We start from the raw sequence: 54588 nt of genomic DNA, 5'->3' as shown, positions 1-54588 counted from the left end.
ATTGATTGCCCCCCCCTCCCCCCTCTGTCTTAGCACCTGCACGTTGGGGCTCAACCCAGTGGACGAGAGGGTAGCTTCCCTCCGCTCAGGTGGGGGGACGGGTTGTGACTGTTGTTTGTGGCTATGCACCCAACAACAGTTCAGTTTACCCACACTTCTTGGGGTCCCGAGAGGGGCTGCTAGAGAGCGCTCCTACCGGGGATTCCCTCATTATGCTGTGAGACTTCCAACGCTAATGTGGGCAATGAAAATGCGACTTAAAAGGGCGTGATTGGGAGGAATGACCCCCCTGATCTGAACCCAACCGATGTTTTTTTTATTCTGTGCTCATCACGGATTGTCCATAACGAACACCATGTTCAGCCACAAAGGTATCCATATGTGCACTTGAAACCAACACACCTTAGGCCACAATTCTTTTGATTGACCTTGTGGTTGTATCATCGGACTTGCAGCTGCATGTCCTGAACACTCGGGTGTAGAGAGGGGCAGAGCTGTCAACTGATCACCACCTGGTGGTTAGCTTTGTCCGATGGAGGGGGAGGATGCTGGTCAGACCTTACAGACCCAAATGTCGTGTGAGGATCCTGCAGAGTCCCCTGTCAGAAGGAGTTTCAACTCTGGCAGAGTTGCACAATATACTGTATGTCAACCTCTGGCAGAGGCGGGAGGTGGGAGAAACCACGTCCTGAGGCAGGCAGGAGACATTGAGTGGGCCATGTTTTGTGCTTTCGTTGTCGAGGTTGCAGACCAGAGCTGCAGGCGGCGCTTGTCGGGGCGGAGACCCTCGAACCCGCTGGTGGCCTCCAGTGGTGAGAGATGTTGTCAAACTGAAGGAGTCCTAATGGGCCCTTCTGGCCTGTGGAGGGACAGGCAAGCCATGCTGCATGCAGCTTCGGAGGTTGCCGAAGGCAAAAACTCAGGTGTGGGAGGAGTTCAGGAAGACCATGGAGAACGACTTCGGGTGGGCATCGAAGGGATTCTGGTCCATCATCCGGCAGCTCAGAAGGGGGAAGCAGTGCTCTGTCAACACTGTACAGTGGGAACGGGGCGCTACTGACCTCAACTCGAGACGTTGTGGGTCGCTGGCAGGAATACTTCCAAGACCTCCTCAAACCCGTTAAAACGCCTTCCAATGAGAAAGCAGAGCAGGGGGACTCTGGAGTGGACACACCTATTTCCATGACTGAAGTTGCTGAGGCAGTCAAAAAGGTCTTCAGTAGCGGGGCTGCGGGGATGGATGAGGTCCGCCATGTGTTCCTCAAGTCTCTGGATGCTGTAGGGCTGTCCCAGCTGACATGCCTCTGCTGCATTGCGTGGATCTGTGGGACAGTGTCACTGGACTGGCAGACCAGGGTGGTGATCCCCCTTTTTAAAAAAGGGGGATCAGAGTGTGGTGCTCCAACTACAGGGGGATCGCACCCCTCAGCCTCCCTGGTAAGAGGGTCCGCCGGGTCGCTGAACCTCCACTATGGTGGAGGAACAATGGTTTTCGTTCTAGTCGTTGAGCATTGGAGCAGCTCTATACCCTCAGCAGGGTCCTTGAGGGGGCATGGGAGTTCGCCCAAACAGTCTACATGTGTTGTGTGGACCTGGATAAAGCATTCGATCATGTCCCATGCAAAATCCTGTGGGTGGGTGCTGCGGGAGTATGGGGTACCAAACCCCGTTGTACCGGCTATTCGGTCCCTGTATGATCGTGTCGGAGCTTGGTCCGCATTGCCGGTTGTAAGTCGGACTTGTTTCAGGTGAGAGTTGGACACTGCCAGGCTGCCCTTTGTCACTGATTCTGTTCATAACTTTTATGGACAGAATTTTTAGGCGCAGCTAAGGCGTCAAGGGGATCTGGTTTGGTGGCCACAGGGTCAGGTCTCTATTTTTTTTGCAGATAATGTGGTTATGTTGGCTTCATCAGGCCATGATCTCCCGCTCTCACTGGAGCGGTTTGCAGCTGAGCTGATCCAAATCCGAGACCATGGTGCTCCACCGTAAAAGGGTTAAATGGCCACTGCGGGTCAGGGAAGAAGTTCTGCCCCAAGTGGAGGAGTTCAAGAATCACAGGGTCTTGTTCACGAGTGAGGGGAGGATGGAATTGGGAGCTGGACAGGTGGATCGGTGCGGTGTCTGCAGCGATGCGGACTCTGTACTGGTCTGTTATGGTGAAGAGGGAGTTGAGCCAAAAGGCAAAGCTCTCAATTTACCGGTCAATCTACGTTCCCACCCTCATTTGTGGTAACGAGCTGTGGGTAGTGACGAAAAGAACGAGACTGCGGATACTAGTAGCCTAAATGAGTTTCCCCTGCAGGGTGGCCAGACCTTCCTTTAGAGATATGGTGAGAAGTTTGGTCATGTGGGAGGAGCTCAAAGTAGAGCCGCTGCTCCTCCGCATAGAGAGGAGTCAGATGAGGTGGCTCGGGCATCTGGTCAGGATGCCTCCTGATCACCTCCGAGGGAAGGTATTCCTGGCATGTCCATTGGGGAGGAGACCGCGGGGAAGACCCAGGACACGCTGGAGAGGCTATGTCTCCAGGCTGTCCTGTTGTCCTCGGAGTCCCCCCAGAGGAGCAGGACCATGTGGCGGGGGAGAGGGAGGTCTGGGCCTCACCGCTCCAGCTGCTGCCCCCGCGACCCGACTCCGGATCAGTGAGAGAAGATGGATGGATACTACACTACTTGTTCTGTTTGTTTTCCTACGTTATTAAAACAATACTTTTATTTATTTTGAGGCATTTTGCTGGTACTGCTAGTCAACAGCCTCTCCCTGTGGTAAAAATGCCACCTTACTGAAACTGCCTCCCTGCTGTGCTTTATGAATATTATTTATGAACATCTCCACTGGTTAACTAGATTATTCTCTCGCACGTTGTCACCAACTACACAGGTATGAAGTTGAAAATGAGCCATTAATAGAAATATTAAATAGTGAATGTTGAGAATATACTCTCCAATCCATGTTGTCCAGCAACAAATGGCCAAGTAGTCTCCAGTGATGCAATAGAAATTCTCCTGTAGTCTGAATGGTGCCTCCAAGCAATGTTCATGTTTCAAAGGCTACAGAGCTTGTTAATAATGTAGAGACAATACCCTGGTGCTGAAATCCCTTCTGTGTTTCATGGTGCTCATTTCACACCCACTTTTCTAAGCCTTTGCATGTGTTCTTAATTACGCTTAGTAGGTGTTGTGTATCAGGTTGAAGCCGCTGAAGACCCATGAGCCAGAAGCGGGAGAACAGAACTGCCTTAGCCTACAAGACAGTGAGGATGATCGGAAAGATTATCTTAATGTTTTCTCTCGAAAATTGACTTGTGACAGTTAACAAAGTTAATTGTTTCAACTGAGATATCTTAGCATTTTCTGGATTGAGAATTATATTTATAATTTTTTTGTAATTTGGAGCATTTTATCTGCGAGGAATTCCAACAATGAGGTCTGCTGCCAAAGTCTGTGTCCTGCTTGGTAAGTAGTTGTCTTCATAATAAATAAATAATCACCAGTATGCAACAACTTGAAGTAATTCAATATATTACTGGGCCTTAATGGAAAATGGCAGTAATATATCAATATTTAAGCATATTTATATATATATATATTTCCTCAAGGACTATTTTTCGCTTTTCAACAAACTGCAGACACATTATTTCCTGCAAGAGACACAAGTCAAAATAATTAGGTGACACTCTTTCAATGACTGATTCTGGTATCTAGCTTTAATCTATGTGTGTGTGTGTCTATATATATATATGTGTGTGTGTGTGTGTATTGCTATTTTAATGGGAAAGTTTAGGTGCTATTTCTAGACTGATTATGAAGGGGCAATAGACAATAGGGGGGCAATAAATGTTTCCTCTTGTCCACAGGGTTTCTATTTCACATCAAGCATGTGAACTCTAAAACCAGATTAATAGAGAGAAGGCCTGAGTGGACTCTTCGTGAAGCCAGCAATTTACAAGAGGACATCCAAACTGTTATCAGGCATATTCATTCTCTGTCCAGCGACAATGAAACCCCCAAAAGCAAAGATTATTCTCACATTTTGGGGAGTGCTAACCTAGATGCATATATTGATGTTCTGAGAAAGGTTTATGCTACCTTCCAAACCCTGGTTAGAGAGGGATTCATAGATGACCTCCCAAAGACTGTAATTTGTATTTTATCAGGAAAGCAAGACTGTGGGATTGAGGCTGAACTAACAAAGGCAGTCTCTTTAAAGCTGGTGAAACCACTGCTGATTGTCGTCTCATCCCTGAGACAGACCTGCACTCCCCAGAATGATGGTACAGATACAGAATTGAGCAGTTTCTTGAGCAGGTCCTTCCTTGGGATGGGGGAGTCAGCAACAGTAGAGGGTTTTCACCAAACCTTTGTACATAATCTGCTAAATCTTCTGTTTTCTGGGAATTTGTTGACTGCTCTGAGTCGACTGTTAGATGCAGCTGTGACATTTATCTTTGATTTCATGGCAGCATCACTTCAAGTACCAATGGAATTCATCGAAATAGCTTTACAGTTTGGGATAAGAATCCCATCTTTAGATGATAATGGAACTTGTGAACAAGGTAAACATTTCAAAAGCTCTTTAATAATGATTTAAACATGACATTATTTTGTATTTGCGAATTTTTGCAAAATCTTCATGAAAATTTAACTTTTCTCAGGAGATCTAAAGGAACTCATTATGTGGTAAGTCCCTGAGGAACCCACAGTGTCTCTTTGTGCCAATTGGAGTGTTTGCAACATGGCAGTTCACCCCAAAATAATAGTGAATGAACAGGTCTTTCTGTACAGGTATATCAGTGTCAGCTGGCATTGGCTCCAGACCCATTGCAGCATGTGAAATATAAGCAATATAGAGGCATAGTATAGCAGTATAGTATATGCATATTGCTCCAGATAAGTGGGTCTACAATATTTTTTTCCCAAATCACAAAAGTATTCTCAAGTGGCTTGTATATACATTGTCAAGAACAATGGTGCATGTGTGCGTGCACAAAAGCCCAAAGATGTCATCTCATAAAATTACACATTATTCACAGTTTTTGAAAGGGCTTAGTCAGAAACCACCTCATAAAGCAACTGATTCATCTGCAGTGTTTCACACAAAACACCAGAATTGCTGTCACTCAAATTTTATGAAACTGTTTTTGAGCACTTTAGTGATTAGTGTTTCTTTTTCAGGGGAATAAAGCACAATTTGAGCTGGTCCTTTGGTAACATAATCATTGACATCCTCTTGGACACCTTCCTGGAACAAGGACTTCCTCTGTGTACATATCCAGGTCAAATGTGTCCGAATCCTCCCAGTGAATCCCTCCGACGTAGTGCCTTAGAGCGAGACACAAAAAACAGCCACTATGTTTTCTCGCAGTGTGATCTTCCAGATGTGGCCGAGCTCAATGACACGCTGTGCATTGATGTTATTAAAGGTTCAAGAAAAGGATCCTCCTCATATGTGAATACTTTATGCCAGACTCTAAACTCCCTTCCCCGTAAACAGCTTGAGCAGGTATGGAGCAATACGTGCTATGTTATTAAAGCACTGGTGTCACCCTTGCTTAGCAAATCATCAGACTGCTTAGGTGTCGACACACATCAGTATGTAACTTCACTGGTTCCCATCTCGCACTCCGCACCTCACCGAAAACCAAGAGAAGCTCCAAACCTTCAGCAGCTTGCCTGCGACTACAACAACTGGTTAGAAGATCATGTGATTGATGCTGTCCTCATTTCTCTGTGCAGTGATAATGATAAAGCTACGTTTGTGAGGCAGGTGTGTCTCAATACGCCTTTATTTAGGAAGTTAGTTTTAAATGAGATGAACAGCTGGCTGTATGGATACTGTGCAAATTCCTCAGTAGACCCTGGGCTTATAGTGAGTCAATTTTGTGTGTATGAGCAGTGGATGACCCAGCCTGCAACCCCAGTAAACCCAGCCCTAATAGAGCTCTGTATGAGTCTGGACAGTCCCAGACTCACACAGCTTATATGTGAGCACACTGGATTCTTCATGCTTTTATTTTCCTATCCGGAAAATTTTCCTTTTAAGCCCAACTGCACGACTTTGGTACCTCAACCAGAAACTTCTGGGCTAGATCTGCTCTTGTTGGATTCTTGTCAGTACTCTGAGTGGCATGATGTAATGCTGATTACTACTGATGTTTTGTCACTGTGCATCCGCAACAATCCCAGGGATTTTGCTGAAAAAGTCTGTGCCAACAAATCTTTGCTCAATGATCTCCTTCATAATGAGAATAATGTTTGGCTTGAGGGTCACTGCAAGATGGCTCTGGCTTCTTTGCCCACTGAGGCACCACAGACCAACATTGCAGACTGGTGTGACTATCAAACGTGGGGAGAGCGGCAGGTGGATGATTCAGTAGTTGGACTGTGTTGGCAGCATGACCAGTTTGCCTTCCACAAGAATGTCTGCTGCAGCACATCTGTGCTTGAAAAGCTTTTGGAAAATCCCCAGAACAGATGGTTGAAATCAGTCTGCACTGACAAGGAAGTGGATGAAATACAAATTTTACCAGAGGTGGGTATCTTTTGGAATGATTGAGATCTATGTATGCATTTAATATGTTACATAGAAGCTAGACTCATTTTATAATTATGAATTCCCCAGGTGTGCAAGTACTCTGAGTGGACCCAACCCGTCATTGTGGACATGACGGAGCTTGCTCTCTGTGCTGAGATTGACCAGAGTAACTTCACCTCAAAAGTTTGCGCAAGTGAAATACTCCTCCGAAACCTGTTAGCAAATCAGGATAATGCCTGGTTGATACAGCACTGTGCCAACCATTCAAATCCAGGTGAAAATGGAGGACAAGGTGGAGGTGAGGAGGAATTCAACCCAGAAGTGCGGTGCCAGTACTCTACCTGGAGTACGTCCCTTCCAGATGCGGCTGTTCTTACTCTTTGCTGGGAGCACGATCAGCCTCGTTTTATATCATCTATTTGTTCCAATTCTGCTCTTCCACTCTTGCTGGCACGTCGGCCCTTCAGTGTATGGGTGAGCACGATGTGTGCCACCTATACCAATTACACCACCGCTCGTAATACCACGGGAGGAAATGATTTTTGCCTGGCTAAAACTCTTGTGATGCAGTTAAACTGGACATGTTCTGCTGACTTCACGGCTGCCTGTCAGCTCGGGGCCAGTCAGAGCACAGTTTTACAGGTGGTGCTACGCTGTTGGGTGGAGAGTCTGAAGTCCAGAGCTGGTCATCTGGTTGAACCACCTGTAGCTGCAGTGTTGGAGCAGATAGCCAGCACCACAGTTGTGGTCCTGTTGGCTTTAGAGGATGTCCAGAACACTTCGCTTGGCATCACAGAAAGTATAAGAATTAGTTTACTAGAGTCTGTGGTTCACTATCTTGAGGGGGAGAAAAACTTTGACAAGAAGAGGATCTTGTTGCAATGCTTTGGGGTAAGTGATTGTTTGTTTCATAGATTTTCGTGTGAAATTTAAGTTTCAATAACAAAAACAACAAAAAGCTGCTTTGGGAGTTGTTTCATAATAATGCTTTGATCTTCATTGACATTTTTAAGCCTGTCCCAAGTAAGATTTTCAAAATCTCCAATTGAGGTTTCTATAGTTTCTACATAAGTGTGGTTTAATGATCCATAGAATAAACCTCATCAGTAAACCACAGGTCCTTTAACTCTGCATTGTGGGGACTAAACAATATATATCTGAATGGCAGGTAGCTTCTTTGGCAGAATTATCTTCAAAATACTCAAATACTTCAAAATGCTCATTCAGATAGACTCAGTTCTTATGAGGGAGTTAATATCCCACTTTTTTTTGTATTCACAACCTATGTATAGCTGGGGACCTGCACTGTACATTTGTGGTGTACGATTATACTCCATTCATCAATCCCGAAAATAACAAAGCACTTCCTCTTTGTCAAATCTCCACTGGGTGACATCTGATTTGAAAATTGCTCAAATGCAGTAAAACAGTGTCAAAATTCTATGGAAAGAAATAAAATAGCTTTACTGATGGTGTCACAACAGAGTGTGTGCCTGTTTTTTCCCGTCTGCAGACAGTATTAACCAGCTTGATGCAGACCGCAAGAGATTCAACTGGTGATGAATTCTTCCTTGTTAAGGTTAAAATTCTGATGGAAAATGAATATCACTCATAACTAATTTTCATTTTCTTCACTGTTTAAGGAATTGCTCTTATCAATTTACATGTTTCTAGGAATACTTCAGTATACCACTAAGCAGCCTCAAGTCAGTTATCAGGACAGCTCCTGTCACCACTGTCAGACTCATCCTTCAGTACTATAGCATCCATAAGGATACACTGCAAGTAAGTAATCATTACAAACAAGTAAAGCTACTTTTATCAATCTGGTCCTTCTTTCCACTTGAGTTAATAACGAATGAGACAACACTGTCCTACGGGTGTTGTTTGTATTTTCCAGTTGCCAGATGAGTACCTGCCCACTCTCGTGTCAGTGCTGTTCCACAACCACCTGGTCAAGGATGAGAGTCTTTTCACTGAGCTGGCTGCTCTCCTGGAGACAGCTAGTCCATCTGACATCCCAGATTTGCCTTTACTTCAAAACAATCCCAATGTGTAAGACACAGGCTGTTAAATGTAGATATCTTCAGTAAAATGGGCATTATTAACCCTTGTGTGGTGTTCGGGTCTGTGGGACCTGTTTTCACTTTTGTGTGTGTGTGTGCCCACAGACCCAAACACCACGAGAGGGTTAAATAACATTATGTATAATGTTTGAATAATTGCAACAAAACAACAAATAGATTACTTCATATATTTTAATACTCTAAGGGACAGTTGTGTGTTGTACAGCTTTGAAGAACAATGTTTCTTTCTCTCAAGGAGAGAGACCATTAACAGAAACTTGTGCCATATGTCTCTGGAACAACGCCATGCCTTTGGATTGTGGTACAGCAAAATTATGCCTCCCTCCAAGATAACTAAAGGTCATCAGGCACTCATTAGGGACACTGGAAATGTGATCGCTTACCTGCCCTTCCACAACTTCCAACACCTCTCACCTGCTCAGGTAACAATGCTCTGAGCTGTGACACCTGGCTGGGGAACTTGAGAAGTGAGGACAAACTGTCACCTCTGGTTTTAAGAAAGCTTGCATAGCCTTTTTATTGTCTGCCAGCACTGCTGTGTGTTGTGTAGAGTTGATCTTTTTTCTTCCAGTTAAAGTCAACAAATACAGGAACACATTAAATAAGCCACAAATACAGGACCACAGTAAATAAAGCTGGGTTTGGATGAATGATAAGGGCAAAATAATTTGGTTTGGAATGTATGTTCTTGTATTTTGGATTTTTGACTACAGGTAGATGCGTTGTAATGGATCCCATATTTATATTCTGTGTAATGTTGTTTGGATCTAAATACTAAATTTATCATTTTTTCATCATTTTTATCTCCAGTTATTAGATGGAGTAGATATTCTACAAAGAAACACGCTCACGCCTTTAAAGCAGGAATTCATTGCACAGAGTATCATCGGCACCTTTGGTAACTTAACAGCTCAGGATTTCACCAGGTCAAGAAACTATGCAGATGCAACTCCATTGTCTCTGTCCATTGAAACTGTTTGTTGATCATTATATCACTCTGTCTGTCCTTTCCTAATTCGAAGACTTCATCTCTCTCCCTCTCTCGTTTCTTTTTACTTGATTTACTTGAGAGCTTTCTTTAAAGTTTAAGCAGCCTCACTAGGTAATGGCTCTCCTTCGGTGACCAACTAAAAACAATGATCTTAACCAAACAATCTTTGGTTAAGACAATAAATGTTTGTAGAGATTCTCAGTCATCCAGATTCATTCTTGTCAAAATCTTTTTCTCCTAACAACTGGACTTGATTTTCTTCCCTTGAAGAAAGGGAGCCCACACAATTTCTACACCAATCCATTCAGTTGCTATGAGAAGATTTCATTCCCTGCAGTTATAGAAGGCAGAATACAATGGTTTACAAATCCTTTTCAATCTCAGACATCCCTGAAAGGGACATTGCTTGGATGGCAGCATGTTTCGCGAAAAACTGTATGTGTACCTTTCAGGGTGCAGGGCACTGATGTGCAAGTATCCCATGCCATGTGCATGAATACACCCCCATACCATCTCAGAACTTTTGAATTTTGCGCTAATTATATACTGGACGGTCCTGTTTCTCTTTAGCCCGAAGGACAGGACATCATGATTTCCAAACAATGTTTGAAATGTGGACTCCTCAGACCACAGCACTCTTTTCCAATTTGCATCAGTCTATTCCAAATGATGAGGAGGAAGATAACAAAAGTACCTCCTCATCACTCCCAACACAGGTGGGAAACTTTCATCAAGGATTGCGATCTGACAGACACATAAAGAGCATGTACCTTTTAAATGTCTACCTTCCATCAACCAAGAAGCTGTGCCTGTCGACCTCGTGCTTCACTACCTCCACAGGAGTTTGCCACATGGAATGTACAAGGTATGACCTCAGACACGAAGAGACTGATATTAGAGACAGATGTGAGCATTACAACATCAAAATGGATTTTACCCAAGAGAGATAGATAGCCATGCAAACTGAAGAGACTCTTCACAGGCCATAGTGGATCCTCGTGGAACAGGATGAGTCCACCTGCCAAAGGCTGAGCTTTTTGAAGGATCAAGTTTACTGAACTTCCTCATTAACTGAGGATCCATTAGTAACCGCATTGCCACCAAGATTTTGCGATAATACCAAATGCTGAAATATCAATGTCTCTGACCCAACAACACAGACCTCAGGAAAAACTCCTCACTGAATTGAGTTATGCCATCACAAATACATCAACAGGGATATTATTTGTGTGTGGCAATTTCAATGCCAAACTGGAAGAACTCAGCACGGCAGACTATAACGCAGGACTAAATCTGTATGAGCTCATATGGACAAAAGAAACAGCAATAATGACGGATTGTCATCTTTCATCAGCGTAAAATGATCTTTTTACACACACTTTCAAACATCCTACCCATTCCCCCTTTCATGTGGTAATGGTGCTAGTCGTATGGCAGTAGAGCCTGTCGAGTACGTGTCCTTACTGCCAGTGGTTCTCTATTGTCTGCCAGAGACTTAGCAAGCGTTCTTGGAACGTTTTTTTTTTCTTTTATCTTGTCGAGTATGTGTCCTGGCTGCGAGTTGTTCTCTGATATTTGCCAGAGACTGAGTAAGTGTTCTTAAGACGCTTTTTTTTTTTTTTTTTTTTTTTTTTCTCTCCCCCATTTTGTTTAGTATGTGTCCTTGCTGCCAGTTCTCTGTAAACCACTAGAGACTTACCAAGTCTTCTTGGGACATGGAGACAGTTTTGATTACTTTGGATTTGTAAGTTTTCTTTCTTTTCCTTTTTTTATGTTTGATGGACATTTCATTGTGCGAATTTGCGTCCAAGCTGGCAAAGCATTTTTGTTTGGATTAATCTGTTGCCTCTGCATTTTTGGTTAGATCCACCAATTCCTAGTGGGGCCTGCTCTACCGTTTCGTCACAATCCATGTGATCTGAGGAACATCCACCTGCATAGTCTTGTGTTTTGTCCTCAGCAGTCTTTTGCAGCAGTCAATAGGATCTAGCCTTGATGGTAATGAAAGCACTTAAGAAGACAAAGAATGTGACAGACTGTGGTGCCTGTGTAGGGAGGAGAATGCTTTTGGCAGCAGATGTATTTTTGCATATTCCACACCCACATGAATGCAACAGGCATGCAAGCCTTGGAGTCTTGAGATGGGGACACAGAGAGTGCGCAAGCCAGATCTCTCACGACCTTCAATATTTGAGACATCAGTGCTATTGGCCTGTAGTCATCCAGTCCCACGGGATGTCTGTGGAGTACCCCGCATGCTGAGTATCCCACATAGCTCTCTTGCGCAGGCCTTTAAAACACAGGCCGATTACGACTGATCTAAGGGCCTTACCCTGACGAAGCCTCTTGAGCTCTCTCCTCAGCTAGTGCACTGTGACATGCCGTCCAGTCGGTTGGGTGGAGTCCATTGTAAGGGGTGGCAGTTGCTGGGGTTGGACATTATTGGTCATTTAAGGTGTTGGTGGCTGGGTTTGGAATGTGTGAAAGTGTCCTGAAGGTAATCTAGCACCTGCTGAAGAAAAGGGCGGAAGGGTCAAACCTGTTGGAAAAACTTCTTCAATTTGTATGCTCATTGTTTAGCACTGCCATTTCTCCTCTTGAAGCCCAAAGTTGAATATAGGACGAAGGATTTGTAAATCATTGTATTCTGTTTGTTCACATCTTACACAACATCTCAACTTCACTGGATTTGGTGTTCACATAACAAAGCAGGTGATATCTCATGGGTGTGATGTTGATTCAATCTTTGAAATTTTAGGCTTGCTAAACTGTCATGCCTGGCAGACCCACAGGACCTGCTGGCATACAAAGGTAGTGAGGCCTTCAGTGTGATTTGGGACATTGTCATGAACTGCACACGTGAGGGCTACAGGCTCCCCAGCCTTCTGGTAGGAACAGCAATATAAAATGGCACGCTTACATCTTTTACTTGTTTTCTCTTAATTGCATACGTTTTGCTTGTTCTCATGTTTGCATCCAGACTTCCAGTTTGTTACTGAATCACACAGATTTAAAGGTCCCGTCCTCCATCAGCCCCGACCAACTAATACAGCTTGCCCACCTCCTTCCCTCACTGGGTGTGACTTTCCTACAGGACCTCACTCCATTGCAGCTATTCACCATACTTCCTGCCTTGGAGTCTGTAATTTTCAGTCCTGCACAGGTAATCCTCAACCTGATTTCTCAATGGAGGAACTGACAATAATTAAATGCAAACACATTTTTTCTTATCAAGTTAGATTTGAATTTGAATTACTTGCCTGTCAGACTTTTAACATCATGGAAGTGCATTGTGAAGAGTAACTGTTGTATAAATATCGCAAAATCTGAATTTTGACCAACGTTCCACAATGCTTCCCTTCTTCTTTTCAATTCAGCTTTTCCCTTCAGGGTTGCCACAGCAAATCATCCTCCTCCATCAAACCCTCTGCACCCTTCCATCAATACATTGAGTATTCCTCCACAGTACATGGCCAAAGCATCTCAGTCTGACACTTCCATACCTCCACAGGTATATCATCAGGACCAACTGCCTTTCCACTCATCATCCTCCTTAGTGCCCTTCTCACTTCACCTTAACTAATCTCTGCTACGATAATGTCCACAATAGTCACCTCTTCTACCCTTTGGTCTCCATTTTCCTCGGTCATCAACTCTTCAAAGTACATTGTCCATCTTCCCATCACTTATCTGGCATCTGTCAATACATTTTCCTCTCTATCCTTAATCTCCGGAACCTGCTGCACATCCTTTCCATCTCTGTTTTGTCAGCCTGCATAAATCATTCTTTCCCAACATACTTTCCCACCTGGCATACAAGTCATCATACAGCCTTTGTTTGGCCTTTGCCACATCTGCTCTCTTCGGCCTCTTCAGTGTCCCACATCTTCTTTCGACTCCTGCACTTCCTCATTGCGCACTCAGGTCTCCTTATCTACTTTCCTCCCAGGCGACACACCAAGTACTCTCCTACCTGTCCCCCTTATCACATTAGCTGAAGTTGTCCAGTCACCTGGAGGCTCTCCCTGACCACCCGAAGCCTCTCTCAACTCCTCCCTGAAAAGCATACACACCTCCGTTTTCAGCCCTTACCACTTTGGCCTTTGTTGTCTTTATCTTCCTTTCACCAGATTCATCCTATAAACATCCCACCTGTGAGGCATAGTCACTCAAAACATCTAGCATCACACCTTCAATCTCTGGCTTCAGCCTATTTGACACCCTTTGCACCTCCAAAACATTCTTTCGTCAACATAACTTTTTGGGGGCGGCTAGCACAGGATGTAGAGCAGTCTTCTCTGGAACTGAACATTCCTGGTTCAATTTCCGGTTCCTCCTAGTGTGTCAAAGTGTTGTTGAGAAAGACACTGAAGCCCTAACTGCTCCCCTGGCGCTAGTGGACGGATGCCTACTGCTCATGGTTCATTCATGATGGGTTAATTGCAGAGAATGAATTTCCCCATGGGGATTAATAAAGGATAAATTATTACAACAACTCCTACTGTTTTCTAACCCTGTCAATGCCATTATAGTACAACTCCTCCTAAGCTTTTAGCCCTGCTACCCTCCCACCTGGTCTCCTGGACACACACAGTATGAAGAAAGCCTTCTGTTGTCAAACAAATAGTTGACAAATGTTGTATATATGCCTTTCTTCTTTAAACAACTCTCGAGCTTTTCCTGTCATTGTCCCAATATTCAAAGTCCCTACTGTCAATACCAGACTTTTGCCTTTTCTCTTATCTCTCTGCTTCTGAACACACAATCCTCCTCCTTCTTTGACCCAAAGTAGCCCAATAAAAATCACCAACAGTGATGTTGCATTTAATCCCTCAAAAATAAGGTTAAAAGCTAAGAAAATAAGTGATTTGGTGTACATCCCCCTTTTCCCCTTAAAAATGTGTTTTCTTCACCTTGCATCACAAGGTAGGTATATATTTTTATGCTCTAAACCTGCTTTGATTTTGACTGTAGAAAGTATCTGAGATAATTGAAAATTAGATTTTTAAAGGTGGGGGGCTTTTTTGGATTTGGATCATATCAGACATTTTGAAGCTTGTCATGGTCCAAAACAGCAAACCTCGGTTGCCAAGCTATGTCAAGTAAACTTCAAGTGTTTCCAGGAGAAATTTTGTGTCCTGGAGTGAAAAAATTCACATACTTTAATGTATGAATATTTAATCTATAATGAGAGTGAGGGAAAGAGACATATTTTTATGTCAAAAACTACTAAAAGGATCAACACAGGATAAAAAGAAACTCAAATATTTTCAAGAAAACAATAAATTAATGATCATTTTGCCGACAACAGACCATTTTCTGTGCAATGGATGTTGCAGGCTTTGACAATATTTAAATATCTATTTATGTAAAATCAACTACGTGCATGATAATGACCGCTGTTGTAGTCTATTCATTTTCTGTCATGTTTCTTTTTTTTAGGCCTCTGTCATTGTTGAGAAGCTGTCCTTAATTAAACCAGTGAGTGTTTCAATGGCATGTTGAATATTATTTCTGTTAATATGCACATTAAGAACTATGTCCACTGACCTTCAAGCACCCTTCACCCCCTTGACAAGCCAAACACTCCAGGTTGGCTGCAGGAACTTGGCTCACTCACAGTGGGAATAAGGATGGAGACCCTGTTGACACTGACCTCTGACAGGCTGCTGTCATCCCTGCCTGACGTGGCTCAGCACACACCTGACCTTAGCCCACCGCAAGCAAATGCTATCTCTACCAAACTATGGGTATGACAGAAAAAAACACAAAAAAATTACCAAAAAAAGCATTTTCAAGGAAGGAAATCTGTTGTCTTGATCATGTTGATACATATCATCTTTACATAGTGTCTCGAGTGAAATTAATGTAGCATTGATGCAGAGCTATAAATTGTAAAAGAACATTTTTGTCATTTCAAACAATATGTATGCCTTTGTGTAGGAATGCAGAGTTAATATAACATTGAAATGAATTTATGCTAAGTTACTGCATTTGCAGTTCCACTTTTCATTTGTACAATTTGTCTCTGAGACAGTTAGAATATTTGCAGATTTTCTTATTTGGGGACCATTGTAGCCCAATGAATGATGTTCAATACATACATCCAGCTGCTTTCAGGTGGAAACATTCCAGAGGGATTGTTGTATCAGTACCCAGAGATCAGCCTGTGGAGTAATAGGATGCCATTCATCATATTTGGGTGTTATCTGACCAGGGTTTTCCTGAAGTATACTCCTGGTTGGATGATATGGAGCCACTGCTGCATTCAACTCCTTTAATAAGCATTCAGTCAAGGACTCATCTACTAGTGAGCAACATCACCAATGTATCCACAAAATCCTGGAACACACAACAGGTATCATACATTCTGTCATCAATGCGTACCTTTTAGAATGAAGTTCAGAATGAAACCTTCTCTTTGCTTAAGAATAGGCTAAAACTGCTCTTGTTGAGAATGCCTATAGTTAGAGCTAGGCTAGCCCTGATGCTGCCAAAGGCTTTCTCTGCTGAGGGCTCTCCTACTTCTCTCCTTCCTCCCACTATTCCTATCCTTTCTGCACTCAAGTTCCTTCATCAATGCATGAAAGTAACCTCGTGTCTTCTCCAAAGTCCTCCAAAGTCCCCAGGCTGTCTCATTTAGCAGATTCCCCGGGGATGTTATTTGCAGCGGTTCTGCCAGGCGCCCACCATTATTTCTTTTATGAACATTAATGCTATTATGGTATCATGCCACCAGAAACATTGAACTGTTAGCACTACTTTAATTATAAGTTTTAGATATTTTTTATGCCCCTCTCAATGCCCACACCATCTGTGTCTGTATCACACCTTTGCTTTCGATCTCTGTTCTTCTCTCTCATTCTATCTTTCTTCTCCATCTGGTCGAGATAGAAGGCAGCCAGCATTGAGCACAGATTTGTCCAAGGTTTTTGCCCAGTAAAGGGCAGTGTATAAAACCTGCCAATGTCACCAAGTGCTCACTCCCCATTGAATTTTGAGTTTCTTTAAATCATCCTCTAGAGTATGGTCCAGGCCTAATCTACATGTAAAATGTCATGAGACAACTCTGATATTGTCTGACTTGATATTATGAAGCTGTATATTTGATGTTGTTAATATATATTTGTAAAGATATATACATATATATATATGTATATATATATATAGCTTAGTGAAATATATCAAAGAAAAGTCATGTAATCATGCGACATAATGGCAGATAAGCCAGTATTTTTTCTGTTGTAAATTATGCTCTTTTTTGAACAAGTTGTTCAAGAGACAGTGAGAATGACATTATATTGAATAGTTATTAGATTATTATCCAGAAAAGCTGAGACAGAACCCATCGAACACACCGTTAATGCACATGCCCTTTTTAAGCAAATATCCATTATGAAAAAAGGCTTGAATCTAATGATTGCTATTGTTTTATATTTATTTATGTAATGCAAACTGGACAAATCTACATCCTGCAATGTTCTGTTATTTTTCTTCTCCAGGCTAAAGCAATATTCCAAGAGTTGTATGATTCCAAACCAACCCTTGTCAAACACGACTTAATGTGAGTCAACATTGGGCACATTTTGTGCATTTTTAATTTACACTCAAAAGTTTTTAGCTTTTTTTGTAATACATTCCTACTTTGTATCCAACATTGTCTAAATCTGTTGATGGCTGTTGTTCTCATTTACTCGAACTGTACCGGGTCTATTGATTAACACTGAGCAAATTTGAAGTGCAGATAAAAGCTTTACATGCATCCTTTGACTCCAGGAGTCTGGGAACCCTTGGTCAGGGTGTAAGCTGTAAAGTTCTGCAGGAGCTCATCAGGACTGATTTCTCATACTTGTGGATTAAAAAAATGTTGGCATTCCTCAGGCAGCAGCCTCATCCTCTGCACACCTCTCTGGTAAATTAGTAGTCTCACTTCTCACTTGACTGGAATATAGGGAACAAATGTTCTTCCTGCTCATGCAACACGAAATGTAGTTTCATAAATGTTTTCTGTTTAAAATAGAAAAAGTGTGTGATTGAGGAGCTCTATCAGTTTGATATCTTCTCAGAGCTGCTTCAGGATCTCGGAGTTGAGATTGCGCTGTCAATGCCGTAAGTCAGAAGTAAATTACTGCACAAAATATTTTCATATCAATATGTATATACAATACAAGTTTCTCAATATTGAAACTGTAATAATATGCATGATCAGAAAATCATAGATTAACTTGTGCTCGACTTCAGCACTCAACAAGTAGTGACACATCTCATACACATCACTCATCACTTTAACTCTGGTTCATCTGTAGAAGCTCAGCAATACTCTGTATGTTCTGTATGTTGTTTGAATGTAGGGTGAGCACCATTAAAAAGTTCCCTGCAGATATGATTGACACCTTAAGGAATATGATTATCAAGGAGCCGCATTACTTTCTTTTGCTGCGAAGAACAAAACAAGAGCTACTTGTGGACAAGATGGTTCAGAGGCTGGTCAGGTTTTGATATGTTCTTCAATGTCAGTTTAAAGAAAGAGCATATTGTTATTTGACTATTTTTCACCTTTACCTACAGGGCTTGTACACTGGGGTGTTTACCAAGGAGGAGTTCTGTTCACTGGGGATTATGGCCACGTTTGTGTTGGATGAGGTGTTTATTAAACTGGATCGCAGATTCTTCACTGACCGTCTGGATTACCTCCGGGGGCTCTGCTATAGCAGTAGCAAGATGGACATCATTGCTCGTATCCTCCAAGAGCCTGACACTTTTGGGTAATGTTATCAATATGATCACTATGCTTTAAAAAACTAATGTGTAGAATTTTGGTCTCTCCCAGGCAAATATGACAGAAAAAAAGCTTGTTGCATACAAGACACATTGCCTCTAGTCTCCAATATTGTGCACACGTTGATTATACTGGCTTATTGTTTTCTCCCAGCCCAGTCAAGACATGGAACCAAACAGTACTAAGTCAGGTGGACAGGTTTCTCTTTTTTTTGCCTGAAGACATGCTGCAGGAGATATCCATGGTAAGTTGGCTGCAGTATGATTATTAACATTATTTTACTGCAACTACCTCTGACACAGCACCTTACTTTGAGAATGAGAACTGTAACCATTTATTTGCTTTCACAGAGGGTTTTATCTGCAAAATATTTGGCAAGTTACCCCCCTTGGTAAATCAAAAACTCAAAGTGACCAAGTGAAATTATGTTGTATTTTTCATTTATGATCGAAAACCTCTACAAATTAAATTTCGATAGTGTAAACAAAAAATTGAATTCTCACTTTTAAAATGCTGGATCCATATTTTCCTCCCATTTTCTTTGAAGTTTACGCAGAAAATGGTCAGTTATTATTTACTTAGTGTCATGTCAGTTTACTGGACAATTCATCATTCAAATATTTCAGTTATTTCAGAACATGGTCCAAAATTGCATTGTGAAAAGTTTAGTTCACAAATAGATGAAAGTATCAAGAATCAATCTGTCAAGAAGTTTGATTATCACTTTGCTATACATACCAGGTAGTGGAAGCAAAATTAGATGTTTCTCTGGGACACAAAGACAACACATCACACACACACACACCCTAAACCCACTCCCCCACACCCACTCACACATACCTCATACATCTGTAAGACGAATAACAGTACCGATAAATGGTATGGAATTAATTTTGAAGATGAATCTTCTTCTTCTTTCGGCTTTTCCCGTCAGGGGTCGCCACAGCGAGTCAACTTACTCCATCTAACTCTATTCTCTGTATCTTCCTCTCTCACACCAGCTACCTTCATATCCTCTCTCACTACGTCCATAAATCTTCTCTTTGGTCTTCCTCGAGACCTCTTGCCTGGCAGCTCCAATTCCAGCATCCGTCTACCAATATATTCACTATCCCTCCTCTGTATGTGACCGAACCATCTCAGTCTGGCTTCTTTGACCTTCTCTCCAAAACATCAAACATGTGCCGTCCCGCTGATAGACTCATTCCTGATCCTGTCGATACTGGTCACTCCCAAAGAGAACCTCAACATCTTCATCTCTGCAACCTCTAGTTCTGCCTGCTGTCTTTTGGTCATTGTAACAGTTTCTAGTCCATACATCATCGCTGGTCTCACCACTGTCTTGTACACCTTTCCTTTTATTCTGGCTGAAAGTCTTCTATCACATAGCACCCATGACACTTTTCTCCACCCATTCCAACCTGCTTGGACCCATCTCTTCACCTCTTTTCCACACTCTCCGTTGCTCTGGACTGTTGACCCTAAGTACCTGAAATCCTCCAGCTTCTTGATCTCCACTCCCTGTAGCCTCACCGTTCCACCCGAGTTCCTCTCATTCACACACATACATTCTGTCTTGCTGCGACTAACTTTCCAGAGCATACCTCCACCTCTCTAGATTTTCCTCTACCTGTTGTCTGCTCTCACTACAGATCACAATGTCATCCGCAAACATCATGGTCCATGGGGATTCCTGTCTAACCTCATCTGTCAGCCTATCCATCACCATTGCGAACAAGAAGGGGCTCAGAGCTGATCCCTGATGGAGTCCCACCTCCACCTTGAACTTCTCTGTTACCCCTACAGCACATCGTACCAGTGTCTCACAGCTAGCATACATGTCCTGCACCAGTCTAACATACTTCTCTGCCACTCCAGACTTCCTCATACAATACCAGAGCTCCTCTCTTGGCACCCTGTCATATGCTTTTTCTAGGTCTAAAAAAACACAATGCAGCTCCCTCTGGCCTTCTCTGTACTTTTCTATTAGCATTCTCAACGCAAATACTGCATCTGTAGTACTCTTCCTAGGCATGAAGGCATACTGCTGTTCACAAATGCTGACTTCTGCTCTCAGTCTAGTTTCCACCACTCTTTCCCATAACTTCATTGTATGGCTCATCACATTTATCCCTCTATAGTTGCCACAATTCTGCACATCCCCTTTATTCTTAAAAATAGGCACCATCACACTTTGTCTCCATTCTTCAGACATCTTCTCACTCTCTAAGATCCTGTTGAATAATCTAGTCAGAAAATCTACTGCTGCCTCTCCTAGACACTTCCACACCTCCACAGGTATATCACCAGGACCAACTGCTTTTCCACTCTTCATCCTCTTCAATGCCTTCCTTACTTCACTTTTACTAATTTGTGCTACTTTGTGGTCTACAATAGTCACCTCTTCTACCCTCTTTAATTTTTCACATTCATTAGCTCTTCAAAGTACCCTTTCCATCTTCCCATCACTCTTCTAACATCTGTCAATACATTTCCCTCTCTGTCCTTAATCACCCGGACCTGTTGTACATCCTTTCCATCTTTATCTCTCTGTTTCGCCAACCTGTATAGATCATTCTCACCCTCCTTACTATCCAACCAAGCATACAAGTCATCATAAGCCCTTTGTTTTGCCTTTGCTACCTCTATCTTTACCTTTCGCCGCATCTCTCTGAACTCCTGTCTGTTCTCTTCAGTCCTCTCAGTATCCCACTTCTTCTTCGCTAACCGCTTTCTCTGTATACACTCCTGCACTTCCTCATTCCACCACCAAGTCTCCTTATCTACTTTCCTTCCAGATGACACACCAAGTACTCTTCTACCTGTCTCCCTGATAACACTAGCTGTAGTTGTCCAATCATCTGGAAGCTCACCCTGACCACCCAGACCCTTTCTCAACTCCTCCCTGAAAACCATGCAACACTCCTCCCTTTTCAGCTTCCACCATTTTGTCCTCTGCTCTGCCTTTGTCCTCTTCATCTTCCTTGTCACCAGAGTCATCCTACAAACCACCATCCTATGCTGTCTGGCTACACTCTCACCTACAACTACTTTGCAGTCACTGATCTCTTCAGGTTACCTCGTCTATACAAGATGTAGTCTACCTGCATGCTCCTACCTCCCTATATTCCTGTTTTTTCTGGAAAAAGGTATTCACTATAGCCATTTCCATCCTTTTTGCAAAATCTACCACCATCTGTCCCTCTGCATTCCTATCCTGGATACCAAATCTGCCCATCACTTCTTCATCCCCTCTATTGCCTTCACCAACATGTCCATTGAAGTCTGCACCAATTACCACTCTCTCATTTCTGGGAATATTCTGCATCACTTCATCCAACTCATTCCAGAACTTCTCCTTCTCTCCAGATTCACATCCCACCTGTGGGGCATAGCCACTAACAACATTGAACTTCACACCTTCAATTTCCAATTTCAGACTCATCTGACACTCTTTTCACCTCTAAGATGTTCCTAACAAACTCCTCCTTCAAGATAACTCCTACTCCATTTCTCTTCTTGTCAGTACCATAATAGTACAACTTAAAGCCTGCTCCTAAGCTTCTAGCCTTACTACCTTTCCACCTGGACACACAGTATATCCACCTTCCTTCTCTGCATCATGTCGACCGACTCTACCTTTTCCTGTCATAGTACCAATATTCAGAGTCCCAACTCTCAGTCCCAGACTCTTTCCTTTCCTCCTCTCTCTCTGCTTCCAAACACGCACTCCTCCTCTTCTTCTTGTTCTTGTTCTTCAACCCACAGTAGCCCAATTTCCATTAGTACCCTGTAGGTCATCGGCACCAATGGCGGTCGTTGTTAACCCTGTCCGCGACTGATCCGGTATGGTATAGTTTTGGTTGACTCGCATGTTTGGTTTTGGCAAAATTTTTACGCCGGATGCCCTTCCTGACGCAACCCTCTGCATTTATCCGGGCTTGGGACCGGCACAGGGAGACACTGCTCCGTACCCCCCAAAGGCAGGCTTGGAGAGACATAGGCCAGTGCCACCCTGTGGCTGCTTTCATTTTGAAGATGAATATGTTGTTATAATAATAATGAATAAGTAATTCTGTCTGGTGTAACATCTCTGAGGGGTGTCTCCACTAGGCGTTGAAGTTCCATTGTCCAGTAAACCACTGTCTTTTTGTCTGTCATTGTGTGTTTATACATGTATGTCAGCCACTGATGACTGTTGGGCGTATTGAAAAGCTGTTCATTAGCCAGAGCCAGTGGGAGGACGGGGATGTGGGGATCCACTGCTGGGACAAGAATGAGCGGAAGCGTTTTTCTGAAAAGAAACAGTTTGTGCTCCAGTTTTTCCTGGGCTTCCTCAAAATGCATCCTCTATCATGTGAGAATTTGTTCTGACCAAAATTTTGCCCATGAAAATGTATGGACAGAAAAGTATAATCAAATTTGAGACTAAGTCATGTTTATATCAATAAATAACAAAATAAACTTCAATATTGGAACTACTTGTAATTTAAGTGTTTTTTATATGGCTATATGTGTATACCAGATTTACGGAATGTGAGTTTCTGTCCTTTTGCAGTGGCACCAATGGTCCCTACCTGTGAAATTCTACATACAACAGCTCCATATACCTGGACGTCAAACAGTCTTATTGGCATGTCGCCAACCGCTTTTACCAATTGTCTTGAACTAATGGGTCATGACCTCTTCCTTACATCCTACCAACGCAACCAGATTCTTAACAGGGTCAAGCAAGTGAGATGTTTTTTTTTTGTGGTCCACTAGAATGCTTTAACACTATCACAGATACATTTCACCGAGTAAAAAAATACAAGACCACCACTTACATTTAATGCTCTCTTTCATTTTTTCATGTTGATTGCCTTGTGTTTACAGATGTATGGGCCCGTCTCCTCCTTCTCCCAGTCTATCATCTCTCAGCTGGGTGGTCTGGCATTAGAAATGTCACCAGAGGAACTGAGCTCCTTGCAGTTGACTGAGGGGAGGAGCATCGCTGCTTTGGGTGCAGTCACTGGCTGGAGCAGCACACAGGTGTATTTATTGTTCATGTCATTCAGCACCTTATGTGACAGTAGGATACAACAACTTGGCAAATTATCAGCCCCCCCTGCTAATATCAAGCCTTTTTTAATCTTTGTGTAGTCCTGTTTTGGAATATTCTATAAAATTATCTGCTCAAAGTCTGTGAAGGTTCACAGTTATCCTGGTCATGGCTGATCTTTTTTAAATCTTGTTTGGCATTGGGATTTGAGTGGATTTCATTTGAAGATATTTATTATGAGAGGCTTATTTAGTTACATAAGACATTTGGGCGCTTTTGATTTGTACTTAATCTTGAGATTCGAGCTAAAACAACACATACATGAAGATGCGCACATTAACACAGTTTTTGCAAAACTACCCACTCATTTACGCAATGAGCTATCCCAACTTAATCATTATCTGGTAGACCTGAAGTAGACTCTAAGATAAGAGGTGAAACGTCTTCAAGAGAAAAAATCAGGTCCGCTTGCGACTACAGTGATTAATGATCTTTTTAGCAGTTCAACTTGCTGGCCTAAAAACTTTATTCGAACTGGATCATTTTCTGGTGACCACTGTTTAGCAAAAAAAAAAAAAAAAAAAAAGATAATAAAAAAAAAGAAATGATGATAAATGATCTAAAATGGCCTGACTGAAAACAGAAAACGATTGCTTTACCTTTTAATTGAAAAAAGTGACATTGATGTACTGAGCTAAATATCATACTGAACTATAGAAAATTAAAATGCATGCTAATTACCGGCTACATTGCAAATATTTGATGCTGATGTTTTTTTCTCCCAGTCGGCTGCGCTGTTTAATGCCGTGTTAAACTCTACAAAGCAGAGCCCGAGTCAGCTTGAATCGAGCACACTGGTTGCACTAGGATATATAGTTTGTGGCGCTAAAAGCTCAGAGATGAACTTGTTCAATGCTGTGGAATTTAGGTGAGAATATCACTTTCAACGATATTTCTTGAAGCAGTCCTTTCTGAAAAGATTTTCTCATCTTTGTTTCTATCCCTTGACTGAGGTGAAGATTAAATTACAGTTGTCAATTGTCCCTGCCATTCCTATCAATGTCTGGTGTTTCCCCCTGGTGGCCACAGTAAGGCAGTGCTCTGGCTGGGTCAACTGAAGCTGTCCTGCTCAGAAGAACAGCTGCTGGCACTAGTTGGACTGCTAACTCATAGCCTGGCCTTTGGACCTATAAGTTCATGGGGAACTGATGTCTTCATTGAGATTGGAGTTCTAACAGGTAAGGTTTATCATAATAGTCTTTCATTTGTACTTAAAGTAAAATGAAACATCAATTGTCCAGCGCACAGTCCAGCCTGTATACCAAAAAAAAATGGATATTACGAATGTAATTACGTAATTACGAATGTAGTAAGGGGTAATGATATATTCACAAGACTATGAATTAAAATATTTGCCTCGCATAGATAGTACACTAATTCCAAATGGCTAATTTCATTTGAAAAAAAAAAAAAGCATCTTAACTGACCTGAAAACATTTTGCAACTTTGCAGCTGGTCTCCCAGACATGGCCATGTCTGCCCTGGTAAAGGAGCAAATTGAAGGGATAACTCCAATGGCAATTGCAATGACAGCGCCTGATAAGTTTGCTGTAAATTTACATCTCATTTAAACATTGAAAAAACATAATCTGCATGGAACAATTAATCCAAGAAAAGAACTGTTTTTTCATCTTACTAGTTTGCCCTTCCTTCTATCATCCTCTTCTCCCCTCTATTTTTACCTGCTTTGACATTTTAGGTTGTGTTTCACCAAAGACAGCTCAGCATGTTCTCTTACGAGCAGGCTGTCGCAGTAACTAATGAACAGCTCTCAAGTCTGTCAGATGTGCAGAGAACAGCTCTTGCTATGGTGCTGACACCTTGGGAGGACAGACCTGTAGACTTTAGAGGTGATTTTACTGAGTGACTCACACAACTTTATAATCCACTCAGAAGAACATACTTAAAACCTATCGATGCAATTGTATACATCAGCTGCTCAAAAAAATATGTGTACAAATGGAACGGTTGCTGACTTTTGATTACACGACAATGCCGTTTTTGGTGATCTTTGACATCAATAGTGATTTTTAAATAGTTTTGTTTGCATAAGCTTTTTAATAGTAAGAAAAAAGGATTATCTTTATAAAATTACACATAGCTAAGGTTTACTTGGTTCTACATCATCTTCTTCAAAGCAAAATACAATCAAGGACCTTAATTTTAATTTCAATGTGTAAACGTACTTTATTCACTAAATCTTAATATATAATGTAGGGACACACCGTACCACACCTTCCTTTTATCTAAATGTCACACACATCTGAGATTCTGACTCTGAGACAAGAATGTTTTAGAGGTTTGATTCATATTTATCCATTAGGTGAGAAACAAGTTATTAGGAACCTCAGCCAATATGTGCTACATCATCTTAGCAAGCTGCATAATACAAACCCCAATATGTTGGACTCCTTATCATAGCCCTGGCATGTAAAAATATATATTTGTGTCAACTGAACAAATTCCGTAAAATGTGCAATTTTGTTTGGTCCTTATGTTTCTAGGAAAGTCACTGGGGTCAGCACTAAGCCACAGTCCTGTATGTTTGATACTGGGACTGCTGATGCTGCTGGTAATCTTGCCCACCCATGACCTGATCGGCCCTGGCTCATGACCTTGCTGACACCAGGGGAAACAGGATAGAACTCCATACAACAAAAGATTGTGTAATTTGTCTCCACGCTAGAATAATGCTTTGAAACAAGTGATTTAGGATTTCTATACACTGTTTATAAATGAAATTACTATTTATTTTTCAGAGGTATTCTCAGTATTTTCCTGGAAAATGTAAGCATCTTTTCCAGATGTTATGTATTCACATACACAAGCTTATATATACAAATACATGTGTGTGTATGTGTGAGTGTGTGTTTATATGTATAAGAAGAGTTCAAGTCAAATGAATGTTTGTCCTACAACAGTTGCATCTCAAATGAGGACTCATCATTGACTCGTAAAAACTATTTCAGTAAACATTTAGTATATGGTCTATTAAAAATGTGTGCTAGCTCCAACATACTGTGTCATAATTATTTATCTTTGGTTGTGTCATTTTTTGTCATATCCTGGAATGTATTCCATCAACTGGTTTTGAATGAATAAATAACTGTAGTATAATACAGCAACTGACATAATTAGATGTAGTTCACAAATGTATTCATTCATTCTTTCATTGTCTACACAACTTGTCCTACACAAAAGGTCCCAGTGTAGTTGGAGCCAATCCCAGCTGACGGTAGGTGAGAACCAGTGTACACCCTTGACTAGAGAACCAGTGTACACCCTTGACTAGTTGCCAGTTTGTTACAGGTCCACATATAGAGGAATATAACCATTCATTCTCCCATGAATGGGGCTGGCATGACGCAGGTGGTATGAACAGTTGTCTGGGAAACTGAAAGTGCCTAGTTTGATTTCGGAGTTACGCCCCTATCCTACCGCAATGTTGCTGAGCAAGACACTGAACACCTACACTGATCCCCAGGTGCTGCTTGGTGGATGGCTGCCCACTGCTCGTGGTTCACACATGATGGGATAAATGAAGAGGACAGATTCTGCTGATGCTGTGCTGTACATATAACTGAATGTGCCAGAGTAATGGATTTCTTTCTTCATTCAAACTCGGGCAATCAAGAGAAAACCTACAGCATGTATTTACCTGTGGGATGAAATCCATGCGGTTACTAGGAGAACATGGAAACAAACAGGACATTATAGTGGCAGGTCCAAAAGGGAAGTAGAGAAATGATTTGGTTGGTAAAACCATCAAAATCTTTCATGTCAAGATGGCCTTAAACTACTGCTATTGTGTTCTCTGCAGTCTCCCTACCCACACATACTTATATTATAAAATGATCACAAGAGGTCAACAAGGGCCACCGAACTTGAAAGGACAACTTTTGACAGTGATATAGGAAAATGCGGATAGTTGTTCCTGGATGACTTTATCAGAATTGATAATGACAAAGAATATGGTTTTAGTTCTCTGGCTTTCAAGTGCCGTGTATCCTCATTGGAGAAGATTCACATATATTGGTTGGGGGGGGGGTCTTACTGGATGACAGCAGACTGTCAATGTAAATCATTTGATGCCAGAACAACAACAGCCTTACAGATGACACTGTGATCTGTGAGGTGAGAGTAGGGAACAGGTTGAAGAAAATCCAGAGAGGTGGAGGTATGCGCTGGAAAGGAGAGGAACGAAGGACAGAATATATGTGTGTGAATGAGAGGAACCCAGGTGGAACGGCGAGGTTACAGGGAGTGGAGATCAAGAAGAACTTTGGGTCAACAGTCCAGGTACTATGAGACAAGACTATTGGCCAGAATGAAAGGAAAGGTGGACAAGAAACTGGTGAGACCGGCAATGCTGCATGGCCTAGAAACTAACAATGACAAAAAGACAGACGGCAGAGTTGGAGGTCACAGAGATGAAGATGCTAAGGTTCTCTTTGGCAGTGACGAGGAGGGATAGGATCAGGAATGAGTCTATCAGAGGAACACCACATGCTAGATGTTTTGGAGAGAAGGTCAGAGATGGTATGATCATGTACAGAGGAGGGATAGTGAATATATTGGTAGACAGATGTTGGAATTGGAGGTCTAGAGGAAGACCAAAGGGAGGATTTATGGATGTAGTGAGAGAGGATGATACAGAGAATAGGGTTAGATGGAGAAGGTTGATTTACTGTGACATACCCTGAAGGGAAAAGGCGAAAGGAGAAGATCAATGACAGACAAGACCCCCCCGCCCCCCCAAAAAAAATGTAAAAAAATGACATCATAACTTCTGCTCACCGACCTCTTTATGATGTCAAAAGTGATAAAGTGATTCTCAATATCACGACCGCCTCCAAGCTCACAGTTCTGGCCTGCACTAATAATACTGTATTAGTTGCGTTGAGGCAGATGGACTTACAGTGACGTGTTCGTCCTTGGTAAAATTACATCTATCTGGTGGACAAGTCCATTGATGATAATGCGCGTGAAATGTGAAACTTGCATAAATGAAACTATTTAAAAATAAAAGGCCAGGATTGTGGGCGTGTCGTGTGTCTTGAAATAGTGCTGGAGCCGTGGAACATAAGATTAGGTCACGCAGTGACGTCAAAGAGGTGGGAGCTGCGGTCTGAACGTGGCCAACAGAATCAAACACTCAACCTTTACAGCCAACATGGCGGACTGGGGTGAGAAACTAAGTTGGAACATTTAGCTCACTCTGTATACACATGCATTAATATCCGTCGCGTGTTAGTGACAGTCGTTAAGAAAAACAGTCGTGTCTTAATTGTCACGCTCATTCGTATCCTGGTCTCACAAATTTTATGGTTTCGTTTTTATAGACTTCGAGCCGGTGGAGTCAATTAAAAAGGCGGCAGCGCAGGACAAGTGGGAAGGCGAAGATGAAGAGGACGATGTCAAGGTAATTTTATGTCGCAAATTCTCTTAAGACGGGAATGTACTTTGGAAGTGTATCAGTAATTAAGCTCTTGTCGCACAAGACAAACCAGCAGTTTTTCATCGCGTACACAATGACATATAACCAAATCCCCGACCCCGTGTTAGCTGTATGCGATGTAGCTGGCGGCTAACCAATGTGGCTCCACGCTACCCGCAGGAAAATAAGTGTCGTCAACGATACACTCCTATATACAGCCCACATGAAATGGCGCTTAACTTCACATCGGTTAGTGGCAGGGGCTTGAAATTGATTTTCGATCGTTGTCTTGATATTGATGGTGACAGTTTGTGGATTTGTATCACCTAGCTCCACGCTAAGCTTTGACTGGGCCATTTGGTAGCTAACTAGTGCCTGCTTGCAACGAGGAACGACCTGTAATATTCCTTAATATGTTGTTCGTAAACTCAACGTTGGGTACTGTAGTTTCCATGGCAAGTATGGACTGATAATTCATCGCCTCGATGAAAGGTTATCAAATGCCTGCCATATGACGTTGCAAGCTGTTGCATCGCGATTTACTTTTTAGCTCATGCTACCTTCGACATGAGGCAATTTAGCATGCTAGCAATCTATAGCCACGGTCAGGTGAAATCATATTGGTTGCTGACAGACTAAACCAGAGTCCAGCCATGGAACTCTCCGACTGTCTCGGCATTAGAGCTCAATGTGACAATTCAGGAAGGTTTTATACGAGCGGTGTCAAAATATTTGTTAACAAATCGAGCACAATCGTCATGAGTTTGTGAAATTGGAGCCGCTTCAGTTGTTAGTGTTCTGACATATGGTTCGAACAATAAGCTCCAGAAAGTCAGGCCATTTATTAAAAGTGACAGGTCTACTCTATTTATCCATAAAGGACAGTTGCGGTCATATTACAGTACATGTAACCTTATGTCTGGAAATAACAGCATGCATTTTTTGAAACTCTTAAATATCTCAAGAGGTAAATGCTGATTGTATCATGTATGTCACATCATTTTAGTTTAAAAGTAACTGCACGGTTACATTTGCAGACTGTCTTATATCTGAGAAACTGAAGGTGTAAAAAGCTGTTAATTTTGCCATAGTCCAGTGGATATTATTTTCACTAAAATTTAAGTTGGTCAATCAAGCAGGATTGTTAATAAATATATTTATAGACTTTCACCAATCTCTTCCATTTGCCTGCTGTATCATTTCCCCCTTGCTTGCTTTGTCTGCATGATCAAATATTCTCTGCATTGTTCTCCCCTTTAAGTATCAGAAATTACAGGGTAATACAGTTTGACATACCTTAATATTATATTAGATATAATGCTAGCCTAAGAATTACTGCATTACTGTTTATCTGCAAATGAATTTCCATCAAATTAACATTCATTGCATACATGTTTAATGTATCTGGTAATAAAATATGAATTAGTAATATGAAATATAATATGAAAAATATGTATAGACTTTGTTTTAATTACAATTTCACAATGCCATGTGGAGATTTTCTTAAGGAGCAGGTGCTCAAAGTCAAAATGAACATGTCACCTGATTTTAGGTTGGTGATGGGTTGTCTATTTGCTGTGTGAAATGTAATGTAGAACACATTAATGATTTAAGTGTAAAGAACACACAAGGGTCCCCGCGACCCGACTCCGGATAAGCGGGAAAGGACGGATGGATAGATGAACATACACATCGCATTAAAAAGGTACCTGTCATGCGCTGACAAGCTCTTGCTGGCTACACGTAATGAATGGACAGGAAAGGGTGCGTGGAGGAGGTAGAGCAATCGTCTTTGGAATCGAACATTCCTACTCCGATTCCTGGCTCCTCCTAGTGTGTCCAACTGTTGTTGAGCAAGACATTGAACCCCTAATTGCTCCCCTGGCGTGATGGACGGCAGTTCTACTGGTCATGGTTCATCCATGATGGGTTGATTGCAGAGAGCAAATTTCCCTAGAAAATTTCCCTATGAGGGATTAATAAAGTATAAATTATTATAATCATTATCAATAATAAGAAGAAAATTGTCCACAATCATTTCACTTCATCTTAATCCATTGAAATAAATTGTATGAAACTGTTAAAGTAAAGCCCCTGGCCCCAGCTTGGAACACACCACTCCATAGTTACTGATTTTGAAAAGACTTGGAGAACCCACTACCTGATTAGGTTCAGCAGATTTGTTATGATCATAGAAAGACTGGGAATCACAAGATGTGGGAATGTGAGTGTGTATGGATGTTTTTCTCCATATATAGCCCTGCAACTGACTGGCGACAAGTCCAGGGTGCACCCCGCCTCATGCCAAGAGACAGCTGTGATGGGCTTCAGCATCCCTGTGACCCGAACTGCACAATAATTAGTTTAGATACATGATTAATGAACAGATAACTTCCTCTGAGGTGAACTTCTCAGTGAACCACTGGGTTTTACTATATATTAAAAACTGCCTGGGTCCAATTTATAAGTTAGAATTATTATTATAATTTTTTTAAGATGCGTGATTGATTTACCTCTCTTTCCCGTACCTAATTCCAAATGTGCCACCCTTAATGGTCCCCTAACAAGATGAAGAGAATCGAAGTAGGGTCCTTCTTGCTGTGATGCAGCCACGCCAACCACTGGTCCAACCACTGTGTAGATGTTCCTGTTGCCTAAATGAATACAAGGACTGTAGTTAAATCTTTGTGTGGAGGTTGACTTTCTGAGCAGGCAATGGATTTCCTTCAGATGACTCATAATGTGAATCACAAATGGAAATGCTGCCATTTCTAGAGACTGTTCACTTCAGTGGTGGTGGTGGGCGCAGGCGGCATGTCCCCTCAGCAATTTCTCATTCATTCATTAAAATAAGTAAATGCAATGTAGGATGTACATCCGTTCATCACCTCCTTTTCTGTATATTGCAGTGTAGTTTATGAAGCAACTCTGTCTCAAACTTTAATCAAAAATTGTGTTGCCATAATGTTTCAGCCCGTTAAGTGTGAAATGGATAACTCTAAAATGTCTCCATTGCTGGTAAATTTGACCTACTTCCCCTTTTGATATTTATAGATATTCGAAAATTCTGGATTTATGTTTACCATTTTTAATATGGGGTGCTACCTGACACACTTTTAAGAAAAGTTTTAAACTGGAACGGTGTTAATATTTAATGGAATAAAAGGTGTTTCCACTTAAGACAGCTGCGGATACATTATCTGTTGCTGGTTCTAGTGGTTTGGTATCCAGAATGGTAACACATAGGGACAGATGGTAGTTGACTGTGCAAAAAGGATTGAAGTGGCTAGTGGTAGTGAGTACTTTGTTCCAGAAAGGGCAGAAACATAGGGTAACTTATAAGAGCTCAGTTAGGAACACAAAAGTAGAATACATCTTTTATAGACCGGGTAATCTGATGGTGATCAGTATCTGCAACACAGTGGTAGGTAAGAGTTTAGCTTGACAGCATAGGATAGGGGTTTGTAGGATGAATCTGGTGACAGGGAAAATGAAGAGAACAAAGGTAGAGCAGAGGATAATGCGGTGGAAGCTGAAAAGGGAAATGTGTTGTATGGTTTTCAGGGAGGAGTTGAGAAAGGCTCTGTATGGTCAGGGGGAGCTTCACAATGACTGCGCAACTATAGCTAATGTGATCTGGGAGACAGGAATGTACTTGATGTGTCATCTGGAAAGGAAGTAGAAAGCAGAATTGGTAGTGAAATATGAAAGTGTAGGAGCATATATTAATTATTTATCCTTTATTAATCCCTGTGAGGAAATTTGCTCTCTGCAATTAACCCATCATGGATGAACCATGAGCAATAGGCTGCCATCCACCAATGCCAGGAGAACAGTTAGGGGTTTGGTGTCTTGCTCAACAACACTGGACACACTAGGAGGAGCCAGGAATCAGACCAGGGATGTTTGGTTCCAAAGATGATTGCTCTACCTCCTGTGCTAGCCGCCCCCAATATACAGGGAAATATATATACAGGGAAATAGTTGAGAAAAAAAGAAGTGGGATAATGAGGGGACTGAAGAAAGCAGCTAGGAGTACTAGGGGGTGAAGTGCAAGGTAAATGCAGGGGTGGCAAAGGCCATTTGATGACTTGTATGCCAGGTTGGAAAATAAGGAGGGACAGAATGATTTATACATTTTGGCTAAACAGAGATGGGAAAGCTGTGCAGCCGGTGTCTGGTTAAAGGTAAAGGATGAAATGTATTGACAGGTGGCAGAAGAGTGATGAGAATATGGAATATGGGGGAGTGAAGTAGGATGAAGAGTGGAAAAGCATTTGGTCCTGACGATACACCTACAGGCAGAGTTTCTGGTTTGATTATTCAACAAGATCTTAGAGAGTGAGAGCATGTTTCTGGTACCTTTTAGGTTTCTGGCAGCGATGGCGAGTGTGTTTGACCCAGGCCTCAACTGATGTGTTATGAAGTTTGTAGGTTTGATTTGCATATTTGGTTTTGGCACAGGTTTTAGCTGGATGCCCTTCCTGATACAACCCTTTGCATTATTCCGGCTTGGGACCAGCTCAGAGACACACTGGCTTGTGCCCTCCTGAGGCTGCATTTCATGTCCTCTTAGACTACATCCATAAATGTCCTCTTTGGTCTTCCTCTTGGGCTCATCCCTGCCATTTCCAGTCTCAGCTCCTTTCTACCAATATATTCTCTACCCTACTCTGTACCTGTCCAAACCGTCTCAGTCTGGGCTCTCTGAGTTTACCTCCAAAGCATCTAGCATGTGCTGTCCCTCAGGACTCGTTCCTGATCATATCCATCCTTGTCACAAGCAAAAAGAGAACTTTTTTTTTTCCTCTGCTGCCTCTAACTTTGCTTCCTGTCTTCCTCAGTGCCACTGCCACCAAACCATACAACATCTGTGGTCTCACCACAAATGTGTACATCTTACTTTTCATTTTGGCTGATACTATTTTGTTGCACATTACCCCTGTCATCTCCACCTGTTTTGACCTGCTTGAACATTCTTTATCTCTCCTGTCTGTTGCCCAGCTGTTCCACTTGCATCCCTGTCATTCACGCACATGAATTCTTTCTCAATTTGGCTCCACATCTTTATTTTTCCCTCCCTATGCTCCCTTCTCTCACTAGAGAGCACAATGTTATCTACAAACAGTACATGGAGATTACGGTCTAACCTCATCTGTTAGCCTTTCCCTCTCCATTGCAAACAAGAAGGGGCTCAGAGCTGATCCCTGTTGCAGTTCCACCTCCACTTTGAAGTCCTCTGTCATACCAAAGGCACCCTTACCCACTGTCTTACAACTCTCCGATATGTCCTTCACTAGTCTAACATTGCCTCTCTGTCACTCCAGACTTCTTCAAATAATACAGTAGTTCTTCTCCTGGCACCCTGGCATATGCTTTTTAGAGGTCTAGAAGGCACAGTACACCTTCCCTGATCATCTCTGTCAACACTCTGAAAGCAAAAAACTTTACATGTATTACTCTGCTGTGTCTAGTTTCCAGTACTCTTTCTCATAACATTTCATGGCTGGTGAACTTTATTCCCCAATGGCTACGACAACTCTGAACATCTCCCTTTAAAAATAGGCACCATCACACTTCTAGCATTCCTAAGGCATCCTCTCACTCTTCAGATCCTGTTGAATGATCTAGTAAAAAACTAGTGCTGCCTTTTGTAAACACTTACATACTTCCAGAGGTATATCATTAGGACCAACCAATTTTCCACTCTTCATCCTTGTCCGTGCCCTCATCACCATTTTACCTTTACTGATCTCTGCTACTTCGTGGTCCACAATAGGCACCTCCTCTACTGTCTTTCATTTTGATCATTTATCACATCTTCAATGTACTCTTTCCATCTTCCCATCACTCTTCTGACACCAGTCAGTAAATGCCCCCCTCTATCCTTACCTATCTAAACGTGCTGCGCATCCTTCCAATGTCTATCTGTGTTTTGCCAACTTAATGGTGATAATTTATACTTAATTCAAATTACTTCATCACCTCAGAGGTCAGAGCAATGAGTCTGTAGTCTGAGTTCTGTGGTCCTTGATTTTTGAGGACACAGGTGATGGTGGAGGCCTTAAAGCAGACTGGTACGTAATAATAATAATTCATACTTTATTAATCCCTCGTGGAGAAATTAATTCTCTGCATTTAACCCATTCTGGATGAACCATGAGCAGAGCCATACCACCCGCCAGCGCAAGGGGAGCAGTTAGGGGTTCAATGTTTTGCACAACAACATTTTGACACACTGGGAGGAGCCAGTAATTGAACCGGTAATGTTCGGTTCTAAGGACAATTGCTCTGCCTCCTGCTTGACACCAATGTTCCTCTAATTTTTCATATGTCTGGGGATACAGAAAACCTCCCTTAGCACACTGAGGACCACTGTGAGGAAGATTAGATGTGCACACCACACACCAGTATCATACCTGGGATCACAGCTTCCATTTAGTCCATATTTTTCCATCGGAAAACTGGCCTTCTGCTGCATGTTTTGCAGAGCAGACCTTTCTCACTCGAAAAAGTAAAAATCTCACCCAGTTTCACCACAATGGCTGCACATATTTCGACAGCCATTCCAATTTAGAAGACCAGAATTCCTTTTTGCTTTTATGTGGTGAGTGGACGTATCACACTCACTACCCGCTCGTTTCGCTGTGATAAGGGTTTAGCATGTTAGCATTAGCATCACTTAACTCCTCCACACTGTTATTGTTATATAGCGTGGATGGGCAGAGCACGTGTGCAAGTACTGTTAATGCTGTGACTGGCTACGGAGTGTAATTGCATTGTATCGTATGATTGGCTGGACACCTGTTACACAGCAAAATGATACAGAAAAAAAGTTGTATCTAATTAATTTGCAGTGTGTTCACTGCGTTGGATCAGTTGTCTTGTACGCTGAGCGTGTGCGAGCAGTGCGAAATTGGGCAGTTGCGCAGCTTAGAGGAAACATTGCTTGAGACCCCTTTTTTTTGGTATATTTTCTTGTGTACTTAATTTGTTAATCATTCTCTCCTTCCTCTGGGACTAGCATATCATACCAGTTATCATATGCTCTCGGTTTAGCTTTTGTCATTCCTACATACACCATGTATCTCCCTGTACTCCTGTCTACTCTCCTTTTGTTCCACTTCTTCTTCTTCTTTCTCTTTACACACCCCTGCACATTCTCATTCCACCACCAGTTCACCTTATCTACTTTCCTTTCCTGATGACACAAGTACTCCTCTACTTGTCTTCCTGATAACATTAGCTATAGTTGTCCAGTTATCTGGGAGCTCCTCCTGACCACCCATAGGGTGTCTCTACCCTTCTCCAAAAACCATACAACACTTTGTTCCTTGCCCATCATCCCTGTCACCATAGCCTCCTGTGAACTAACATCCAATGCTGTATGGTTACACTCTTACCTACCACTACTTTGAAGTCAGTGATCATCTTCAGATTATATGGTCAATACAAGATGTAGTCTACCTGTGTGCTCGTACCCCCACTCCTAAGTTACCCTGTATTCGTACCCGTCTTGGAAGAAAGATTTTACTACAGCTATTTGTCTCTGTTCCTGTCAGGGATACCAAATATGACCTTCACTTCTTAAACACCTCTGATGCCTGCACCAATTACTACTCTTTCGCCTCTGGAGATATTCTGCATCTCATCTACCTCCCCAGAATTTCTCATCACACCTTTAATTTCTAGCTTTAGACTCATCACTCTAATATGGTCGGCAATTTATCTTGATGAGGCTATTTGATTATGATCGGAATAGTGTGATAATCCGTATCAACATGAATAAATCACACACAGTCAGACAAGTCAGAAGTTGGCGAATGGCAGGCAGCAGTTGATTGTAGTGGATGTTTTTCTGGGACTAGCTAAGCAACTGCTCCGGCTGCCAACAGGATAGGTTCTGCTGCTCCTACCACCACCGCTGCTATCGTGACCACCTCTAGCAGTGCCACGACAGGTGGGAGTGCCAGCGACCTACAGTGAGGTGCTCTGGTGTCAGAACACTGTGGTGCAGCACCACTTGTGTCCGTCAGACAATAGTCAGGAAACATTGCTTGAAACAGCTCAGAGATACTAATGTTGCTAAATCGTTTGCATGTGGCGAGGACAAGACAAGCCATATTATAGCATTTGGACCTGCCCCACACTTTAGGAAAGAACTGATTTTCGTGGTAGCATTCCACAGGGAAGTGGAGACCTGCAAAATAACTGTACAAACTGTTGAGTCCATGAGACAAGTCTGTGACCAGGTCAGAGCTTGTGCAGGTGTTCTAAAAGTGTCCCTCACGTCGGCTTCAGTCGCCTCAGCCAGGACAAAATACAGGATGTACCTCATTGAGGAGAGGGTACAATGTGTGAACTTTAGAAAAAAAAAAGCATCAGAGGATGAGCTGGAAGCATTGAAAAACAAAAAGGCTATGTTGACAGAGGTGTGCGCCAGCCTACAGGAGGACGCTAATGAACTTGCTGGGAAAGCTGAAAACCATGCAGGCAGTGCACTCATGGCTCATACGATCACAAAGTCAAATACTATGAGAAGATGCAAAGACAAAAGCCTTGAACTGCAAAACATTGAGCAAAATGGAAACAAACTAAGAAATATGTACTCCCCTGCCCCCCCCCCCCCCCCCCCCCCCCATTGTCACTCAGGTCATATGTACATATCTGCTATCGTGCAAAATCTATTCCCGATGCAAATAATTGACATTTTAAAGAAAAGCATCTGCTGTCAGACATGGGCATTGAATTGGTTTTAAGTGTCATTAAAACATTAAGTTTAACATTAGATTAGCTGATAGCCGCAGAAACCCTGTTATTAGAGTCTCAAGTCTACAACATGTACTGCTGGCCAAACAAGGCTTGTAGTTGTAATATGGTTTAATACCACCACATCATTAGACACATCATAGTCGGAATTAAGTTATAAAATGCAACCCACTCTGCCAATGATTTAAATGTAAGCAACATGCAGTCACAACTCAGTACGGAGGAGGTACTTGCTTAGACTACCTCAGAAAAAAACTCCCATATCAAACCAGATACTTCAAAAGCATTTATTGTCTTTGTCGGGGAGAAAGATTTGGCTGTATTTGTACAAATCTGAATGCACATATCAATACACACTTAAAAATGTTTCTGTTCTTTATAGGGATGTTCAGATTTAGAAAGTCTTTATTCACCACATGTTTTTTTCAAATAAAAGGAATTTACTGTGTGTTGTGCACAAACTTCAGGAGCTTGACAGACTGGTGATTGGAGGTGCAGGTGTCGGTGTAAAGGGGGGGGGGGAACACAACCTTTGAGGGAGCTGATACTGATGGTCTGGGAATCAGAGGCATGTTTTACCAGCTTCACATGCTGCCTCCTGTCAGACAAGAAGTCTGATCTACCAACAGATGGGTCAGTTATGTTCAGCCGGGAGAGCTTGTCCTATAAGAGAGCTGGGATAATTGTGTTTGAAGGCAGAAATTGAATCTACAAAACAGGATCCTGGCATAGGTTCTTGCTGTTTCTAGGTGTTTTAGGATGAAGTTTGATGGCCAGATTTACTGTGTCTTTAGACCTGTTGGCTCTGTAGGGAACTGCAGGGGGGCCAGGAGAGGGTCTGTGATTGACTTTAGGTAGGACAGCTCAAGGCATTCAAATGACTTCATCATCTCAGAGCTCAGTAGAGAGTTTGTAGTCTGAATTCCATTGTCCCTTTTTGGGGACAGGGATGATGGTGGCGGCCTTAAAGCAGACTGGTATGTACTGTATTTTTCGGACTATACGTTGCTCCGGATTATAAATCACACCAGCCAAAAAATGCATAATAAAGAACCAAAAAAACATATATAAGTCGCACTAGAGTATAAGTCGCATTTTTGGGGTTAAATTTATTTGATAAAATCCAACACCAAGAATAGACATTTCATCTTGAAAGGCAATTTAGAATAAAAATAGAATAGAGAACAACAGGCTGAATAAGTATAGCCTAGTAAAGCCTATATGACACATAAACAACGAACTGATAACGTGCTATGGCTATGTTAATGTAACATATTATGGTAAGTCATTCAAATAACTATAGCATATAGCACATGCTACTACCAAACAATTAATGTCACTCTTAATCACCAAGTCCAACGAAATCTTCTTCTTCGGTGTCACTTTTGAACAACTCCGCCAACTCCGAAGGTAGACAGTGCGCCGCTTCCTCATCTACCGGTATGTCGCTTACGTCAGAGTCATCGTCACTTGCAGTTCCAATTATTCCAGCCTTTCTGGATCCTGACAGAATGGCATCCTTGCTCTGATAGAGAGGTGATTGCGTTGCATGAAGCGGCAACACCAAGAAGGTCCTCCCGCAAAGTCATTTATATTCATCTCCTTGGGTACTACCTGGGTGTGTAGACGCAACTGCACTGTTGACAAGCCTCTCCTGGCAGCAAGTTGTTCAAGCACCCATGTGCAAGCTAGCTTTTAGCCCACAATTAGCTTTTGTAGTTTCCTTCATTTCAGTAAGAGTAACCTCCGCTGTTCGCCAGTCCCTTACAAGTTTCTCACCAATTTTAAACTTTCTGTCTGCTGCTCGACTGCTGTTTACGGCTGCATATTTCACTACTTCCGGCTTGTAACCTGCAGAATATGATTTTCTTTTCAAAGCCATTTTTGTTCAGCCCTTCTCAGTTTTTTTATAAGTTACTGCAAATGTTGAAATGATCAATTTTCATAGGTACAGAAGTCGCTGATAGCATCTTTTTTCACAACGCACTTCTGCCATGACCCGCCCATGCTGAATTTTGATTGGTTGGCGTGTGTGTGTGAGACGATCACTGTTATATTAAAGACACACACGCAGACACAGACACACACACATCAGAACAAGAGAGCTCAATAATTTCACACATAAATCGCTCCAGAGTATAAGTCGCACCCCCGGCCAAACTATGAAAAAAATGCGACTTATAGTCCGAAAAAATACGGTAATGATAATTTATACTTTATTTATCCCTCGTGCGGAAGTTAATTCTCTGAATTTAACCCATCATGGATGGGCCATGAGCTGTTGGCTGCTGTCCGTCAGTGCCAGAGGAGTAGTTGAGGGTTCAGTGTCTTGCTCAGCAACACTTGGACACACTATGAGGAGCTGGGAATTGAACCAGGAATGTTCGGTTCCAAAGACGATTACTCTGCCTCATGCTGCCCCCTAAAACAAGCACCTCTTGACGGGCACGTCTTCTATTTTGCGGGGGCTCTGCCTTTTGAAAATTCTACTCAAATCTCTTTCCATAAGTGAAAGAGGTATTGTGCATGTGTGTGGGGGGGATGCTTGAGCTGGGGCATGCTGTCAGAGGGGGATCAAGTCAGGACTGTCGCATATTTTTTCAAATGTGAACTTGTTAGGTCGTTGGCTAGATGTGCATTGTTAATAGAGTGGTGGTGGTGGCTTGATTTAAAACTGGTAGGCTGTCTTAACTCTTTTCTGACAAAAGCAGTTATTGGCTGAGAATTGGTGTTGTGGTTTCGCTGAGTACAGCCGGTTAGCTTCCTTCACCCGCTTGCTAAATCTGTACTTGGCCTGTTTGAACAAGAGTCTGTCCCCACTTTTAAACACTGCTTCCATCTCTTGCCTTAACTTTCTGAGTTTTGCTGTGAATCAGGGTCTGTTAACTCACCTGGGTGGCATTATGGAACACAGCCTCTGATACTTGACCGGATTAGTGATGTTAGACCTGAAAACATCCTAGTTGTTGCAGTTCAAACATGCCTGGGGGTCCTCGTTTTGCTAGAAAGTCCTGTGTCACGAGCAGGTCCAAAGAGTTGGAAGCGCACCAACTGTAGTGCAGTGTCTGACACAGATCCACACAGCCACATCTTCTTGAAACACATAATAGAAGATGAAGAAAGTCCCTGTGTTTCCTTAGCAGCAGCTAAAGTTTGTCCAGTTTGTTTCCCAGTGAACACACGTTAGATAGGAATATTCCATGTAACAATGTGCGATGTGCACAGAGGTGCACAAGGGCACCAGAGTGCCTTCCTCTCCTGCGGCATTTCACAGCGTTGCACACCTTTGACCAGGATCTTTAGTAATTCCACTGGTGTAGGGATGAAAGTTGGGAATAAATCGGCAGGGGTTGAGGCCCTAATGTTCATGAGCTTCTCTTTGATGTATGAGCTCCCAGAACTTTGACAAAAAGCAGAGTTTACAAATAAGACAAAACAACATGCACTGACTCACTGTAGCGGCCATTTGTGGCACCATCTTGGATCGCTTAATTGTACTATTTGATCAATATTTGTACCAGCTACATGAAAACAATGCAGTATCTCAACATATACTTAATATGAAATTGTAATGAAGACTCTTTCACTCATAGGCCACCATTTTTATTTTAAGTCTCAATGCTGTCTGGGTTGTGATGTCATGAGGTTGCACTGGGCACAGTCCCATTCATTTTATCCTGCGGTGGAAAAAAAATGTAATTTGAACCTGAGAGAGGATAATGTTGAAGACAGGTGTCAAATGAAAATGAACAAAGATGTAAAGAGGCAAAAGTCCAAAGGTGCTGGTGTGCATGTGATAACTGCATTCCTATGCTAACACAGGGAGAGCGTCTGTTGTAAGGAGCTCCGCTTTTTGTCATCCACTGTTACCTGTTGACTTACAAAGTGCTGTGCTGACTGACCGGGTAATTAGTCATCAGCTTCCTCTGTGATCGGGGTGGTACCCAGTCTTTTGTCATCAGATGCTACTTCTGCAGTAACGGGTTGGTGACATCCATGCAGGTGATTATCTGGCATTTATCCTGCCTGTGGAGTTTTCTTTGAGCTGACTTGACTTTTTTCCCAAGGACCTTTTGTGTGTTTGTGAAAGAAATCTTTAGACACAGCATTTGGCTTTAGCGTCAGATTAAAACTAGCAACGCCCCTGGACTCTTTCAGTAGCGTAGGTCGCCTAAATGCGTCAAACACATCTGAAGAGGCGAGAACACAGCTGTGGATCCTTAGGAAGTTGTGTATGTCCACAGGCTCTTTCCCACTCTTTTCTTCTCCTGTCTTGGAAAGCTGTGTAGATTAATATCCGTCCCTGTTTTTTCCCTTGGACTGGGTCTTGCACCCAAGAGCTGCAGAATATGGTTTTATTACCATATATACTATACAAAGCAAAATTTAACACTAGCAGAAAGCCAAAATTAACAATAAAACCTGTATACATCATCAACCCAGCAAGCATTGCGCTTGTAACTCAGTGGCTGCGCCTGTGGGTTAAAATGTTTTATAAATTGCGATTTTTAAAGAAATAAGTCCTTGTGCTTTTTTTAGCAACACATTCTTGTGTGAAACAAGCATTAAAGCATATTTATGCCGGTCAGTCCTCCCAGGCAGGGTTCCCTATAACACATTTTGCACACACGTTGTACATATCTCAGTACTCACCGAAACTCCGCCATACTAAAGAATCAGAATTCTTACATGGATTGAGGTACAACTGCGTAGTTCCCATGCATTGTTTTTGATGATGCATCAGGGAAATCAATTATTGAAATATTGATGAAATGTTTTTAAAAGACAATTTTGATGAATGCATTTGTTAATTACCTAATCATACCTACATATGACATTGTGTTGACATATTTTTAGGATTCTTTCATGTATATTATCAAAGTGAAACTCAACGTTTTTCCTTCATTAGGACAACTGGGATGATGATGAAGAAGATGAAGATAACGAACTGAAAAAAGAAGAAAAAAAAACAGGTTTGCTGCTCTTAATCACAAATAACAATTGTTCAGTAGCCATTTCTTTGCCTGTTTTAACTCTTTGCCCTTGTTTTATCTGCAGAGACAAAGGTGTCTGAAAAGAAAAAGTTGAGCGAGAAAATTAAAGAGAGAGAAAATCGCTTAAAGAAGTTACATCAGGAGCTGAATGAGAAACAGGTTTTTTCATCTCTGTTGCTTCTTTAATGATTGACCGTAGTGGTTGAAGTGTATATAATACAAACCGTTATTGTGGTTGTATTTAACTGTTTTGACAGCAAGAAAATCTTACTCCTGATGAACAATTAGCAGAGAAGTTGAGAGTGAAGAAGTTACAGGAAGATGCAGACCTGGAGTTAGCAAAAGATACTTTTGGTAATAAATCATCTTTTTAAAATATGGTGTTATAAATTTTCCTGCTCCCCTCTTAAATCAAATGTCACATAATTTCTTTAAGCCGTTACTTGATGTTTCAATGACATTACATACATACACATTTTTAAAAAAAATGCAGCATTTTCACAAGAAAATTGTTTAATTACATAACTACATAGCTTCATGACTTATCTCACTTTAAATGTTAACATGTTAAGTTTTTGGTGCTTTTCAAATACATCATTTTCGTCCCCACTTTAAAATGATTGAGGTCTACATTTGTTTGTGATACTGTGTATGCATATACATATACCAAACTGATTTTTTTTCTTTGTTTCAGGTGTTGGCATAACCTCAAACAGTGTTGCAGGCATTGATGCCATGTGTCCATCTTCCAAAGAAGACTTCACAGAATTTGAGAAATTACTCAAAGAAAAGATAACCCAGTTTGAAAAATCTGTGCATTATTCAAGTTTCTTGGATTCATTGTTTCGGGAACTCTGTATTTCATGTTAGCCAGCATTTTTATTAGTATTTTTTCAACAATAATGCTAATTGCCTTGCTCTACATTTTAATTAGTTATAATGTTGCTTTTCTCCTCCAGTGGAAGTAGATGACTTGAAGAAAATCAGTAATTCCCTCTCAGTCCTACTTAGTGAAAAACAGAAACAAGAAAAGGTAAGCTAGTGCACTTTCTTTAATATCATGTCTAACATATAATACATTCATCCACAATGGGATGTTGGCCCCCAGATAGCCTTACACGGTTTATTCCAAAGCTGTCACAATTTACCTATAGATTTGACATTAGCAGAGCGAGACAACAGGTAAAATATTACTTGTTTTTGCACTGTATTGAGTTATTTGCCTGTTTTGCCCAAAACACATTGTATTTGGAGTAAGGGAGGTAAAAAGTTCATATCAGTGTTGTTTATATTACTGATGAGTCAGCTTGGACCTGAAAGCATGTCAATATGTCCTCTGGATGCAACTGGACTCTTATTTTCTTTTCTTGACAATGTTTCACCTCTCCAAGAGGCTTCTTCAGTTCAAAAGGACTGTGAGGAGTTTCTGGGGGAAAAAAAAAAAAACAGGGTTGGAGAGCTGTTTTACAGAAGCTAAGTTGAAAGGGGATGGTGTGTCAATAGGGGTGTTGTTAGGTGGGAACAAAGGTACAACTTCTTGGGACATGCTTGGATTAAGATTTGAAAAGGTGTAGTCAAATTTCTCAAATTGTGGAAGGCAGGAGAGAGACCAAGTCAATCACATGGACTGAGGCACAGGCGGTAGTTAATGGGGTGTGGTTCCAACAATGGACCCTCTCCGGGTGGTTTGGGGGACACAGATTGGTCGGTCTGTGTGAGCTGATCTGTCCTGGGATGGATCACAGTATAGTGTTCTATGTGGGCAAAAGGTTGTGGCTACCACAGTGGGGAAGCTACTAACAGTCCATTCGAATCGAAGAAGCGTCTCGGATGAGAGGTGAAACATTTCCAAGTGAGGAATATCAAGTCCAGTTGCCACGAAAACATCTCGACAAGAAGTAACCATGACTCGGATGACTGAGAACCTTCACAGACATTGCTCATTTTATTATCAAATTATGGAGTTTTAATGTTTATAGTTTAGAACGGGTTTCAAATCATTGAGCTTCTTTTGGTAACATTTGGTAACAGAAAATATTTGATATAACTTCTCAAAGATACATTTTTCTCAGATACTAATCGTTTTATTTTGTGTATGTCTTTATGTACCTATTTAGTAATGCCTTAATGCAGATTATAAAGTTTGGGTTTTTTATAACAAAGCCTTATTTTATGTGGTGAATGAATTAAGTAATTTTATCCTGATAGTTTTTTTTCTTGATCTAATTTATGTTGTCCCCTAACCTTCTATGTTTTATTTCAGTGTTTTCACATTTGATTGGTTGGTGATTTTGTTTTATCTACATGTTAACTTCAGGCCTGATGTGAGTCTTAAAAGTGGCCTATTGTCATTTACAGCAAAACAAAGGAAAGAAAAAGAAGAAAGGTGTGTTAGCTGGTGGCGGTTTGAAAGCACAGCTGAGAGACGACCTGGACTATGCTGAGTTTGATGGTGGCTATGCCCAAGACTATGAGGACTTCATGTGACACAGGCTCCATCACCACTGTACTATCCCACTTACACCTCTGAGCAATGCAGCTGTACCCTCTCATGCTGTCCAGTGCCATCCTGGAAATTTTGAATTTTGTGTTGCCTCGTTCCTCTTGCTTTACTGAGAGACTATACTTTGGAGCATCTGATCTCACCATTTTTGTTTTTACATTTGGAATTGCCTTTTATCTCATGCAGCCTAAACTCTCACACATAATCATGGAATATATTTTGGATGACAAATGCTTCAAAAGAAAATATTTTGTAACTGCTATTTTTATTTTCAGGGCACACTTTGAAACCATGCTGCCCCAGTCAAAATTGCAGATACAGTATTGCAGTTACAAATTAGTGTAGTGACATAGAAACACAAAGTTCTATGCAAATTCTCTAACCAGAATGTATATATATTATAGGACTCTTATCTGTGGATGATTCTCCTATAGGAAAGTATATAATATCTAAGTGGTTGCCAAACACTTAGAAGTGAGTGACAATTTTCATCCCTTGACTAGAATATTCTTGTGTAAGATTGAAAAAAGCAGTTGTAATTTTACAGAAATCACATGACGTTTGGGGTGAGGTAAAAAGCAGCAAAGTATTATAAGATTGAGTGGAAACATGGGAGCCATTGTCTTTGACCCTGGGACTTGTGTGAAATTTTGGCAAAGTACTTATAGGTAGTTTTCTGAGCATGATTAAAAAAACACTAATTACAACTAAACTGAAAAAGTACGAACATGTCAATGTGATTAACATGATGCATTTGTATCCTAATCATTGCTTCTGATGGCTTGTATCAAGTGTGATGAGGAACGAGGATTTATGGGCCTCACCCCACCCTGTCTTCCTATGGGCTGTGATAGAAAGGTTGCTCCCCCCTCAAAAGTTTCAATTTCACAACATGGACAATGGTATTTACACCATGTTAACAAAACAGCATCCACAATGTTTTATAAACATCCAATTTAATAAACTACTGTTCAAAATGATGCCATTGTTTTTTTTTGTTTTTTTTATTAATAAATATTTCAAAAAACAATAATGGACCCACTTCCAGTTGCTAAAGGCCTTTAGGCATATTTAAGAGAAACACTACTTGCCACATATAGTAAACATTTATTTAGTACAGTTCTCAAGGTTAAGAAAAAACATTTTATCATGTAAACTTAGCTGTGATTAGTTACATTTTGAGAAATTAAAAAATATTTGCATTTGAACACTTGACAGCATCTACTGTGATGCTATAATGGACTTCTATGCAGGGCCCTGAGTTGTTTTTTTTTTTTTATTTTGTTTGTTTTTTTGTTTTACCCATTCTTGTTTACCCTGTTTGATCTGAGTCGTCTTGCAGGATCTCTGGTGCTGCGTCTTCTACTGCTACGTGTAATAGAACTTCTCTTGCTACCCCGGTTCTGCCTTCTTTCTCCTCTCATCGCTCTTGTCATACTTAGGTCTTGAGAGATCTGTTCGGTTTGGAAGATGCTCTGGGATGTTGTTTCACGATCAACACAAGTGAATGTCAGTGCAACTCCCTCATTGCTCTTCATGACACGAGATGTTCCGTCAGACGTGCCGTCAAAGCAACGTCCAAGTGCAATTTCTTTGGCAGTGTGGGGATCACGGTCTGTTACTGTATAGATGCCATAATTGTGACCAAGAGGGTCAAGGGGTGCAAGCATGGTGAAGTCATTGGTGTTGTTGTTGACTGCTAGGGGTAGGTGGTTTACCAGGTACTCTTGAAGAATTGTATTGACATGCTCTCTCTTACAGCTACCTTGTGGAATCACCTTCACCAGAGTACGATCCACCCGTTCCTGGTCGTACAACATACCGCTGCACTTAAACTCAAGGCACACTGCTGACATTGTTGTCTGGTACATGTCACGTATACTTCGAGTGTCTCTAAGACCGTACAGCTGGCCCACTGTTTTTGGGTGGGTGCCACCCATATTGAGGGAGCGTACATTGATCTCATGAGGACTGTTTATTTTTACTTTGATGTAGCAGGCCCGGTATTCCAAAGGTCTGGGCCACCAACTCAGGTAGTCCTCTGTCCAGCTCATGGGGTCATCGTCATTAAACGGCACTGTGTTGTAATCATAATGGTCTCCTTCTACTCTGAAAAAGCGGAAGTGTGCGGCATTGAATGGTGCCTCTTCACATTCTTTCAAATTCTCAACCGCATACACTGGCCCATTGCTTTCCTCAGCTGCATTAGGCTGCGGTTTTGCTAAATTAATACTGAATGCAGTTTTCTTTATGCTGGGGTTTTCGTGGTCAGTGCGTTTGTAATTCAACCTACCAAGGTAGGGCTGAGGAACTCCAATTAGGTTAGGATTTATTTTAGGAGAGGAAGCTACAGCTTCTAATTCCTCCCCTCCGAGGTTGGCCGTAACATAAGCAGAGTAAGCATCTGCCTTTTGGTCATCGCAGAAAGCAGGAACACAAGCACCATTATTGCCTGTGATGACACTATCAAAACGACCCCAGGCACGAGGGTTAGATGAGTAACCAGATGAAGGCTCCATGTTAATAAGAGTCACTACAACTCCCTCCAACTGTTCTGCAGGCATGAAACGTTCACTTCGAAACGCCCTAACTTTGACATAACATCTGCGGCTCTCTGGAACATCCAGGTTGAAGAGACGCCTCTCCCTGATCTCCATATTACCAATCAGGAAGGTTCTTTCCTCTCTTTTGCCTCTGGATTTCTTTTCCATCTTCAGACTTCCCTCCTCCTCCCAAAGGCCAGTACTAGGATTAAGTGACCAGAGCTTCATGGTACTGAGATGTTCAGGCATTGTTACCAGGGCTGTATTCACAAAAACTTTTACCTTCCCCGCATTCAGCGCCTCACCGTTTTCCTCATCTCTGAAGTCAACCGAAAACATCCCATAGGTTCTCAATGGAAGGATATCTCCTTCATTCCCTACAAAGTTTAGATCACTCTGGGCTGCAGTAGCTGTGGAGACATCTCTTGGGTCAAGGAATGTTACACTAGCATTAACATTACCCCTAAAGATATCTCCATTCCCCTTATAAAAGGAATTAGGTGGGATCTGAATATGAGCTACTGGATCCTGGTCTTCTATTTCTCCAAGCTCTATAATATTTGATTCCAAGGAGTTAATGGTCACTGGGGCTTTCTTTCTTAGAAGTTTGATTTCATGATAAACAGAGCCCCCCTTACTATTAAATGGTAGTATCTTTGTGGTGTTTACAAATTTCTGCATGTTATCCACAAAAGTCAGAACGAGCCTCTCTGTTTCAGGTGGAACTTGAATTGTAAAGGTACCTTTGTAGCCTGTGCGGCTGACTCTTACTCCATTCGAAAAAATATGGCCAAATCTCAATGGCTCGCGGTTATCTGCAGCCATGGCCTTGCCGTGCACAATGACCTTTGTGTCCACACATTTCTGGCAGCCACACTCTTTTACTACCACTGTTGACAGTTGGTAGCCTTGACATATTAGCTGTTTCTTCTCCATCTTTGCAATTCCACAACAGTAAGCCACTTTGTCTTTGCACTCAATTCCATTTTCCAGCTGTCCGACACAGGAACTTTTAGGGCATTTTCCCACATCATAGTAAAACGAGTTAGTGCTGTTCTGGTAGCAGTCTTGTGGAAGAAGGATCTGATGGGATATAGGCCTCGGGTTACATGAATGAACATTCCTGCCTGTGTAAGAAATTTAGAAATAAAATGTTACAATTTTAACAAGCCGGCTGATCGACAGACTTTGTTACTCGCCTATTATAATATTGCAAGATTGCTAATTTTGAGATCAAACCTAGGACTTGAAGAGTTGCTGATTTGGTCTTGATGGCCCCAGCTGAACTGTTTGCTCTACAATAGTACTCCCCAGCCTGCTCAAGTTGCAGATCTTTTAAAACCAAAATGTTCTCGGACTCTTTCTCCAATTGGATGTTGTTATGAAACCTGTTTGTGAACACAAAAAGTGTAAACAGCACTTAAAGATGATTGAAATAAAATTAGCTGAAAAGTGAATTGATGTTAAAGTCACAATGTCTATGTAATAAATGTTCAGTGTAGCAAGATTACCATTGGTAAGTGTCTGGCTGAGGCATTCCTGACACCTTACAGCAGAGGGCAGCAGTTTGTCCCACTCTTCGGACCTTGCTTTCAGGATTGCTCAACACATGGGGCTTTTCTGTGAATTGTATATATATGATGTGTAAATTATGTTTCAGCTCCATTACAAACCCATGGGTAAACACCAAATAATCCCAGCCTCAGTCAATACATTATGTTTATCTTAAGATGTATCTACTGTACCTGTCCTTTTCAGCTGAACATTGAGAACTGATGTGTGTTCAGAGCTGTGGGGCACAACAATGCTGAGGGGGATGTGGCCCAGAAAACTGAATGTCAAGGTGGTTTTACCATCGGGGCAGATACCAGGAATGCTGAAATTTCCCTTGTGGTCTGTAAGGGTTAGGAGTCTACCGGAGCGAAGGATGGATGCCCCCTCAGCAGTAAGGCCACCGGCTCCATGGACAGAACCCAGCAGGATGTGGTCTTCACACATACATGCATCGCATGCAGAATTTACCCTCCCCTTCACACATTGGAGGGAGCAATCTAAAAAGTAGAAAATAAAATTACATCTGAAATGTGATTGATCGAGAACGTACATAGTAAGTATAAGGGGCATTTGTGAAATTTTATTAGAGCATCTTTTAGACTATATTGTCATTGTGCCTAATATGTTGTATCTGCAATAAAAGCTTTAAACTGCAGTTTAACTTGCATTCTGTCCATCCATCCATTGTCTACCACTTATCCTACTCAGGGTAGCGGGGGATGCTGGAGCCATCCCAGCTGCCATTGGCGGTCACCAGTCAATTGTAGGGCCGCATAAACAGACAGACAACCAACCACACTTACATCTGCAATTTTCCAAATCAACCTGCTGCATGTTTTTGCACTGTGGGAGGAAACTGGAGAGAGATAAGCTAACTCCACACAGAAAGGTCCCCTGTTTGAATTGAACCAGAGTCCTTCGTGCACCGAAGCTGAAGCGCTAACCAGTGTGTCATTGTGCCGCCCCGTGCGTTCTGTCATTGTGCCCAATAGTTGGCCTGGTATGCACAATCAAAGCTATAAAGAACGCAGAACACACATACGCATTAATCAAAGGATTCAAGGAAAAATAACAGTTCAAGGCAAAGCCTTTACCAAAGCACCACCTATCAAAGTGCTGTACAAGACGAAAGGAGAAGAAGTCGCACACAATGAAAATAAAAAATTAATTCCATCGGTGTTTATTCCACTTTTTCTTTAATGAGGGACATGGGAATAGAGGTCTCTGAAATAACCCGTGCCATGTTTTTGGATTTATGGTTGAAACCCAGACAGAGAAGCCCAACGTCGGAATCAATCCAGGAACCTTCCTGCTGCACAAAAGAACAGATTATGACAACAATAAAACTCAGAAGCACAACTCAAAACTCAGTCCTGATTCACTAAGGAGTTGTTATGCCTTCCCAAGATATTTTCGTATCAATGCAAAGTGGCTGACCTTCTACTTCAGGCTGTCTACACAGTATTGATAGAGACATGCAGGTTCTGTTAACTCAGAATGCTACATGACCAGACATAGGTTCCTGCCAGATCATGGACCCCAGTTATCCAGTCACCAATGACTGTTGACTATGATTGATATTCTCAGAGAAGGCATTATTTAGAGAGAATGCATTCATAAGTTCCTTGCAAGAAATTTATATGAACAACTAATCAGAGAAAAAGATTTTCCATTAGCCTCATGACTATGGGTTCGCTTTTCACGCAAGAGACTAACTTATGGCAAAATACGCATGAGAAATAAATTGAGATCAAGCCTTCGGGACAAAAAGAAGCGGACCGCATATTTGTCTCGTTACGTTTTGGATCTTGCTCTTCATTGAGGCACCAGCAGCCCACAGTTGGGTTTGCATGGACATATTCTCCCGTTTCATGAGGTTGCACCCATTCGGTTGTTCATTAAGCCATGTTGTCCATTGTCTCGACATTACAGAAAGCCAACTTAGACCAAAAAGCTCGATAGTTTTTATTTGATTTGATGTACTGACTATTTTGGAAAAAATACAGTCAGGCTGCCCAATGGTCCAAAAGAGTTGATTATGATCAGAACATTATTTGTAGAATTAGAGCAAAAGTTACAATCACAATGTTACACAACAGGGATAGAACTTTCGCAATCTACTCTCCATGCACTGGGTCTGCACTCTTATCACATATTGCATGTCAGTGGTTCCACAAAATTTGTTTTTAGATCTAGCGGGTATGGAATCCTGTTTTCAGTGTATATATTGTAATTCTTAATGGAAAAACAAATTTTTAATAACCATGTGATTTACCCACCTTGGGCTGTTACAGCTGTGGCAGTGATGGTTCCCAGGATGAAAAGAACAAGTATAATTGGCATTTTCACACTCTGCTGTTATACTGGATCCTTGAACATTGAACTCCAGTAATGTGTGTATTGACAGCAGAAACTCTGAAAATAATAGAATCCAATAGCACAGCCTCTGTGGAGAGTAAATGGCAATAAAACTGAAATGAAACAGAAAATAATTCAAATTTAAAGAAGAACCTCATGTAAAAGTAATATTGCATTGTTTCAGAGCATGATGACAAATTCTGCTACAGATGTTTTGCTACATAGATTCATCAAGACATTTTTAGTGATATAGTGATTTTTATTTCATTTTCAGTCAAGACCAAATCAGGTAACAATTTGGGGCCCTATAAAAAATACTACAATTCAAACATCCAAAATCATTTTGGAAATCCAAAGAAAAGGAGTTCTCAAGCTCAATCTCAGTCTTTGCATTTGGGGTTTCAGAGTGAAAAAAAACCTTAACTCATGTTACACATCTGTGCAAGTCATCACCATTTGGACTGTCACTCTCAAACATTTCTGAATCCATTAGCCAAGCTACCATACACATTTTCCTTTACGCCTTATAAGAATACAAGTAAAATCATATAGAACCAGATTATTATATGTTATTATTATTCTTATTATTATTATATGTTACATGTAAGTGTTCTGAAATACAAAGTGATTGTAAAGTAATTACATTCAGAAAATAGTTATTCGGTAATCAAGGGCTAGCTGGTATAAGCTCCAGAATCCCTGTGAACCTGAGTGTTGGACAAAGTTCAGATGAGAAATGAATGAATACATCAGGGGCTTACTTCTCTCAACCTGTATCTTGCATCTGATAAATGCATGGTAATTTTTTTCGGCATAACTCTAAATCTTCTGAGTAATATTTCTTCTTCTGATGATATTAGTTATCATAACAACTAATACAGGAAGATTGGTAATATAAGACATCAATATGATTGAGATGTCTTATATTACTAAACATTTATCAATATTATCATAATTCTATTATGATCATCGATTGATGATAAGCTAATGAATATGAAGAAATACACAAAAGTATGGAAAGATTCTTCTCACCTTCTTGTTGATGACTGACTCGATACTTAGTTTCTTTTCCCCTTGATTTTGCTTCACATCTGTCTCCCATTTATAGTCTTCTCTGTGGCTGAACAGATTCCTTCACAGCCCTTTTTATACTGCTCTGTCTTCAGCCCTCCACCCACTCCTCTGTGGTGGCCACTGTGTCCTTTGACTACGCGATTATCTTTTTAATTTATCACCTTCATTGTACATCAGGATCTCCAATGGTCACATGAAAAGATGGTAAGTTAGGGGTAGGAGAAGGTCTGTATTATTAAACATGTATAATACTTGTTTTCAGATCCACACAATGTACCTGTTACACTCAGTCTCCTCCGTTAAATTTGATAGAATTGTATTGTAATTAATCATAAGGAATGATTTCATACCTCTCAAAAGAAATAGGATAATAAGAAAAATGATAAACAGTCTCCTCCACTTAATTTGTTTTCTTTCCACTAAATTTGCTCTATGAATGTGAGGTGGTAAGATTATGTGGGCTGAATTCAGAATGTGATTTGATTCAGTGTTCAATGTTATGCTCTTTTTCTTTAAAGCAGCTCAGCAAGGTTTTTCAGGACAGCAGAATCATGTCAGAAAGCTGTGACAAATTATTGCAAAGTCTACACTAGCCCCCCATTTCTACTATCTTTCATATTTGTATTTGTTATCATTTCATTATGTTCATGACATTTACAAAAAGTTTTTTCGACAACCATTGCTATATCTCTGTAACAAATAGAGTACTCTTCATATCCTGTGCGTGGACCTGAGACATATTTTGTCAGCTCGGAGTAGCTGCTCTGACCAATAAATTTCATCAGTCATGCCTGTTTGCCTGAGAAAATGTCAAATGGAGCCTTTTGTAGCTATAGTATGTATTTATATTTGGTTGTTGAGCAAAAGTTATATATTCTCTTTTTTACCATCTTGATCCAATATCATGGGCTTTAACTCAAAACAATAGCACTTTCCTAGATAGTGAAGCTATGACATGAAACATAATTTATATTTCTTCAATTTGTCATATTGAGATTTTCCCAAGTTGATGTCTGACTAGTTATTCTTCTGCAGACATAGTATTTTACACTGAGATACCCTCTTGATTTTCTCCAAAGGTCAAATATGTTTTCCAAAATGTCTCCAGCATCTCCAGCATTTCAGCTCAAATATGACTCTTTCAAAATGAAGTGGAATGCCCCCTCTATGCGAACATGGCCCCCTAATGATGGTAGCAGCTGCTGCTCTGCATACTTTCACTGGTGGAGTCATTAAAAGAAACAGCAAAATTCCCTGAGCTCTCAGTCCACTCTCTATTTTCGTACTTTTTTGGAGAAACATTTCATGCTCGACTGTCTACATAGCTACATCCTATTTCTTCTCACTCACTCATACTGTGTTGTGTTTTAGATACATATTGCTTTTCAAGGCCATTTTACTCACCCACATGTACTTTGTTCAGTTGGCAAGGGAGTTAATAGTTTCAACATTTCAACAGCTGGGGTTGTTAACGCTTTAGCATTAGATGGTACGAATTCAAATTAATCTGTTTTCTACTTTATGATAATGTAACCAAAAAATGAAAGAAGACTCTTCAGTTGAACATCTGGTAAATACTGAAGAGGGTTAGAAACACAAAATGTCTCTTGGTGTACAATGCATGAGATAACATGGCAACTGTGATGTGTGGTCACGAGAGGCAGGTGAGGAAGGCCTTTTCATTATGAAAATTTAAAAAGCACATAATAATGAAATTAAAAAAAATATTAGTCTGCGGGGCGCGGCGTGGTGCATGAGGTAGCGTGATCATCTGAAAGAATATTACTGGTTCAAGTCCCAGCTCCTCCTAGTGTGTCCAACTGTTGTTGAGCAAAACGCTGAACCCCGAACTGCTCCCCTAGC

General features: G+C 41.4%; 3 protein-coding genes across 3 annotated transcripts; 2 read left to right on the top strand and 1 right to left on the bottom strand.

The window, feature by feature from the left end:
- Positions 1–3422: 3422 nt before the first annotated feature.
- On the top strand, positions 3423–26424 carry strc1 (stereocilin 1). Its single transcript, XM_086174547.1, has 29 exons — positions 3423–3456; positions 3858–4556; positions 4656–4680; positions 5176–6532; positions 6623–7426; positions 8049–8114; positions 8210–8320; positions 8436–8590; positions 8858–9044; positions 9433–9548; positions 12372–12501; positions 12594–12776; positions 15056–15094; positions 15193–15363; positions 15831–15971; positions 17116–17177; positions 17393–17525; positions 17634–17722; positions 17965–18100; positions 18182–18378; positions 18546–18636; positions 22578–22749; positions 22951–23126; positions 23268–23423; positions 24219–24361; positions 24523–24671; positions 24946–25043; positions 25193–25343; positions 25998–26424. The coding sequence occupies exons 1-29, from the start codon at positions 3423–3425 to the stop codon at positions 26105–26107; spliced, it is 6081 nt and encodes a 2026-aa protein (XP_086030673.1). The 3' UTR covers positions 26108–26424.
- Positions 26425–28587: 2163 nt separating this feature from the next.
- eif3jb (eukaryotic translation initiation factor 3, subunit Jb) lies at positions 28588–46176 on the top strand. Its single transcript, XM_086174875.1, has 8 exons — positions 28588–28679; positions 28836–28915; positions 42609–42672; positions 42758–42852; positions 42951–43047; positions 43388–43558; positions 43653–43726; positions 45052–46176. Exons 1-8 carry the CDS (start codon positions 28667–28669, stop codon positions 45178–45180), a joined length of 723 nt encoding a protein of 240 aa, XP_086031001.1. The 5' UTR covers positions 28588–28666; the 3' UTR covers positions 45181–46176.
- A 42-nt stretch (positions 46177–46218) lies between these two features.
- Positions 46219–52766, bottom strand: cilp (cartilage intermediate layer protein, nucleotide pyrophosphohydrolase). The gene is made up of 6 exons (XM_086174873.1): positions 52684–52766; positions 51573–51739; positions 49485–49790; positions 49251–49359; positions 48979–49127; positions 46219–48866 (listed from the first exon to the last, which is right to left on the bottom strand). Exons 2-6 carry the CDS (start codon positions 51634–51636, stop codon positions 46495–46497), a joined length of 3000 nt encoding a protein of 999 aa, XP_086030999.1. The 5' UTR covers positions 51637–51739; positions 52684–52766; the 3' UTR covers positions 46219–46494.
- Positions 52767–54588: the final 1822 nt, after the last annotated feature.

This window comes from Fistularia commersonii, chromosome 27 (genome assembly GCF_037954325.1).
Source record: "Fistularia commersonii isolate RoL2024-O1a breed Wild chromosome 27, RoL_Fcom_v1.0, whole genome shotgun sequence".
NCBI classification, from domain to species: domain Eukaryota; kingdom Metazoa; phylum Chordata; class Actinopteri; order Syngnathiformes; family Fistulariidae; genus Fistularia; species Fistularia commersonii.
Note: the sequence above shows the minus strand (reverse complement) of the source record. Positions and strands in the feature narration are given on the sequence as shown.

Coding starts and splice junctions, on each gene's coding strand:
- eif3jb (XM_086174875.1), top strand. Junction 42,853..42,950: donor AGGAGCTGAATGAGAAACAG/GTTTTTTCATCT, acceptor CTGTTTTGACAG/CAAGAAAATCTTACTCCTGA. Junction 43,048..43,387: donor GTTAGCAAAAGATACTTTTG/GTAATAAATCAT, acceptor TCTTTGTTTCAG/GTGTTGGCATAACCTCAAAC.
- cilp (XM_086174873.1), bottom strand. CDS start 51,636: ATGCCAATTATACTTGTTCTTTTCATCCTGGGAACCATCACTGCCACA. Junction 49,128..49,250: donor CAGCCAGACACTTACCAATG/GTAATCTTGCTA, acceptor GTTCACAAACAG/GTTTCATAACAACATCCAAT. Junction 48,867..48,978: donor AGCAACTCTTCAAGTCCTAG/GTTTGATCTCAA, acceptor TTTCTTACACAG/GCAGGAATGTTCATTCATGT.
- strc1 (XM_086174547.1), top strand. CDS start 3,423: ATGAGGTCTGCTGCCAAAGTCTGTGTCCTGCTTG. Junction 3,457..3,857: donor CAAAGTCTGTGTCCTGCTTG/GTAAGTAGTTGT, acceptor TCTTGTCCACAG/GGTTTCTATTTCACATCAAG. Junction 12,777..15,055: donor TAATTTTCAGTCCTGCACAG/GTAATCCTCAAC, acceptor TCTTTTTTTTAG/GCCTCTGTCATTGTTGAGAA.